The sequence below is a fragment of the Schistocerca nitens genome, chromosome 1, assembly GCF_023898315.1.
Source record: "Schistocerca nitens isolate TAMUIC-IGC-003100 chromosome 1, iqSchNite1.1, whole genome shotgun sequence".
In the NCBI taxonomy this organism is placed as follows: Eukaryota; Metazoa; Arthropoda; class Insecta; order Orthoptera; family Acrididae; genus Schistocerca; species Schistocerca nitens.
Window position 1 is genome coordinate 1006420298 of NC_064614.1, and position 72089 is coordinate 1006492386.

A 72089-nucleotide genomic window follows, 5' to 3' on the forward strand; every position below is an offset into this window, starting at 1 on the left:
GAGGCCGTCTCCTTCCCGTCCTCACGAGTCACCCGGGTACGTAAAAATCAGACTTCAAATACCTTTTAACTTCTGTCTTCTGGCGCTGCGGCTGCTACTTGCTATTCCATTACAGCGGCGGACTTGGTTCGTCTGTGCATGATGCAGACTCTTCTTGCATGACGGTCTTCAGCACCGAAACTGACTGAAAACTTCTTCGTCTTCTTCGTCTCTCCTCTCCGTCTCCGTCTCCGTCTTCGTCTTCGACTCCGTCCCCGTCTGTCTTCATCTGTCTGGCCCACTGCGTCTCGCGTATTTATTCACTTCAGTTTACTGGAGGTGAACGACTTCACGGTCATTGCCTCGTCTGTCACGTTGAAAAGCTTCTCGAAGAATCTTCTTAACGTCGGTCGTTGGCTCTTGGAATGTAGGCGAGGGCCTTTGCTCACACGCGACGACTGAGAAACACGTGAGCCGGTCATTGCCTCTGCTGTCACGTTGAATAGATTCTCGAAGAATCTTCTTTACGTCGGTCATTGGCTCTTGGGATGTAGGCGAGGGCCTTTGCTCACATACGACAACTGAGAAACACGTGAGCCGGTCGTTGCCTCTGCTGTCACATTGAATAGATTCTCGAAGAATCTTCTTTACGTCGGTCATTGGCTCTTGGGATGTAGGCGAGGGCCTTTGCTCACATACGACAACTGAGAAACACGTGAGCCGGTCGGGCGATGCCCTGGCGGCTGAATCGACAGCGCCCGCTTATGTGGAAGTTGCTGACTTCGTGGTCATTGTCTCTTCTGTTCTGCTGTTCGGCCCGCTGTTTGCGAGTATGTAACTCTCTTAACTAAACCAAGTTTTTCATTTATATTCTAATTTCTAGTTCACTTTGATTTCACTAATTTATTTACTTAAGTACCACTCAACACATCGAATACAGATTTAAGTGTCAGGAAGTCATTCCTGAAGGTATTTGTCTGTAGTGTAGTCTTGTGCAGAAGTGAAATGTGGACTATAAAATATTCAGGCAGAAGAGAATACAACCTGTTGATGTGTGGCGCTACAGAATAACGCCGAATGTTAAATGAAGCGGTACTGAATCGAAGTAGAGAGAAAAGAAGTTTATGGCACAGCTTGACTAAAAGAAGATATTGTTTAACAGGACACATCCTGAGGCGTCAATGAATACTCTGATGATGGAAGGAAGTGTAGGAGGAAAAACTACAGGCGGAGACCAAGGCTTTACAACAGGAAGGATGTACAAATGGATGTAGGTTGCAGTAGTTATGCAGAGATTTAGAGCCTTGCTGAGGATAGACTAGGCATGGAGAGCTGCATCAGTCCCGTCTTCTCAGTAAAGATCACAACAACACCTGTCTTAGACGTGAAACACGCCTACGGCTTTATAAAATTAGAACATTTTCTCTTTTTATATGTTATTAAATGATGGCACAAACTAGATGTGATGTTTTCAGTAAATCTGTTATGTCCTAGATGGTACTGTGAACAGAAACGATATTGTTTTTATTGTTTATGAGTTCCAAAGAGGAGCCAGTTTATTATCGTCGTAGCTACCGATGTGTCTGAGACAGACACATTATTTTGTGAATAACGGAAGAAAGTAAATGAATTTGGGAATATAAGTTACTAAGGAATGGAGTGTATAGGGAGGGGAGGGAAGCTAAACAGAAGTGGCCACAGGAAAAATGTAAAAAATATCGTTCGGAGTGCACCATTGTATGGAAGGAATCATGGACTCTGGGGCAACTGGAAATGAAGAGAATCGAAGCGTTTGATACGGTATTACAGATGGGTTGAGAATTAAATCCACTGACAAGACAAGAAATGGAGGAGCTATCTGCATAACTGTCGACGAAAGGATATATGAAAAAACGATAACGAGAAGAAGGGCATACGTTAACACACCAGAGAATGACTTATATGGTAGCAGAGGTAGCTAAAGAACGCATAAACTATAATTAGAACACATACTCGACGGGTAGACGCTACTCTGAAATGAAAAAATTGTTATGCCTTTTATTATGTTTATGAATGCTTGTAGGGATCCAAAATTTATACATATTTCGTAACTGGTTACTGTGATAAATATCTTGTCGTCTAATTCTTCTTTGGCAGCAGTGGGACAGAATTTTTATTGTATCTCTGTGATACATACCGGAGAGTACCTTGTATTAGACGTCAGTAAATATTTTTCACTTTCGTTATTACATGATGGTTGTGGGCGTACTATGATTTTAAAACACAACATTGATAAGCTAATATGAACAATGGCCGCTAATGAATGACAAATCGTTCTACTTTCTGAATGACAAGTCTTACTCAATATATGAATTTTTAGATATGAAGTAGTAACTGTAAAAAACAAAAAATAAAAATAAATTAATAATTATTTTGTGCAAAGAAAAAGTATGTTAAAGTGACACGTCGACATCATTACGAAATATCGTATTCATGATCTATGGAACAAGGATTAATGTATGTCTGTATGTGTGTATGAAATATGTTACACGAAAGTTACCTTTATATGCCTTTTTCACATCTGGAGTTTAAATACAGTTGGTGAATGGTTCGACCATGAGTTCTTTGCTGTTTTTTGCTGTGTAGGCTGAATATAGTTTTAAACGAATCGTGGAGCAGAATCAGTCTTCGTTTCAGATAATGTAAATATTTATACTACAACAAAAATAATAGTTTTTACGAAAATTATTAACTGGTTTAATATAACAGAAACATCATCTGCAAAGATAACATAATCATCATCTAAAGAAAAAACTGATTCCGCTTGCCGAGTCATATAAAACGTTATATCACTCTCACAGAGCAAACAACAGCAAATAACCCGCGATCGAACCATTCACTAGTTGTTTCTAAGCTGTAATTCAAGAGTCACAAAAGGTAGACACAAAGTAGTTGTAAATGTAAAATTTAAATGTAAATCCTATGATTACAATTTCATGGAATGATAAGTCGTATCAGTCAACTCATTCACACAAATTCTTGCGTGTAATAATCCGAAGGGGTGTAAAGCGGAATGTTCACATAGGCTCAATTGTAGGTAAAACAGGTAGCACACTTCTGTTTGTTGGTATAATATCTGGGAAAAACAAGGAGTCCACAAAGGAGATTGCTTACGAAACACTCGTGCGACCCACCTCACAATATTTCTCAGGGCTGTGGAACTTGTACCAGATAGGATTGACAAGCGAGGGATATCTCCTAGTATTGTGTGGGATCTCCATTTGCCCAGAAGCCCAGAAAGTCGATGTGGTACGGACTCGACAAGTCGTTGGAAGTCCTCTGCAGAAGTATTGAGCAATGCTGCCTGTATAGCTGTTCAAAATTGCGAAAGGGTTGCCGGTGCAGTATTTTGTGCACGAACTGATCTCTCGAAGATGTCCCAGAAAAGTTCTATGGGATTCATGTCGGTCGATCTGGATGACCAAACCTCGAAGGTCAAATAGAGAACCAAGCCCTAGGAATGGCCTGACTATTTTACTTCCTACCTACAGGAAGAACTTTCAAATTAAGACATTAATAAAGACCTGGAAGGTTTAAATAAGGAAAAATGGAAAAAAGCAACGAAGAAAGAACTCTAGTCTCTAGTTCGTAATGACACATTCGAAGAGACAGAGGTACCGAGGGGACACAAATCTCTCAAAACCAGGTGAGTATCCCTACATATTATGAAAGTGTATGTATGCTCCACATATCGTCCTAAACCTCTGGATCGATTTCATCCAAAGTTGGTACTCATATCACTTACTGTCTAGAAAGACCACTGTTGAATTAAGAACTACCTATCTCTCTCTGAGGGATGGGGTTGAGGGGGTCGGGATGACAAACGAGGCTCACGACGAGCCAATAGCCAGACTATATTCATCCAGCATTTGAGAATGAGAGCACTTAATGATCTCAACAAACTTTACACATAATATAAAACCCTTACGAGGCTTTTTCTTACTGATACTCCGACGAAATGATGAAATAAAAAAGATTTATCGCTTACCACATTTTCGACGTTCACGCAGTAAAACTACCCCATGAGGCATGAGCTTTTAATTTATTACATATATACTACTAATTCTACTAGTAAAACATTTTCCAGGTGGTATTCGCATCTGCCACTGAATATTTCTGCAAAAATATATCATTGTACGACAGATAGTTCAGGAGATACGACGTCATAAACACGGAGATGCGGAGAAAACTTCCGCATAGTGCATAACATTTAATTTATTACTTCTTTATTACTAACTCTATTTGCAATATATTTCGCAGACAGTGTCCAAATATACAGCTGGATAGACCCGCAAAATTATATCAGGTAACGACACATAATTCAGAAGGTGTGACGGCGTAAACACTGAGCTGCCTGAAAAGGAAACTGCAGGGCAAAAATCACTAGAGATATAAGCGAAATACGTGCACAGTATGTGTGAAATATGTTAAATATACATGAAATACATGTGAAGTATGCGTGCTAGGAAAAAGTCACGTGTAAAAAGCTCCTGCTGATCCCTTGGATCGAGTTCAACCAAACGTGGTACACATATTACTTACTATATGAAAAGAAATTCTGCAGGTAAGAACCAACGACCTCCTGTTTGGAGTAGGGACGATAACATGGGAGAGAAGGAGCAGCAAGAGATGGCCTGAGAGAAAGGGGGAAGGAGGGGAAGGAACAGAAGGACACAGATGGGTGGAGGAGAAGATAGAGAGAGGGGGAGGGGGGAATTGGACAGAGAATGGGAAGATGAGGAGATGGACGGAGACACTGGTAATGAGGAAAATGACTGAGAAGGGGAACTATAGGGAGAGGGAAATGGAATGGTGGAAGGGGAGGAGATGGACAGAGGGGGAGGAGCAGATGGAGAGAGGCAGGAGGAACAGATGAAGAGGGCGGGAGGAGCAGATGGAGAGAGATTGGGGGAAGGAGAAGATGAACATAGTGGGGAGGGGGTTGAGCAGGTGGCCATAGGGAGGGAGAGAAGGAGATGAACAGAGAGAGGAGGAAGGAATAGGCAGTCCACCAGAAAAGCTTAGTGCATGCCTAGCGGTAAAAGATTGCTGTGAAGTTCAAAGAGTTAATTATCAGGAAACGGTTGCATCAGAGGTCAAGCATGTACTAGATAACTCTTTTATAAAGTAGCTTGAGAGAATCTGGAGATCGAACATGTTGATATCACGACTGTTTGTCTCTGTGGACACCTAAATGAAGAAATTTATGTCATTCCACCAGAAAACGTAAAATCTCCTGTGGGAGTACAGAGGCTGGTGGGAACTGGAATGAGAAAACTCGTGAGGTGTTAAGAAAACAAACTGCCCATATAAAACACTGATCAATATAAGTACCTATTTTCATAGAGACGGCACCAAACTAGACATCATAGCTTAATATGTTGATGATATGCTATTATCCTCAAATGACAGAAGTGTTTTGAATCACATCAAAAATATTTTGAGGAGACTTTTTTATTATAAACTTAGGATCAGTGAGCCAATGGCTAAATATCGAAAGTACACTAAATCTTGAAAAAAATCAGATCTGCCAGTATTCCTATGGAGGAAAAGTTTTGAAAACATCTGGAATAAGTCTAGCCAAGCCGTTATCAAAACCATTCGAACTCGGTTTGGACTCTGAGGCAGACAAATCATCTGACATCGATTTACTATATCGGGAGGCAATAGGAAGTCTATTATCACAAATCTCCAAACCTGAGATGTTTTGTTTTAGCCCTCTTAGCAATTATAATAACTCTTAAAAAAGTTCATTGGTTGTTAGTAAAATGAGTGTTTAGATACGCGGGGTGTTCAAAAAGTCTCTCCGCAGTGCCGTATGATTGCTAGCCGCGCGTGCCGCATGATTGTTCGTCTGCCTGGGATTTTCAACGAAACAATAAACGCACAACGATACTGCAGTGACATTCTGTACCAATTCATAGGAGAACTTATGTTAAGTGAAATATTGAACGGTTATGGTGCAACCACGTATACAGCTCGCGTTTCAATGTCACTGCTTGCTGATGTTTTTGGTGATCGCATAATTTCTCAGGGACTTTGGCTTCCACGATCGCCTGACCAAACACCACCTGACTTTTTCTTCTGGGGTACAGCGAAAGCAACTGTCTATAAAAACCATCCAAAATCCATCGATGAATTGAAAACTGCAATATTCACTTTCACTGCTTCTGTTACAGAAGAAATGTTACAACTTGCGTTTGGAAACATGATTAGACGAATTGAATTGTGTATTCGACAACAGGGGGGACACTTTCAACATTTAATGTGAAAATTTGTAAGTATAATAATAATAATAACTTGTATAATAATAATAATAACTTGTATAATAATAATAATAACTTGTATAATAATAGTAACTTGTATTTCACTGAGTTTCATTTCGGTACATTCACTGCGGCATACGGCACGCGCGGCTAACAATCATACAGCATTGCGGAAAGGCTTTATGAACAGTCCTTATAAAGGAAACTGTAAGCTAGACTTTCCTAGAAATGGCAGTGCAAAAATAATGGCCTTCAGTGATACAGACTGGGGAAATAAAATCAGTGGCAGATATTCTGTAACTGGTTCATGCATAAAAATCCAAAAATCTTTAATTTTATTGCCTATAGATAGCAAAAAATATTGCGCTCTCTACTTGTGAAGCTGGACACGTGGCTTTGGAACCGAACTCTTAATGATTTACTTTGGTCTGAGGTAGACCGAAGTAGAGTCACAAAGTCGCTTAAAATGTATTGAGATAGTAAAATAGCCATTCAGTTAGCCGAGAATCTAGTGACAAACTCTAGATCCCTGCACATAGCTATAATACATCATTTTGCAAGACAGCACGTTGAATCAGATGTTATTAATTTTGAACATCTGCTTTCTGAAGAAGTGTTGGCTGATACTTTTACAAAACCAGTAAGTCGTGCCAAAAATGAAACATGTAAGAAACCGTGGCCATCTGAAATAAGTTGGACAGTGACTGTTTGTTTGAACTTCACAGTGTGGTTTGATGTCAGTTTAAGGGGGACGTGATGGATAATGGAAATTAATATCGAGAGTTAACTGTTTACTCCTTGTTGTCACTGTTGCTTTGTGGTGATTATGGGTTCGTATATGAGCAGTCGCTGCAGCGCACATACTGATTTTTTCATTTAATAAAACTTCAACCTGTTAAAAAGCTTTCACGCTATTTATACTAGACATGTTCAGCAAGTTGGTCAAAGCTATGTGGAGTCAAAGGGCTCTCTTCCACGAGTATTAACAAAGTGTTTTAACATTTTCCGTTAATTATGTTCCTTCAAGCGACACAAGCGTGTCGGTCAGAAAAAATAGGTAATGTTAAGAGTTATTAAGGTGATGCGGGTAACAGTCTTAACATTTTCTTCCCAAATGCCTGACCTAAATTTTCACTTTTGATTCAACGTCGGACACACAGTTCTTGATGCTTTCTTTCGTCCGATTTGGTTTCATCTGCTTCCTGTAGCTGACAGTTCTACGCATTTTGCTGCGAAGTAACGCCGGATAGCGTAACTTTATGTTAGGCTGCATGTGCAAGTGATTTGTTAATTTCGCTCGATTTTCGCATATATGGAAATGGTAGGGGAATGCATGTCAGTGAAGGTGATACATCGAACTGCCTTTTGAGGATCTTGAAGGTGAAGGATTCTGTCGATCAGCCTTGTACATGAAGAATAAATTTCTCTGTGCAGTGATATAACTCCAAGGATTCTGGAGCAAGCGATGAACAACTAAGTATCAGAAAGGTTTTCGTGAGGCTAATATTACCAAATTCCAGTACTCATAGTGGATATAAGGATTGATGCTTCCTCAATCTTCTCGGCCAACAACAAAACTGTAATATTTACAGCTCCTTTATTTTATTTTATTTTTTTTTAGAGAGGAGCTTACTCTCTAAATTGTGACCATAATGAATACAGATAGTGACTCCACTAAGATAGCATTCAATATGACATTCATGGAAAGATGCTTTAACAGAAGACATGAAGACAGTTTTAGCATAATAGTGAACGTGGCTCTAAATTCAAATGAGGAATTAGGTGAATATTTTGCCGATTTTTCTATCTAAAATATGTGAACGGAAATAAATGGTGTTATACCATGAAGCACCATTCCGATACTTACCCAGTTTTGTAGAGATGTTACTCACATAATGAATATTAAATCTCTAAACTTTAATTCGATTTGAAACAGATGTCCATCAACATTACTGTGATGTGTGACTCGCAGAAACAACCACTACAATCTTGTGCTCGTTGTGGCAGGGAAGTAAACAGCCTTCGAATGTCATCTTGAGTAATTCGTCACCATACCTGAAACACACGCTTTGTCAGCTCATTAAGTTTGTTGACACAGGGTAGGTATGAAAGCATACGTCTTCCCGCTGCGTTGCAGACATGCGTATGTCTGGCAAATCAGGGGCAAGACCGGGCAGAAAAGTTCTCGTACATTTATGATGGCGTTTAGGGCGTGTACTTCAGTGTGGCGCCTTGCACTTTCCTGTTGGAATATAACATTTGATACCGTGACCATCAAGGGTACAACTACAAGGTTTACAGTCCTTGAGATGTACTGGTAAGAATTCAGCCTCCGTTCTGTACGAATGCATGCTTTCGCGGCGATATCCGTTAATAAAACACTCTCGGGTTTCAAGCCGCGTCAAGTGGTTTAATACCCAAGAGCTTTCGGCAGAAATCTCCTCTGCCTTTGTCAAGTGGATGACTGTCGTGTGGTTGTCGTTGCCGTGCTTATACAGCCGCGCCGTCGCTCATGACGTCACTGGTGCTCGGTCCCGCACCATATATGGAAATGTTTTGGCCGCGCGACCGTCGGGCCCGCTTCAACTCCCTCAGAACCGGATCCCACGTTGTAGTCACCTGTAATCCACCATCTCTATTGAAGGTGTTGTCAGATATTCTAATCTCTATGGCCTCGTTTATCACGCTATCCCAGAAGCCATTAGTCAATTTAATAATAGACGTCTCATCGAATACAATTCGGTGTCCGCTTTCCAGAGTATGTTCTGCTACAGCTGACTTTTCGGGATAGCGCAGACGGTAACACCTTTCGTGTTCTATGCGGCGCTGTTCAATAGTGCGAACAGTGTGGCCGACATAGAACTGCCCACATCCACACGGTATCTTGTAAATTCCTGGCGTTCTGAGACCTACATCGTCTTTCACAGAATTCATTAGTTGCCGGATCTTTGCCGGGGGCCTGAAGATTGTGTCTATTTTATGCCTCTTCAGGAGACGACTAATCTTCCCTGTCGTCGAACCACAAAACGGTAAGAATGCATCCTGCTTGGTGTCTTCTTCAGAGGTCTTCTTCCTCTGAGGCTCGGATGACACTGCTTGTGAGATCTGTTTGTTGTTATAACCGTTTTCCTTAAAAACTCTGCGTAAGTGGCTCAATTCTCTCGGTAAGGTTTCAGTGTCTGAGACGGTTTCAGCTCGATGTACTAAGGTCCTCAGAACTGACTGTTTCTGTGCTGGGTAATGGAAGCTGGTGGCTTGCAGATACCGATCCGTGTGTGGGGGGCTTGCGGTAAACGCTCTGACCTAGAGACCCATCGGGTTTACGGCGGACAAGCACGTCCAAGAACGGCAGGGAACTCTGCTTCTCAACTTCCATTGTGAAGTTGATGCGGTCGTGGATGCTGTTAAGGTGCTCCAGGAACTCTTCTAACTTTTCTTGTCAATAAGGCCAAATGACGAAGGTATCGTCGACGTAGCGATAAAAACAGCTCGGCTTTGCAGGAGCCGAGTCCAAGGCGATGTCCTCGAAATGCTCCATAAGGAGGTTGGCTACTACTCTAACTAATGGACTTTCCATCGCCACGCCGTCAGCTGGGTTAAAATATTCTCTATCATGTAAGAAATACGATGACGTCAGAGTGTGCTTAAATAAATCCACGATGGTGTCGTCAAAGAGCTGGAACAGCCAAGTCAATGGAGTCTGTGATAGGGACACACGTGAGTAAAGAAACCACATCGAAGCTAACCATAATATCCTCTTCAGCAAGTCGCAGACCTTTAATCCGATTGATGAAGTCCGCCCTATTCTTTATATGGTATCCAGTGTCCAACGTGCCTAGAGAGGAGCCTGGCCTGATGTCTATCAACTTTATATGTCGGCGATCCGATGGTACTCACTAACGACCTCAACGGTGTGTCCTCCTTATGCACTTTTGGCAGACCATAGAACGTGGGGGGGGGGGGGGGGGGTCTTGGTGCCTTGGGGAGGAGGTTCTTAATAGTATTCTCTTCCAGCGATGACCGTTTGAGAAGCTCTGAAGTCTTCCTCAGTATTCTGGATGTTGGGTCCCGAGGTAATTTTTGGTATGTGTCTTCCTCCAACATCCGTCTGATTTTTGCGTTCTAGACTGCTCGTTCCATTAAGACGGCAGCATTGCCCTTGTCAGCTGGTAGAACGACCGTGAGAGGATCATTTCGGAGAGCACAGAGCCCACTGCGTTCAGCTCTAGTCATGTTTGAAGCTGGTGGTTGGGATTTTAAAAGAATACGGCTCGTTTCTCTACGAATTTCCTCAGCCACTTCGCTTGGAAACTTACGAACCGCTTTTTCAACACCACTCAATATGTCGGCGAAGGGGATGCTTCGTGACGAAGGAGCAAAGTTAAGTCCCTTCTTAAGTGCTGAGATGGCACCTGCGTCGATGTTTCTTGCTGTCATGTTGATTACAGTACGTTCCGTAACTTTATGTTCTGGCTCCATGTTGTTGCAACGAAAGCCTACTGAATTTCCCTTTCTGCTTCTCCGTTGCTCCCTGTCTCGATGATGTTTGCTGTGCAACTGCTGCTGCGTCAATCTGGTCCCAATCCAAATCTGAAAGGGACCTTGTCAGTTGCAGGTGAACGGCCAAAAGCTCACGACCGTTTGTATCCAGCTGTTTTCTGATGAAATGTATCCTCTCCCGCAGCAGGACGAAGCTAGCATGGCGGAAAATTCTTCTGGCTTCTGTGGTGTCTCAGGCATATTGAACGTGCCTTTTGAAATTTTTCCATTTGTGCTGCTGTCTTCGTCCTAAGCACTGAGTATTCGTTGTTGACAATTTAGATACTGTTTAATTTATATCTTGTCAGTCTTTCTAAGAAGTAATGTTTTCCTATATTTCTTAACGTCCCTTGTAATACCTGTAGTCATAGCTATACAGCCTTATTATCATTGATATCTTCCTCTACGTTAACTGATTCGATAAGCTCTAGGCTTAGGATCTTTGCATAATACGCATAAAAGCTGTAGCAGCACCTCATAAAGAAAGAAGGCCTGTGCTCTAGTCTGTGACGTTGTCGTGCGTAGTCGGGTAGTCCAAGCCGGTCGCAGCGCAGTCCGTTCGGTAAAGGAATCCAAAAGTCAAAAATTCGTGAAGAAATCGATTGAAACTCTCTGGTGCCTTATAGAACTGCAACATTTACTCTTTGAACTGACTTGATTGTTTTATTTGTAGCTTACTGCTGATTTTTTTCTGAACAGTTTCGAAACAAAATGATTTACTGCGTTTACTCGTATTTCATAGCCTTCTTCTGCTGCAGATGTTATCTGTCAGGTACTATTTTTTCCCGTCTTAAGTTTACTGCAGTTTAAGAGAAGGTTTTCACTAGACGCGTTTTGCTTTTATTTACAAATTTCCAATTTTTTTTTCAATCTTACGTTTACTGCAGTTTAAAATAAGTTTTTCATTAGAAGCGTTCCGCATACCCAGTATATTGTCTTCATTGATCTTTGGTGGCTCTTCTTCTCGTTTACTTGTTTTAGAATCCACTGTTTTTTCCCTTCGTTGTTAGCGCTGGTTGGAGTCGAAAAAAAACATTTTTGCACAAGTGCTTAGTGTGGCACACGTTAACCTACATTTCGATTTCAATGAAAACAACTTTTATGAAGTTTACAAAAGTGAAGCACAGTGCAAGATTTATCAAAAAGCCACTAAAGAAACAGCGAGTTTCTCAAAGGCGAGAAATCGATTATGTGCGATCATGTTTTTTCTCGGCTTCAACCTCCGCTAAAAAACAAAGCAGTATAAAGCAGTGGACTTCAAAACATACAGGGTGTTACAAAAAGGTACGGCCAAACTTTCAGGAAACATTCCTCACACACAAATAAAGAAAAGATGTTATGTGGACATATGTCCGGAAACGCTTAATTTCCATGTTAGAGCTCATTTTAGTTTCGTCTGTATGTACTGTACTTCCTCGATTCACCGCCATGATTTCATACGGGATACTCTACCTGTGCTGCTAGAACATGTGCCTTTACAAGTACGACACAACATGTGGTTCATGCACGATGGAGCACCTGCACATTTCAGTCGAAGTGTTCGTACGCTTCTCAACAACAGATTCGGTGACCGATGGATTGGCAGAGGCTGACCAATTCCATGGCCTCCACGCTCCCCTGACCTCAACCCTCTTGTCTTTCATTTATGGGGGCATTTGAAAGCTCTTGTCTACGCAACCCCGGTACCAAATGTAGAGACTCTTCGTGCTCGAATTGTGGACGGCTGTGATACAATACGCCATTCTCCAAGGCTGCATCAGCGCATCAGGGATTCCATGCGATGGAGGGTGGATGCATGTATCCTCGCTAACGGAGGACATTTTGAACATTTCCTGTAACAAAGTGTTTGAAGTCACGCTGGTACGTTCTGTTGCTGTGTGTTTCCATTCCATGATTAATGTGATTTGAAGAGAAGTAATAAAATGAGCTCTAACATGGAAAGTAAGCGTTTCCTGACACATGTCCACATAACATATTTTCTTTCTTTGTGTGTGAGGAATGTTTCCTGAAAGTTTGGCCGTACCTTTTTGTAACACCCTGTATAAACGAGAGGAAGAGAAGCCAGTGAACACAGAAGATGCTTTGTAAATACAAATGAAACGCGTCTGGAAAAAGCTTCTTTTCAGTTGTACTAAGCGCCAAACGGGAAAACGCAATAATTATTGCAAATAATAATGTGATTTTTCTCACAGTTCGTAGCCAGAAAGTTACAACAGGTCTGCTTCATAAATTTCGTGGATTTCGCATTTAATTGTAAGATAACTGTAATTCACTCAGTATATTCAGATGTTATCATGCATCAAATTACGGATTGTCGATTAAAATTTCATTACTCGAATAGTTAGGAAGACAAAATGTTTTCTTTTTCTTAATGCTCACATAGTTTAAAGTAAGAGAATGAGTAGACTTATGTTGTTCTAATATATTGTTTCCTTACATGTAATATTTGGAGCAAACTATGCTCATTTAATGTCCTCTTCATTACTAAAACACTTTTCTCACTAGGGATGGGCAAGGATTCACATATTTGTTATAAATCAGTATTGCCAAGTTGCAGGTTTCACAAAAACACATTTAGAGAATCTGGCTGCGATTTCAGTCATAAATAGGTCAAAAGTAGATCCTAAAAGTACCATTTAAGCCATGTGTCACGTGTTGACCGAAGATCGTACTTCATTCTTGAACTTTCTGTCTAACGCGATGGATTTATAACCTAACTATGGTAGAAGAAATGAACCAAGAAGCTACTCTATCATGAGAAAAGTTTTATTCTTGGTGTTTCACGTGGCAGAAGCACGACTGTGTTAGGCTAGAGCGTCAAGTGTGATGTTGGACCTCCCGCGGAAATCGTGGCTGTGTAGCATAGCCCGAGGTCTATGTTAGGTTGAAATATAATAATTCGGTTGAGAGTTGGTGAAGCCGACAATGTGAACGTCAAATAAAGGTTATGGTAACAGATATTTATGTTCGCTCCTTATTTCAACACGCTTTACACCATAAAAACTGAAGCTGCTAGGTCAATTCAAAAAACGTTTATTATATAATGGGCAGAAGAAATACACGTCTATCTTTCTCAACAAACAAAGCTAAACTGATGTGTTCAAGTACAACTAGTGCGCCATCTCAAGACAAGATTGAGAAAAACATTGACTGATATGTGTGAAACCACAGCACAGTAACGAAAGTTTAACAACATGACGGTGGAAAAACGAATACTCACGTACATTTGGCATCTCATTTGCACTGCGCTGACCGAAAAATTCAACTGAGATGTATACATATGCAAGACCTAAACAAAAGTTTACAACACTTGAAATGAATTGCTTTTTAAAACTCAAATGCAAATTCTTTTGTTGACAGTGTTAATCGATCAAAAATCGACACTGTCGAAATATGACACTGGGGAAACTGAATATGTCTTACTTAGAAACAGCTATGCGCATAGGCATGAAATTTTTACTGAAAATTTTTGGAGCAAATGGAGCATAAAAATAAGAATGCAGCCTGTGGGACAATCGTATCGATTACAAGGAAGTTCATAAACGACACGATAGGTTGCTATAAGCTGCTGTGGGCATTATAAAGCCGGTTTTCAGAGATCTGTCTGATACAGACCTTTTACAGAGGTGTCTCTGGTTGTTGAAGATGAATTTAAAACAAAAGTGCAAATAATTAAATGTAAGAGATAAGCAAAAAAAATCATGAAAGAAGTAAAAATGAAATGTGGGTAGGAAATCTCTAGTGACTGAAAATCCAGCTCACGGAATAGATTAGCATTAATTATATAGCAAAACAGTGAGGTTCATTTCTATTGCATTTGTTTTGTCATGTGAAAGCAACTTTTTCAGTACACATGGACGCAAAAGATTTTTTTTATTATTTTATTTTTGATATGGTACTCACATAATGTCAAAATGTAATTTATATCATAGAATATTTAAAACTGTAAGATAAAAATGAAAGAAATAGTGTAACTTTCTTCGCATTAAGAAGTATCATTCTTAGCTGTTGAACACTATGACACAACGTATGTAATACACTATTTAAATGAAACTGAAAATAAAGCATCAGAGGTAAATATTTTGAGTACAAATTTTGTTAACTTCTTATCAACTTGTAACCCAATGTAAAATGTTGAAATATGTGTAGGCAGGAAACATTAATCATCACAGCCTTTTTGAGTAGATGGCCTATAATGTAATGCTGCTAGCTGCTCATTTTTTTAAGCCTCAGCGCTTTCTCCTCGGACTTTCGTGTCTGGTTTCTTGTTTTGAGATGTGGGAAGGACAGTCTGCGGTTAGCAACGGAAATGTACCTGGCTTCAGAAGTTGTCTTTGTCGTGGGTCAGTTAATAATTCTCCTGTCATTTCATCGCAGATTTGCGTTTCCCAAAGAACACCATCTTTTTGAACGTGGGTATAGCATAGCTGTACATAAAAATGAATATATAAGGGGAATTTCACGACCAGGTGTTTTAAACAAGGTCTTTATGCTTCTTAACAAAATATCAGAAGAGATACACATAGCTGATCAAGATGTCCTTTTCCTGCAGTGTCAGTATTATAATTGTGTATTTGCTCAACATACACTGCCGGAAAAAAATTGCAACACCATGAACGAGATGTGCGACATAAGCGAAATTTGTTAGAAATCTGAAAGATGATATTTATTTACATTTTGCGCCATTCGCATAAGAGTGGCGTAAGTAGCGTCACTTCGTGGATACAAATCAGTTTAGCTTTAAATACACGCTGTATCGGTCGTGAGCGTTAGTTATCCTTGAGATTATACGTGGTGAGTTGATGTTAGTCAAGAATTCATTTAAGGCGATAAAGACGCCATTATCAACACCTCACTGATTTTGAACGAGGCCGTGTAATACAGCTACGAGGAGCTGGATGTCCCTTCTGCCGAAAGATGTGGCACGTATGTAGCCACTGTACTCGATTGGTGGCAACGGTGGTTACGATAATGTACGGTCGCAAGAAGACCGGGCTCCATATAGCCACTTGGTACTATCGAGAGGGAAAACAATCGTGTTCCGCGTATGGCTCTGGCGCATCGTACTGCATCTGCAGCAGCAATTTGAGCAGCAGTTGATACCACAGTGACATAAAGAGCTGGTACAAATCAGTTACTTCAAAGACAGCTCCGTGCAGACGTCCTGTTATGCGCATTCCACTAACCCCAAACTACTGTCAATTCTCACTTCAGTGGTGTCCAGCGAGAGTCCATTGCAAGGCAGAGTGGAGGTCTGTTGTGTTTTCTGGTGAAAGCTGGTTTGCCTCGGCGCCAGTGATGGCCACGTTTTGGTTAGGAGGAGGCCAGTTTAGGGCCTGCAACCAACCTGTCAGTGTGCTAGACACACTCGACCCACACCTGGAGTCGTCGTCTGTGACGCGATTTCGTGTAACAGCAGGAACACTCTCGTTGTCCCACACACACAATTGCAAATTTGTACGTCAATCTGATATTTCGACCTTTCATGCTGTCATTTATGAACAGCATTCCAGCGGGTGTTTTCCAACGCTCGCCCACATACCTCTGTTTTAACCCAACTTGCTCTACAGAGCGTCGACATGTTGTCTTGGCCTGCTCGGTCAGCAGATCTGTCTCCAATCGAGCACGTATGGGACATCATCGGAGGACAACTACAGTATCATCCAGAAACAGCGTTAACCGTCCCTGTGTTGATCAACCAAGTGCAACAGGCATGGGACTCCATTCCACAAACTGACATCCGGCTCCCGTACAACACAATGCATGCACGTTTGCAAGATTGCATTCAACGTTCTGGGTGTTGCACCTGTTATTAATGTACGAGAATTTCACATTTCCAATAACTTATCTCGCGCTTAAATAACCTGTGGTCTTGTAATGTTACTCTCTTAACTATGTAACCTAGACAAATGTATTGTCGAAATTTCATTATTCTACATTAATTATTTTTTGGTGTTGCGACTTTTTTCTTCAGTGTATGTAAAGTTACTGCCCTGCTGTAAGAAAACAGCAAGACTCCACGACTCGAAAGACAGAGAGCTACTCAAATACGTAACATGGAGACAGGACACACAAATACACCATTGATACAGACGCACACAGTAAACATACCGAGAAATGATCCGTAGAATCTATCATAAAAGAAAGTGATGTGAATTTATGTGATGTTTGTGTATCCTATTTACTTATGAACTATTTTAAATGATAGTATTTGCTATGGAATATCTGTATCGCCCTTTTGCATCTCTGTGTTTCATGTATTATTCCAACGTCAGTATCTTAATTCATATCCAAAAACTGTGAGAAGAAAGCTAAAACATGGACACTTATGTACTATATAATAGCACAAATACATGCACACAGTTATGTTTAGGCAGTTTAATTGTGTAGTTAGGATGTGAAGGGCACCTACATGTGCCTGAACTTCAGATCCAGCAGAAAGAACTCATAAGATGCAACTTTTTACACATGTGTTCACAGATTTTTTTTATATTTGTACCTGTTGACGTATTATAAGTACTTGAAATAAAAGTGTTTCTCTCTTTCTGTTTGCGATATTCACCTACTCATGTATTTTTCCCTTTTCTGGAACTCTATCGAACTTTTTAAAGAAAAATAGTTAGCCTGTTTGTGCATTATAAGATCAGAAGCATTTTTCGCTCACTGTTATGAACTGAATTACTAACATGCATTACGAACGTCATATTGCTAGAAATAGCCTGATTTGTGGGAAATGAGCTAATGCAGTAACTGCTCTTAATTTATTTTTCGTTTACTGGGTAGAACTATACGATATTCCTTGTCTTTTTCAACTGGAATCTTACTGAAAGTTTTTGCGTCAGAAAACAGAACTGAATACTACAGCCAGGTCAAGTTGTATTATCAGGTGGAAATACTAAAGAGTAAATGTAGTGACATGTGAATGTAAGGAAGCTAACCTTCTTGAAGAAGCATCTTGATAGCATTCAATTAGAATCACGATGAACTGTACTCTTTGTCATTAAAATTAATCTCTTTTTATAACTTAAATAAACGAAAAATTCACCATTAACTTAAACAAAGAATAAAGTATTTCCTGTGAATTCTTGATAACCATTTATTCCTCATTGCTTTATCCTCCAGAAATTTAAATATCGTAATTTTTGGGCCTCCGTCGTAATTGCTTCTATATGTCGGGTACAGAATAACGAACGGCGTTTTGGCAGTGAAAAGGAGAGCACAGATCGATCGAACACACACAGATCATCCAGTACAGTGCACACAAAGTAAATAAAAGCAATTTACTTTCAATCACTTCGTAATGCACACACGAATGATTTTAATTACGATAAATAGCGTGCAATGCGAACATTCCACTGTTGCCTGGATACGAAACCACATTCTGACGTCACGCACTATCAGCACATTTGTTGACTGTACACGTATACTATTTCTGCATCCTATCGCTCTTTAGTACAACGAAACAGATCACTAGCGCATATCACGTCGCACGAGCGAGGTGGTGCAGTGGTTAGGCCACTGTACTCGCATTCGGGAGGACGACGGTTCAAACCTGCGTCCGGCCATCCTGATTTAGGTTTTCCGTGATTTCCCTAAATCGGTTCAGGCAAATGGCGGTATGGTGCCTTTGACAGACCGCAGCCGATTTCCTTCCACATCCTTCCCTAATCCGATGGGACCGATGACCTCGCTGTTCGGTCCCCTCCCACAAATCAACCAACCAACCAACCAATATCACGTCATATGTAAACAGGTGTTCGTAATCATGTCTTTAGTGAAGCTCATTCCCAGTACGCTCTACATTGATGCATACAGAACAATCTTTGTTGAAGTAAGTAAAATGTCAAGACTTTATATGTAATGTAAAAACCTTTGCAAGCAAAAAGGTACTGTAAATGTTGTTATATTATAGGATCAAAATAGTGTGAAATATTCGCTGACCTCTGATAATAGTCTCGCGCCCGAAATTACCCACGGCGAAATAAAGCAATCATCGAACTTTATGTCGGGTAATAGTTTTCTCCTTGAGATTTTCTTTCGGATTGTCAAACTGTATTCGTCCTGATTCACCAAGATAAAAAAGGTAGCAAGGACTAGTAGTACTGCCTTGGGGAAACGAAGTAGCCGTCGCTTGATGAAATTTAATTGAATATTTCAGCTTCGGATCACGAAGAGGTATCACAACTAGTATAAGGCTATTATCAAGCCAACATCAAATAATCTGAATACTTTATATAATAGACTGTCAACTAATTTATTTGGAAAACAATCGATCGGGATTAAATGTGTTAATTACGGAAACTGGACTATCAAATTTTGACTTATTGGTGTTTTCCCAAATTTCTTTGTGGTTATGGTCCCTCAGTAAGAGCTTCTAACTTGAAGATGGGTAACTATGTTTCATCTACATTCCAGCGGCACACATCCGAAGCTTATATGCTTTTTACGTTATGTAATAATACAACATGCCGGGTGCTCCATTTCAATTCGGACAGCAGGAAACCTTGCATTTTTTGAGGAGGTTCAGTTTTCTGTCATCTAAAGCAGACATTAATTTAATATCTTTTCCAAAATCGCAGCTGTGATGACGTGCCTCCAGGTTTTTTAAGGGTTAAAGTTATCATAATTTAATAAGATCACGCGATTCTGAGACTTGTAGCTCAGCAACTACTCAAAGTAAAACTCTCATAAAATTCAAAATGAAGGTAATATTGTAGTTTTTAGATGTTATTTACGCGGTATTTTTATAACTTAAAATTCATGCGATTTTCATCACGTTTAATATTTTTCCTGAAAAATGCAATTATCAAAGGAATCAAAATTGTGCCATATTATTTAGTTTTTATTTCAAAAAACAATATTTGTAAACATGTTTATCGTATCGCCAATGAAGAGCTGTAGAAAAAATAAAAAGTAAACAGAAACTGCAGCAAAACCCACTGATTGCACTACTCCATATTAGACAGCAGTACGCTGCGAAGCCTCTTTCCCTGTTTAGTGACAGGCGGCAACCTGTCGCAGCCTAAGTTCGCCGCGAGTGTAGATATTATTTAATAATTTTTCCTCACGTTTCAAACAAGGGGCTTCATAAAAGCTAAAAATTAAATCATGTGTAATAAGAAAAGGTTCACGTCTATGAAAGTTTAATCTTTACGAAAATTATATTTAGGCTTAATACATGAAATAAAGGTTTTTAAACATTGAATTTCTGTTACGCTATTGTTATACACCTCCATCAACAACAGACTTGCGACTTCAAAATGAGTAACAGTTCACTGGAATTCAGTATAAGGTTCTTGAGTTACATGGCTAACAAATTGTCTCCTTCGGAAAATATCGCAAATTTTACCGAATTTTGATTCTAAAACTGACTTTAAAAAATTCGGGATCAATTTTTTCATTTTTCGTTGATTTGAAATGGAATGGGCCACTTCTTTCTGGGCGTAGAAGACAGCGATGAAAAATAAGTCTGTCTATCCAGCAATGTCATATCGCCGTTACAAACCAGGGTCGAGTGAGGTGAGGGTAATTTTCTTCAATGGCTGCAAGAAGCTTTGACAGGGAAGCAAACAAATCCTCGAGCAAGTACTCATGCGCACGACGCTAGTAACTCGTCTTGGTACTAGTCATAGAAAATACACCAGACGGTGCGCCGATTCAGGTGTAAGGCTCACGCGTATGTCTTCACGATGGGATTCTCTTCAAATTCGTCAGACACTGCCTCTTTAAACCGCAATCTGCGGCGCATCTCTCGAGCAAAGCCGTCGGCAACGTCGACGGGGAAAAGTTATGTTTCCCACAACCCTGTATAACGTTGGTAATGTGATATATGATGGAGTCAAGCGGAGAGGAAAATGGCGGCGACGAGACTACATTTAGGTTGGCTGGGTGATACCGTCGTGCTGGCTTATAGATGCAAAGTCTAGCGAATTACCGTTTCTAACGGCATGCAAAAAGGGAATTCACACGTCCAAATAGTCATAACAATTTCGGTCCGTCCCTATACGCAGTATTACATACGTTAAAGCTATGCATGTATGATAACACGTTTTTGATCCGGTAGAAGTGGGAGATTTCAGCAAAACTGATTTTCCTTCAATACTTCAAGGGGACGGCGGAAGAATGTGTTAACCCACAAGAGTGTATTTTGCGTTACAGCAAATTGCATGTTTGGTTAAGTTTAAAGACGCGAACATAAATACGGTATGACAAAGCAGTAGGCAGCTTTTTCTTGTTCTACGTATAGAATTATACATTATCAGCATACTGTAATCCCGAGAACAAAATGGTTCAAATAGCTCTAAACACTATGGGTCTTAACATCTGAGGTAATTAGTGACCTAGACTTAGAACTACTTAAACCTAACTAACCTAAGTACATCACACACATCAATGACCGAGGCAGGATTCGAACCTGCGACCGTAGCAGCAGCACGGTTCCGGACAAAAGCCCGTAGAACCGCTCGGCCACAGCGGCCGGCTCCCGGGAACACAACAGATAATGTAATCAGACTAATCCTTACTAAGTTGAGGGTTAGCATTTTCTTCCGCTGACTCGTTCATTTAGTTTCTAGAAATGGATTCATATATGTCTCTTTAATCTGTTTACTTCCCACTAAAACAGTAAAATTATCAACTGGTACAGTGCATCGCCGTCTGTATCACACATCGAAAGAAAAGTAATCCGAAGACACAGTACTTTCCCCTCGCTGAAAGTGGGTATGCAAAGAGAATTACGCATTTTTCACTGTATCTCTAATAGAACAACAACAAAAATAATACATTATGACGGCAACAATGACAACGCTTTAGAGCAGATGGTTCAAATGGCTCTGAGCACTTCTGAGGTCATCTTCTGAGGTCATCAGTCCCCTAGAACTTAGAACTAATTAAACCTAACTAACCTAAGGACATCACACACATCCATGCCCGGGGCAGGAGTCGAACCTGCGACCGTAGCGGTCGCGTGGTTCCAGACTGTAGCGCCTGGAACTGCTTGGCCACTACGGCCGGCTTTAGAGCATGTTTATTATACAAGTGCACCTTTCGAAGTCACCGTTTGGTCATCAGAGCTTTCTGATGCTACGTTATTTGATCAAAAGTATACGGAAATTCCTATGTGCTGCAGAGTTGACCATCAGACGTAACGAGAGGCGTAACCGCCAGTATAAAAGGTAAGGGGAAGTAGTGCATTTTCAGTAGAGAAGCAGTAAAAGCAGAATGGGTCGGCCAGGACAGTTCAGGGTCTTCGAGGGTGAACTAGTCGCTGGATGTCACTCGAGTAACAAATCCGTCATCAGCGTTTTAGTGCTTCTAAAGCCGCCTAAGTCGACTGTTGGTGAGGCGATTATGAAGTGGAAACACGAATGAACATTCACAGATCAACCGAGACCAGGCAAATCTCGTGGACTGACGGACATGGGCTATCGAGCGCTGCAGAGGGTGGTTGTAAAAAATCGTGTGAAATAAGAGGAATAAATCACTCGAGAACTTCAAAATGCCGTCAGTAATCCAGATAGCCCAATGACAACGCGAAGTAAATTTAGAAGAATGGTGTACAATGGTCGAACAGCTTCTCATAAGCCACACATTTCTGTAGTCTGGTATTGTATCCACCTTCAGCAACTGTAGTCGTCTACACTCCTGGAAATGGAAAAAAGAACACATTGACACCGGTGTGTCAGACCCACCATACTTGCTCCGGACACTGCGAGAGGGCTGTACAAGCAATGGTCACACGCACGGCACAGCGGACACACCAGGACCCGCGGTGTTGGCCGTCGAATGGCGCTAGCTGCGCAGCATTTGTGCACCGCCGCCGTCAGTGTCAGCCAGTTTGCCGTGGCATACGGAGCTCCATCGCAGTCTTTAACACTGGTAGCATGCCGCGACAGCGTGGACGTGAACCGTATGTGCAGTTGACGGACTTTGAGCGAGGGCGTATAGTGGGCATGCGGGAGGCCGGGTGGACGTACCGCCGAATTGCTCAACACGTGGGGCGTGAGGTCTCCACAGTACATCGATGTTGTCGCCAGTGGTCGGCGGAAGGTGCACGTGCCCGTCGACCTGGGACCGGACCGCAGCGACGCACGGATGCACGCCAAGACCGTAGGATCCTATGCAGTGCCGTAGGGGACCGCACCGCCACTTCCCAGCAAATTAGGGACACTGTTGCTCCTGGGGTATCGGCGAGGACCATTCGCAACCGTCTCCATGAAGCTGGGCTACGGTCCCGCACACCGTTAGGCCGTCTTCCGCTCACGCCCCAACATCGTGCAGCCCGCCTCCAGTGGTGTCGCGACAGGCGTGAATGGAGGGACGAATGGAGACGTGTCGTCTTCAGCGATGAGAGTCGCTTCTGCCTTGGTGCCAATGATCGTCGTATGCGTGTTTGGCGCCGTGCAGGTGAGCGCCACAATCAGGACTGCATACGACCGAGGCACACAGGGCCCACACCCGGCATCATGGTGTGGGGAGCGATCTCCTACACTGGCCGTACACCACTGGTGATCGTCGAGGGGGCACTGAATAGTGCACGGTACATCCAAACCGTCATCGAACCCATCGTTCTACCATTCCTAGACCGGCAAGGGAACTTGCTGTTCCAACAGGACAATGCACGTCCGCATGTATCCCGTGTCACCCAACGTGCTCTAGAAGGTGTAAGTCAACTACCCTGGCCAGCAAGATCTCCGGATCTGTCCCCCATTGAGCATGTTTGGGACTGGATGAAGCGTCGTCTCACGCAGTCTGCACGTCCAGCACGAACGCTGGTCCAACTGAGGCGCCAGGTGGAAATGGCATGGCAAGCCGTTCCACAGGACTACATCCAGCATCTCTACGATCGTCTCCATGGGAGAATAGCAGCCTGCATTGCTGCGAAAGGTGGATATACACTGTACTAGTGCCGACATTGTGCATGCTCTGTTGCCTGTGTCTATGTGCCTGTGGTTCTGCCAGTGTGATCATGTGATGTATCTGACCCCAGGAATGTGTCAATAAAGTTTCCCCTTCCTGGGACAATGAATTCACGGTGTTCTTATTTCAATTTCCAGGAGTGTATAATGAAATAATAAGCAACCAATTGCACAAAAGAAATTTAATTTCATTACCGGTTTCGGCACTTACTGCACTTCTTCACAAGGTTAAGCACTTTATTATTGACACTGGCAAATAATGCGATAGACATAACCTTATGAAGAAGGGCACTAAGTGGCCGAAACCGGTAAATAAATTAAATTTCTTGTATGCAAATGGTTGCTTATCATTTCATTATCTTTGGCCAACGCTAAACGACGCTTGAGGTGGTGTCAAGATCGACGCCACTGGATATGGATGACTGATTTGGAGCGATGAGTCACGCTACAGCCAGTGGCATCCGATGCATGGGTTTGGCTTTGGCGAATGTCTGGAGAACGTTACCAGCCATCATGAGTACTGCCAATAGTAAAGTAAGGATTTCGTGGTGTTTCTCGTCATTAGGGTATGGACCAGTTATTGTGATTACGAAAACGCTCAATGCAAAAAAGATATGAAAATATGTTGTAGCATTGTCTATTGCGTACAGAAGACGAAATATTAGGAGACAATGATTGTCATATGAACATATCAATGCACCCTGTCAGAAAGCAGCATCTTTGAGGGAATTATTTGTGGACAATAACATTCTTTACATGGGCTGACCTACCCAGAGTAAATGTGTATTGACGTTGTTCTTGCGTAATTCGCACTACTAGCTTCCAATTGTAAATCTGTACGTGTCACATTTACTGTGTTTGAAACTAGTGCATTAACTTCGTTACTTGATAATCTGATAATGAGCTACGGCAAAACGCGTAATGTAATAAAGAAAGTCAACTGACAGCTGTTGACTGTTATTATCGACCTAGCTTCATTGGTCATAATTTTCGTATATGTGTTATAACGTCAACGTTGTTCGTGGTCGGAGCGCCCAACATCTCTGCCGCTTCTCATTTAGGATCTTGAGGAAGAATGGGCTGCCATCCCTTCATAGATATTCAGCCACCACTCTGTATGTGTCCCCTGCGGAGTTCAAGAAGGGTGGACGCACCCCATATTAATGTCCACTGATAGGCGGCTGGACACTTTTGAGCAGATAGTGCATGCAAGGACCTGCACTGTGACGTCAGCATGCCAGGAATATGTAGGTGTGAATTTTGCTTGTTTCTTTTTTATACGACATCCCAATGCAACTCAGACATACACGTTTTTCATATTAGACGCACTGTCCTGCCACCTACTGCCAGTTACTCCATATCAGCGGCCTCAGTAGTCATTAGACATCGTGAGAGAGCAGAATGGGGCGCTCCGCGGAACTCACGGACTTCGAACGTGGTCAGGTGATTGGGTGTCACTTGTGTCATACTTATGTACCCGAGATTTCGACACTCCTAAACATCCCTAGGTCCATTGTTTCCGATGTGATAGTGAATTGGAAACGTGAAGGGACACGTACAGCCTACGTGAAGGGACACGTACAGCCTACAGGCCGCCCTCGTTTGTTCACTGACAGCGACCGCCGACAGTTGAAGAGGGTCGTAATGTGTAATAGGCAGACATCTATCCAAACCATCACACAGGAATTCCAAACTGCATCAGGATACATTACAAGTACTACGTCAGTTAGGCAGGAGGTGAGAAAACAAATCACGGTACACAAAGTGGCGATCCGATGGCAGGGTGTGGGTATTGCGAATTTCCGGTGTACGTCATCTGCCAGCGTGTGTAGTGCCAACAGTAAAATTCGGAGGCGGTGGTGCTACGGTGTGGTCGTGTTTGCACCCTTTGTTGTTTTGTGTGGCAGTTTCACAGCACAGGCCTACACTTATGTTTTAAGCACCTTCTTGCTTCCCACTGTTGAAGAGCAATTCGGGGACGGCGATTGCATCTTTCAGCACGATCGACTATCTCTTCATAATTCACGACCTGTGGCGTAGTTGTTACACGACAATAACATAATTGTAATGAACTGACCCGCACAGAGTCCTGAACTGAATCCTATAGAACACCTTTGGGATGTTTTGGAACGCCGACTTCGTGCCGGACCTCACCGACCGACATCGATACTTCACCTCAGTCCAGCACTCCGTGAAGAATGGGCTGCCATTCCCCAAGAAACCTTCCAGCACCTGACTGAACGTATGCCTGCGAGAGTGGAAGCCGTCATCAAGGCTAAGGGTGGGCCAACATCATTACCGACGGAGGGCGCCGCGAACTTGTAAGTCATTTTCAGCAAGGTGTCCGGATAATTTTTATCACATAGTGTGCCTAATACACAAAAATTTCAAAGATGACTAAGCGTGTTAAGCATGTGGCAGTTGCACTGTGATGTCACGTTCGAAACAAATCAAAAAGAATTCACAGATATCTATTTCTGTCGTGTTGACGTCGCTCAAGTCATCTGAAAACCGTCTCGGTGCTGATGATTGTAAACCTCCACGACACGTCACACCTACTCGAAAGTCGATAACATTTATGTACCGTAACGTATTCACCTGTTTATTGCAGGTGAAGGACATCTACCCGACATTCCAATATAATATCATTTATTATGACAGGGAATGAAATGATAGTATGGCTTTGTGGCCAGGAGTCCTCACCTGTGGAAGTTCGGCCGCCGAGTTGTAAGTCTTTTCAGTTGACGCAACATTGGGCGACTTGCGTGTCGAGGATGAGGGCAACACAGCACCCAGCCCCTAACGGAGAAAATCCCCGACCCGGTCGAGAATCGAACCCGCGCCCGCTGTAAGGGAGTCAGACGCGCTGACCACTTAGCTAAGGAAGCGGACCCTTTAGCATGATTGCAACCGTTTGGACGTGACTTTACTGTTCATGAAGCATAAGTCATGAACGCGTCCGGCAACGAGTGCGTCCCAATACTATCTGAACTGTATAATTATAATTCCAATTACGCTGCTTAGTGTGACTGCTTTTGTTTTTGCAATAGGTCTATTTCGACTAAATTGCCACCATCAGGTTATCTATAAGTACGAGGTGCATTCAAGTTCTAAGGCCTCCGATTTTTTTTGTAATTAACTACTCACTCGAAATCGATGAAACTGACGTTACTTCTCGACGTAATCGCCCTGCAGACGTACACATTTTTCACAACGCTGACGCCATGATTCCATGGCAGCGGCGAAGGCTTCTTTAGGAGTCTGTTTTGACCACTGGAAAATCGCTGAGGCAATAGCAGCACGGCTGGTCAATGTGCGGCCACGGAGAGTGTCTTTCATTGTTGGAAAAAGCCAAAAGTCACTAGGAGCCAGGTCAGGTGAGTAGGGAGCATGAGGAATCACTTCAAAGTTGTTATCACGAAGAAACTGTTGCGTAACGTTAACTCGATGTGCGGGTGCGTTGTCTTGGTGAAACAGCACACGCGCAGCCCTTCCCGGACGTTTTTGTTGCAGTGCAGGAAGGAATTTGTTCCTCAAAACATTTTCGTAGGATGCACCTGTTACCGTAGTGCCCTTTGGAACGCAATGGGTAAGGATTACGCACTCACTGTCCCAGAACATGGACACCATCATTTTTTCAGCACTGGCGGTTACCCGAAATTTTTTTGGTGGCGGTGAATCTGTGTGCTTCCATTGAGCTGACTGGCGCTTTGTATCTGGATTGAAAAATGGCATCCACGTCTCATCCATTGTCACAACCGACGAAAAGAAAGTCCCATTCATGCTGTCGTTGCGTGTCAACATTGCTTGGCAACATGCCACACGGGCAGCCATGTGGTCGTCCGTCAGCATTCGTGGCACCCACCTGGATGACACTTTTCGCATTTTCAAGTCGTCATGCAGGATTGTGTGCACAGAACCTACAGAAATGCCAACTCTGGAGGCGATTTGTTCAACAGTCATTCGGCGATCCCCCAAAACAATTCTCTCCACTTTCTCGATCATGTCGTCAGACCGGCTTGTGCGAGCCCGAGGTTGTTTCGGTTTGTTGTCACACGATGTTCTCCCTTCATTAAACTGTCGCACCCATGAACGCACTTTCGACACATCCATAGCTCCATCACCACATGTCTCCTTCAACTGTCGATGAATTTCAATTGGTTTCACACCACGCAAATTCAGAAAACGAATGATTGCACGCTGTTCAAGTAAGGAAAACGTCGCCATTTTAAGTATTTAAAACAGTTCTCATTCTCGCCGCTGGCTTGAAAATTCCATCTGCCGTACGGTGGTGCCATCTCTGGGATGTATTGACAATGAACACGGTTTCATTTTAAAACAATGTGCATGTTTCTATCTCTTTCCAGTCCGGAGAAAAAAAAATCGGAGGCCTTAGAACTTGAATGCACCTTGTAAATCGTACATAATTATATACTCGAATATGATATCTTATACGCACTAGTAGAAGTGACGAAAGAATACTGGATGCCTTTCCATTATGTTGTCATCTTGCGAAGTGCTACTTACTCATCACCACAGCCTACTCCCAGGAGGTAGCTGAGCGCTCATTGCTCCAATGCGTGCTGGGGATGGGAAAAAACGATCGATTAAAATCGGTACCGGTATTTTAGTTCTGCATTATTTTTTACTAATAACCGGATAAAGTAGTAAAAAATTATGCAGAACTAATAACCGGATAAACCCCTCCCCCCCCCCCCCCCATGAACCATGGACCTTGCCGTTGGTGAGGAGGCTTGTGTTCCTTAGCGATACAGATGGCCATACCGTAGGTGCAACCACAACGGAGGGGTATCTGTTGAGAGGCCAGACAAACGTATGTTTCCTGAAGAGGGGCAGCAGCCTTTTCAGTAGTTGCAGGGGCAACAGTCTAGATGATTGACTGATCTGGCTTTGTAACATAACCAAAACAGCCTTGCTGTGCTGGTACTGCGAATGGCTGAAAGCAAGGGGAAACTACAGCTTTTTTTTTTCCGAGGGCATGCAGCTTTACTGTATGGTTAAATGATGATGGCGTTCTCTTGGGTAAAATATTCCGGAGGTAAAATAGTCCCCCATTTCGATCTCCGGGCGGGGACTACTCAAGAGGACGTCGTTATCAGGAGAAAGAAAACTGGCGTTCTACGTATCGGAGCGTGGAATGTCAGATCCCTTAATCGAGCAGGTAGGTTAGAAAATTTAAAAAGGGAAATGGATAGGTTAAAGTTAGATACAGTGGGAATTAGTGAAGTTCGGTGGCAGGAGGAACAAGACTTTTGGTCAGGTGAATACAGGGTTATAAATACAAAATCAAATAGAGGTAGGTTTAATAATGAATAAAAAAATAGGTGTGCGGGTAAGCTACTACAAACAGCATAGTGAACGCATTATTGTGGCCAAGATAGACTCGAAGCCCACGCCTACTACAGTAGTACAAGTTTATATGCCAACTAGCTCTGCAGATGATGAAGAAATTGATGAAATGTATGATGAGATAAAAGAAATTTTTCAGATAGTGAAGGAGACGAAAATTTAATAGTCATGGGTGACTGAAATTCGTGTGTAGGAAAAGGGAGAGAAGGAAACATAGTAGGTGAATATGGATTGGGGCTAAGAAATGAAAGAGGAAGCCGTCTGGTAGAATTTTGCACAGAGCATAACTTAATCATAGCTAACACTTGGTTCAAGAATCATAAAAGAAGGTTGTATACATGGAAGAATCCCGGAGATACTAAAAGGTATCAGATAGATTATATAATGGTAAGACAGAGATTTAGGAACCAGGTTTTAAATTGTAAGACACTTCCAGGGGCAGATATGGACTCTGATCACAATCTATTGGTTATGAACTGCAGATTGAAATTGACGAAACTACAAAAAGGTGGGAATTTAAGGAGATGGGACCTGGATAAACTGAAAGAACAAGAGGTTGTACAGAGTTTCAGGGAGAGCATAAGGGAACAATTGACAGCAGTGGGGGAAAGAAGTACAGTAGAAGAAGAATGGGTAGCTTTGAGGGATGAAGTAGTGAAGGCAGCAGAGGATCAAGTAGGTAAAAAGACGAGGGCTAATAGAAATCCTTGGGTAACAGAAGAGATATTGAATTTAATTGATGAAAGGAGAAAATATAAAAATGCAGTAAATGAAGCAGGCAAAAAGGAATACAAACGTCTCAAAAATTGGATCGACAGGAAGTGCAAAATGGCTAAGCAGGGATGGGTAGAGGACAAATTTAAGGATGTAGAGGCTTATCTCACTAGGGGTAAGATAGATACTGCCTACAGGAAAATTAAAGAGACCTTTGGAGAAAAGAGAACCACTTGTATGAATATCAAGAGCTGAGATGGAAACCCAGTTATAACCAAAGAAGAGAAATCAGAAAGATGGAAGAAGTATATAGAGGTTCTATACTTGAGCGATGTACTTGAGGACAATATTATAGAAATGGAAGAGAATGTAGATGAAGATGAAATGGGAGATGCGATAATGCGTGAAGAGTTTGACAGAGCTCTGAAAGACCGGAGCCGAAACAAGGCCCCGGGAGTAGACAACATTCTATTAGAACTACTGATGGCCTTGGGAGAGCCAGTCCTGACAAAACTCTACCATCTGGTGAGCAAGATGTATGAGACAGGCGAAGTACCCTCAGACTTCAAGAAGAATATAATAATTCCAATCCCAAAGAAAGCAGGTGTTGACAGATGTGAAAATTACCGAACTATCAGTTTAATAAGTCACAGCTGCAAAATACTAACGCGAATTCTGTACAGACGAATGGAAAAACTGGTAGAAGCCGACCTCGGGGAAGATCAGTTTGGATTCCGTAGAAATATTGGAACACGTGAGGCAATACTGACCTTACGACTTATCTTAGAAGAAAGATTAGGGAAAGGTAAACCTACGTTTCTAGCATTTGTAGACTTAGAGAAAGCTTTTGACAATGTTGACTGGAATACTCTCTTCCAAATTCTAAAGGTGGCAGGGGTAAAATACAGGGAGCGAAAGAGTCGAGGGACATGAAAGGGAAGCAGTGATTGGGAAGGGAGTGAGACAGGGTTGTAGCCTCTCTCCAATGTTATTCAATCTGTATATTGAGCAAGCAGTAAAGGAAACGAAAAATTCGGAGTAAGTATTTAAATCCATGGAGAAGAAATAAAAACTTTGAGGTTCGCCGATGACATTGTAATTCTGTCAGAGACAGCAAAGTACTTGGAAGAGCAGTTGAACGGAATGGACATTGTCTTGAAAGGAGGATATAAGATGAACATCAACAATAGCAAAACGAGGATAATGGAATGTAGTCGAATTAAGTCCGGCGATGCTAAGGGAATTAGATTAGGAAATGAGACACTTAAAGTAGTAAACGAATTTTGCTATTTGGGGAGCAAAATAACTGATGATGGTCGAAGTAGAGAAGATATAAAATGTAGACTGTGTAACACTCCCTTATATTCTATTATTATTATAGCCCGTTCGTTCAGGATCTGAATAGCAGCCCACATAAGTATTAATTAATATGACCGTGTACCTAATGGGGCTGGCAATCGGATTGGACTGCTACGGAGTTGTTACATTCCATTTTGTCCTTCTCAAATGCTGCAATAATGATATGTCTGGTGGCAAGAGAACAACAACACAGCTTCACTGATCAAGACCTATATTCACATCAGAAACACAAAAATAAGGAGACAGCCACTGCCTTCGTCAATACACTGTTAATAACGGCTAATCTCAGCACAGGCTTCCTCGCTATTCATAATCGTCACACGCCAAATACAATCACTGTAATCCAACACTGTAATCCAAATAATGCCGGCGCGGTAGACGCGGAATCTCAATAACGGCACACAAATATCGCTGATCACACTTGTAATTAAACTTCTTCACTTTCCTGTATAATACTAACACAAAGGGGTTAAACCGCGGCGATGGCCACTCCCTTTGTCGGTAATTTGTATCAACAACTGCTGGCTTCTGCACAGCTCTCCGCCCGCCTCGCGGGAACCTACAACACACACTGACTGAACTGACTCTCGCTCTCGCGACCCAACACACTATCGATAGTTGCCCTGTCGACCTGTGCTGATGCAAACTTAATAGTAAGGGCCTGCGGACCCCTTACATCCCCGCCCTCGAAAACTTCTTTAGAGCCGCAGGCGAAAAAGAATCGGCAAGGGAATTAAACATTGCTACATTTGAACAAAACACACAGTGTAAATAATGAAAGAAATTACAATTCATCAAAATAATCCCTCGACTCCGGTAGTGGGCTGCCTCCACAATAATTTCTACAAAAGGTTATTACATCACATAAATATGGCATTGTCCAAATTACAATTTTTTATCAAGCAGCAATAGCCCTCTCTAGTCCTATATTGAATGAAACACACAACATATACACTCAAAAATTATTACTTAAACACATGACATATGAATTACTACACTACAAAATAGTTGTTACAGATTTTATACCTATTCTCAGATAATCTTTGATATGAAATATGCAATTCTAATTGTAATATATCACAAAACACAATGTAAATAAACCTTTCCCTTTTTCAAATGTCCATTTTATAACTAAATGTCCTAAATACAGGTATATCTTAGCAGGTTTATTCGGGTCCTTGTAGCCCTCACTCTAGACCGGACCTCACCTGGAGTGTCATTCAGTTTTTTTCGGTTCCTCCACCTCTTCCTCTATAATCAGATGAATGATTAAAATGATTCCTTGGGTCATTACTTCCTTCTCGGTTTCGATCATTAGCTTGATGGTGTTCCTGTGATCGAACAGATTCCAACTGGTCCAGTATCTCCATCAAGGCCTCCCTATTTTTAATTAGGCTCCCGGATACAGTCTCTTGCATTCTCCGGCTCAATCTTCTTTTTATCGCTGATATCATTACGTCATCACTCAGGGGTTGTTCCAAGGTCTCGTTCAATTCCCACAAATGTTCGGCAAACTCTCTCAACGTTCTCCATGTACTAAGTGACTTGCGGTGGAGTAGGTCCTCAATTGCTGCACACTGATGACTTTTGGACCAGTATTTCTTCAAGAATTCCTCTTCAAACTGATCAAAACTAGTAGTCCCTTCCTTCTTCCTGACTCCCCAAGTGAAGGCCTCACCTTCCATTCTATCTATTGCAAATTGAATCTTGTCGGAGTCGTTAAAATGTGCTGGGAAAACTCCTTTTAACCATTTCATAAATATCATTTGGTGTAACCCTCCTTTCGGTTTAAACTTCTGCCCTGTATTATTTTGGACGTGCCGATTCTCACTGCTCATCAAGGTAACAGCTCTACCTTCCCCAACGGTTAAGGTGGCATTGCTAATTCGTTTATTAATTTCTTCGGTTTTGCTCTCCAGTTGTCGCATTCCCTGTTGTAATTGCCTGATCTCCATTGCAACCCTCTCGTTATCCTCTTCTCGTTGCACGGTTATAGCATTTCTCAGATTGACAGCCAGTTGGTTTTGCCTATCTCCTATCCCCTTAACTGCATCATTGCACTGTTTCTGCATCTGCGTCACCTCGGCGATCCTTTCTCTCAACTCGGCTTTGGTTTCTTCAACATCGTCTTCTATCTTCTTTATTAACTTTCCTTTCATCTTCTCCACGTCTTCCTGGACTTGGTCTACGTTCTTCTGCAGCTTCCTCTCTCTCTCGTCGATGTCCATCTTCAGTCGTTCTTGTGACTCCTGCATTTCCTTCTTCAGATTATATTCTATCTTCATTTGCGATGTTTTGATCTCTTGTGCTATAGTTTCTTTAAATGACTCCAAGCTTTCTTTTGTTTCTTGTAAATCTTCCTTTAATGATTTGCGGAATATTTCTTCCCTTTCTCTAGCTTCTTGTAAACCTTTCTCTAACGATGCGTTAGTTTCTTGTAAACGCTTCTCTAACGATGCGTTAGCTTCTTGTAAACCTTTTAGTGATTCTCTTGTTTCTTGTGAACTCTTCTCTAATGATTCTCGGGATATTCTTCCCTCTTCTCTAATTTCTTGTAAATCTTCCTTTAGTGATGCGTAGTTTTCTTTTAGCAATGCTGCCAACATCGATCGTATATCTGCGCCCCCTGAAACTGGCTTATTTTTCGTCGTTTGTCCCGGCGTCTCGAGATAACTAGTTGAATGTGCTAATGGGCTATCTAATGACACTCCATAATCACTGATTCCCGAATCATCTCTGTCTTCCTGTCCTATCCCTTTCCTTTCAACTACTGCCTCACAAACCTGCTTATCTTTAGTAGACATGTTTGGTTTATTTTTAATGCACAGGCAAGTAATACAAAATAACCTCTAATAACCCAAAACACTCCTAATTATCATGAAACTAATCAAACAGTACCTGCAGTCTTTTCAGTTAATCCCCAAAATGATACAACATGCATGAGTACTGAACATAACAACCCTCAAAACCTAATAATTTCAAATAACAATCTCCACATACACAGCTTATGTAAAATGTTCTAAATAAGATAAATCACAACACTCATAAAATCTATAAATGTAAAATCCCCAAAAACAATAAGCCTATCTGTATAATTACCATTTAGACAACGCAGTATGCATAAACAAGTATGCTATATTTCAAAGTATGTTTCGCAAATTTTTCGGAAATTACTGTAATTGGGCACTTTTCCTAATGTAAATATCAGTTAAAAACTGTTTATTTATCGCGAAGACTGCACACTGCAATTTTAATGTTAGGTCAACCAGTCGTCTTCACTCACCAACTGACGTTACCGTGAGTCGTGATGTTTTGACGTTTGAGGTGGGCGTGGCGCTGTACTGCCGCTGGAGCTGCGTGAGGTTGCGCTGCTGTTGCAAGTCGTCGTAGTTCTCCGTCGGCCGCTCCGTGGCGCTGCAGGCGGGCGTAGTTTGTAGTTCGGCCGCTAGATGCCAGTCGGCGCTCGGTGTCCCGAAGTCGTGTCGCTCGCCGTGGTGGGATGTCGTGTGAAATCACCTCGCAGAACGAAACTCTTTGGCGCGGCTGCTACACAGGTCTGCATGACGTCACTCAATAATTGCGTCGCCACAATACATTGTCTTCCGCATAATAGTTTATAGGTCCACATGAAACTGTCCGATTTTTACCATTCAAAAAGCAATTCCAGTCACAATATTACTATTAAACACTTCTTTGAGGCTTTCGTGACGAATACTTGGCTCGTTTTGCTATTTTACTGTTCACCCGTGTCTTTCTTTAGTGTTCACTTTTCACAGTTTTTCACGTGGATTTACGCATTTGCACATTATAACACAGTTTATTGACACTATATTACTATTTAATATGGCAAGAAAAAACAGTTTAGTCACAATCGTAAGATTTACTACTTCGTATTGTTCAAAATGCACTGTTCGTTGTCGCGATTTTAAAGTTTATGCTCTGTCCCGATCCAATTGAAAAAATATTTTCTCGCTTTAAGCAAGGTAAAATTACCTATTGATCTTTATGATTCGTCCGAAAATTGCACTTGTCCTTTCACGGTAAGCCAAGGGTGTAACACTCCCTTATATTCTATTATTATTATAGCCCGTTCGTTCGGGATCTGAATAGCAGCCCACATAAGTATTAATTAATATGACCGTGTACCTAATGGGGCTGGCAATCGGATTGGACTGCTACGGAGTTGTTACATTCCATTTTGTCCTTCTCAAATGCTGCAATAATGATATGTCTGGTGGCAAGAGAACAACAACACAGCTTCACTGATCAAGACCTATATTCACATCAGAAACACAAAAATAAGGAGACAGCCACTGCCTTCGTCAATACACTGTTAATAACGGCTAATCTCAGCACAGGCTTCCTCGCTATTCATAATCGTCACACGCCAAATACAATCACTGTAATCCAACACTGTAATCCAAATAATGCCGGCGCGGTAGACGCGGAATCTCAATAACGGCACACAAATATCGCTGATCACACTTGTAATTAAACTTCTTCACTTTCCTGTATAATACTAACACAAAGGGGTTAAACCGCGGCGATGGCCACTCCCTTTGTCGGTAATTTGTATCAACAACTGCTGGCTTCTGCACAGCTCTCCGCCCGCCTCGCGGGAACCTACAACACACACTGACTGAACTGATTCTCGCTCTCGCGACCCAACACACTATCGATAGTTGCCCTGTCGACCTGTGCTGATGCAAACTTAACAGTAAGGGCCTGCGGACCCCTTACAACTGGCAATGGCAAGGAAAGCGTTTCTGAAGAAGAGAAATTTGTTAACATCGAGCGTAGATTTAAGGGTCAGGAAGTCGTTTCTGAAAGTATTTGTATGGAGTGTAGCCATATATGGAAGTGAAACATGGACGATAAATAGTTTGGACAGGAAGAGAATAGAAGCTTTCGAAATGTGGTGCTACAGAATAATGCTGAAGATTAGATGGGTAGATCACATAACTAATGGGGAGGTATTGAATAGAATTGGGGAGAAGAGGAGTTTGTGGCACAACTTGACGAGAAGAAGGGGCCGGTTGGTAGGACATGTTCTGAGGCATCAAGGGATCACAAATTTAGCATTGGAGGGCAGCGTGGAGGGTAAATTATCGTAGAGGGAGACCAAGAGATGAATACACTAAGCAGATTCAGAAGGATGTAGGTTGCAGTAGGTACTGGGAGATGAAGAAACTTGCACAGGATAGGGTACGTGGAGAGCTGCATCAAACCAGTCTCAGGACTGAAGACCACAACAGCAACAACAACCGGATAAAAACGCGAAATACCAGATAGCAGCAGTGCTAAAATTTTTCGTTTTTAAGTAAACATTAAAAAACGATTCACTGCTGCTTTAACAACAATGTCGACAGAAACTAGCGACAAACGCATAGCGTAAGAATTGGTACAGCGTTGGTGAGACAATTATGTACCTGTTACCATGTGGCGTGTACACTGTAGTGTCCGAGACTTGCCCAATCTGGTCTACATCGTAGTCTCGCACTGTTGTCGGACATAAGTTGTAATAACGAATGGCACCATCTCTAGTCTGGAAGTACTTTACGGAGTGTGTTATCAATAAAGTGCAATGCTCCATTTGCATAAATGATTAAGAACAGGAGGAGCCACCACAAACTTGCGACATCATATGAGGAGAAAATTTCAAACTTGACAATTCATTCATATTTTAAACATAGCTGCACAACAGCAACGGGTCCACGTAATAAAATTATAACCAGCCGACCAGTTGCACTGGATAAAGAAATTCTTTACCTAGGTTTTGACAAATATAAATTTGTCTTCTTCAGAAGGTAGCAATTTTACATTAGTACCTAGGTGAAGAATTTCTTTATCCAGTGCAACTGGTCCGCTGGTTATAATTTTATTAATTCATTCATAGTTTACAATACGAATAGGAAGCAGCTGATCTAATGGCTGCCTACATAATATGCATTTATTTGGGCGTAGCTTTTAAAAACGGATAATGAACATTTGGTACTGACTATTCGTAATGCCCAAATAGTGGTATCATCCTCGATTATAACATAATTTTTGAGCAGGGCTGCAAAAAATTATAATCAGTAGGAGAATACTGATGATTTTTAGTACTATTCAACCACGTATCACTTTTTGAGAGAAGCAGCGAACGTTGTGCAGACTGTTTTCCCTTGTTTTCCTCTTTAATTCAATATTTTGATTTTATGCATCTTGAAACTGATGGAGTCAAAATTTTTCAGTCTTGGATTGCTACGTATAGTACAGGATACAAGAAATAAAAAACCGAAAATTGGTTACTTCAGAAACGGCTATTTTGAGAGGTCTTAATATTCATGTTGAACTGCCGTTGAAAAAAAGCGATATAACCGAAAACCGGTTGCTTCAGCGATAACTGCCATTTCTAAAGCATCCTCTGTGCGTACGCCGCGACACCCACATAAAGCTCACATCGTATTAAGGAAACCCAGTACATAACGCGCCACGCATCCGCTGCCTTTGGATCTGTCTCCCTGAAGTTGTGTGCTTAAAGAAAACACCTATGGAATATATCCTAGCCATATTTTCATTGTTTAAGGGGCCCCAGAAAGGCTCAAAATCATGAAAAGTTCAATTTTTACTTTTTTGCGTTTTCTGAATCTGCAGACTATTACCTTTTAATAGATACATAATTTATTCAATTCCGAAGACTACAACTATTTTTAAATTTTTTTTGAAATGTGTTCTACATGGGCGTGACCCACTGTGGCGCTGTTAAACTGCTGTCAAATGGTGTTATTATTAACGTCCGTGTTCATCAGGTACATTTTAGTGATGTGAGATAAAGTATGTGTTGTGGCTAACCTGTGATGGTTCAATATATATCGCTGGTGTGATTGTCGATTGTTTCATGTTTATTTACTCTGTCGTTATCTCGAAAATATTCGTAATTAATTCTGTTTCTTGAGTCTCTGTTTTGTTGAAGTATAATAATGAGTAAAAGTAAAGTTATTAGAAATCCTCTGAAGGCTTTTAAGAAAAGGAGAAATGTTGGAAAGCCAAAGGTATTTAGAAATATGGGAATGAAGATAGGTTCTAACATGGTACGAGCGATGCTTGCTGTAGACAAGGAACGCCTTCGGGCTGCAGACAGGGCTGTGAAGAGTCTAGAAATACAAGCAAGAGTAAACAGGAGGAGGAACAAGAGGAAGCTGGAGGAGGAGTTTGCAGAGGATGAAGATAATCCATCCTATGGACCTGGAATGCACTAAAAAGTTAATCCAATCTTTGTCGCTCGATTCCCAAAACTTTTATTTTCTCATACTAATTACATGTTTTCTAAGGATCTTCCAAACATATTTGTTTCAAACTTTCAGTAAATGTTACACAGTACCTTCTGCATAATTTAACACAGCCTTTTTCCAAAAAACTGTATATTTTTGAATATATAAATAAAAAATTGCAAAAAAATGTTGTGAATTTTCATTACAATTGAAAAAAAATCATCTTTAATAACTGCACTAAAATTTTGTAAAATCCCTGTGTTAAGTTGTAGCCCATATTCCAATAAATAATCTGTAAAAAGTTCAACTTCCTACCTCAAATACTTTGTGAGGAAAGATGTAATTTATAAGCGTTATTTTAACATTGCAAGTATAGGGCATTCCGGAGCCCCTTAATCTCTGAAGATATTTGACAGAACCTTAACTTTTACTTTTCATTTCATTGTAGTTTCGTCTGACATACATTTATATTGATTTTCAGTTTGAGCACTGGCCAATGAATCATCTGTTTTCACGGGCGATGACGACCTCATATTCAAATCTTCACGATGAAATTATATAGGCATGTTAGACACCATACCATTAGCGTATTAAATATTACTCATACGCCCTCCAAGATTATTGCACAATAACCTCAACGTATATGAACATAACTGATTTGTTCATAAAGTAAATTTTGCTGCTGACAGCAGCGATTTTATTTTATTATTTGTTGCGCGACGCGTTTCAGGAAATGATTCCTATTTTAAAGCCTTTTTTTTTCCTTTTTTATGACATTTAAGCGTGATGCTTTCGATATGTGAGCTGTTGCAATGTTCTGTTGCCTTTCCTTTAATATATAAATACGCGCAGCTTTTTTTTTAATTTCTGGTGGCTCATTATACAGTTAATAGCGCATTTGAAAAAAAAAAAAAAAGCTTTTTGCTTACAGTTTTCTCGTAGTCCTCTTATTCATAAACTCACGCATGTTAAACATCACTCGCACAAACATCTGGGAGCAGAATCGTACGATAACAACCAGTCACAGAGATATCTTATATTTAGACAAAAGAAATAATTCTACAGATCAACCATGAAGTGTGGGTACTATTCTTTAGTTTGGAAGGAATTTTTTGCATTTAGTTTCAGTCAGTATTCTTTTATATATTAGTTACAAGTGTACATATTCTTAAATATGACTAATTTATTTGCTTACTTAGGAATGCCATCGAAGCAGTTGTTAGTGCAGAGGCTGTTGTGCAGTAATTATTGACTTATACAATAGAAGTAGAACACTTCATATGGACTTATGCCCTGCCCCTAATGGTTTCAGAGACAGAACATTTAACGTACATTTGTTTTTCGGCTAGTGGCACGCAAGAATGTGTCTTACACACTCAACTTCTTTGAAGTTTTATTCTAGTCCTACCTGCGTCGTCGCTTTCAACCTCTTTGCTCGGGATGTCTTTCTACCATTAAACTAGCCCAGTTCACGCACAGTTGCCCATGGTGTCTTCTGTGTGTGAAGTAGTGCAGGGGATTGAGAATGTATTAGAGGGAAGAATCCGTTAACTTTGTTTGTATGCGCTTTGGCTAAAATGCCACACACCTACACTAACGAAGAGCATGTAAATATGGTGCAAGGGAAGGTAGTCTAAAATGACATAGCCGGGAAAAATGACATATTGTTGTTATCTTCATTTTATATAATACAGTGCGGCAAGAGAAGACGTCTTTTATTTACAAAACAAATATTTCTGTTCTTGCTGCGGAGGACGGCGACCCAAAACCCACTCGTCATTGTCGTTATCGTCTTTTTGAGTGATGTTATGCTAGTAAATTCTACTACATGCGAGATGCTGGCGGCTATGCGTAAACTATCGATCGATAGGTAGCGTTAGTTTGACGTCTGGAGCAAAGAGAAACGTTTTTTCGTATCCAGTGATTCCAACATTTCGGTGAAGTTTCTGGCCAAAGCCTGTTGCTGCACTACTTTAGAATTAGAAGAAGAGAGGCAGAGAATACCATTAAGGTAAGCTACGGTATGTTTCAGTGCTTTTGAATTTTAGTTTGCTCTATAAGTTTTTGAGGTTACGGTTTTTGAGTTACCATTTACGCTTGTGAGAAAAACCACATACTAGTATGTCATTTTTGCTCTCTTATACTTCATTTTCCCCTCTTATTGGTAATCATGCTACCTTATTAAACGCGACGTCCTCTGTCTTCAAATAAATTCAAAGTGCAGTCGGTTATAGTGGAATATTATTATTACAATCTTTAAACGTATACTTTTGTTTTATGTTTAGGATGGTGACCAGATACAAGAGGGTTACCAACAAACAGTCTTGGCAAAAAAAAAATGACATGAAGGCAGTCATTGCAGCAATAAGAAAAGGAAAGACGGATTGGCTTCGAGCGTCTAAGATTTACAATGTGCCTCAAGCCATACTTTGGCAACAATCTGCAGAGAAAAACAAACAAGCAAACAGCGGTGTGAAAAAATTCGACCTGTCCTGAACATAGACCTTGAAAAGACACTGGTTGTCCACATTCTGGATCTCGAGTCACATTTGGACTGTCAGCCATGGTTGTAAGAAAGTTGGCTTTTGATTTAGCACAAAGAATGGGAATCCTCGTCCCTTTCAAAGCAGAAAGTAGAATGGCAGGACAAGACTGGCTTATTGGATATCGAAGAAGAAATCCGAAAAAAAGTCTTCGCCAGCAAGGGCACAATCTTTCAGCATGCCTCAGGTTAAAAAATTCGCTTTTCTGTTGGTCTAAATAGTAAAGAAACATAAAATCAATACAACACAATTTTACAAGGAGCATGAATCAGCCATAACAACAGCGTCAAACCCATCAAAGGTCTTTGCTGAAGGAGGCAAGAAACAGGTTACTGCTCTTGCAAGCCGTAGTATTCATATCACTGTGGCAGTTTGTCAGAGTTCCAGTGGACACAATGTTCCTCCAAGTATAATTTTTCCACGGAAGAATGTAAACGTCACATTGAATGGTAAAAATGTAAATGTCGTGTGACTAGGGCCTCCCGCCGGGTAGACCGTTCGCCGGGTGCAAGTCTTTCGATTTGACACCACTTCGGCGACTTGCGCGTCGATGGGATGATACGATGATGATTAGTACAACACAACACCCAGTCCCTGAGCGGAGAAAATCTCCAACCCAGCCGGGAATCGAAGCCGGGCCCTTAGGATTGACATTCTGCCGCGCTGACCACTCAGCTACTGGGGACGGACACATTGAATGATGATAGGCTACCAGGCATTCTACGTCTCTGCAATGAAAGTGGGTACCGGTACATTGCATCAGAGGCCTTCGTAAAGTGGCTGCGACATTTTATATCTTCATTTAAACCTACGACAGATGACAAGGTTCTTCTAAGCCTGGAAATATATCAACCGATTATGAGCTTGCTTAGTCCTTCTCTTGACATCGAGAAACTACTACTTTCCTGATGGAGCGATCTGTGATCTCCATGGACACTGTCAGGCCATATCAAACGCTGCTGGCGGCTTCAACAGCTTAAAACACCCGTCAGGACTGACACCAATGCATGTGGACTTCATCCCCGCAACTGCCCCGGCCACTAGCATGGACCCTGCCTCCTCCAGGAACGTCTCTCGATGAGCTTCACCATCTCCTCCCTTCTGTGAGGGGGGCCGGGAGGGGGCGAGGGGATGCTGTACCGAGGCATGCATACAGTGTCAGCAGCCATCATCATGTCGGTGCTGCCAAGATGCTTAACGCAAAGGACACAATTATCTGAAAGACAGATGGCCACACTCCAATTGTCCACCAGGAGGCAACTCAAGTGCCGCTAAAGACTGTGAGTTGTACCATCCCATTCTCTTCTGCAAGAAACGTGACGGAAAATTGGCCCAGCTGTATCCTACCGCCGAGTAGTGCTCAGGCTAGAACAAATCAGTTTGATCAGAGCGAGTTTCCTGAGCCAGACACCAGACTGTAAGGATTCTGTCAATCGGGGTTGTCAATCGAGAGCTACCTCCACGACTTCATGAACCTGGGAACTGCCAGCTTCAACAGGAGGCAACTCAAGAGGCGCTAGAGACTTCGGGGCGCACGGACCTATTCTCTTCTGGTGTCTAATCACGAGATTTCTGTTAATCAGAATTCTCATTCGAGAGCCGCCTGCCATCCATGTTGGGCTTATTGACACCAGGAATGCCAGTTGTAGATTTAGAGTGCTCATGGCCTCCTCGCTTCCTGTGGTTACTTGCTGAACAAGTTTGCTCCTTCCGGGACTTAAATTTTGTCCATTCTGTCTGTACTTTTACGTTGGGGATCGTATGGAATTTCGACTTTTATAGAGGGTGTGTTTAATGAACTTAGAGAAATGGATAATCTAACTAGCCTTGAGCTGGCAGAAGTATTATTATTCTGTTTCAAGAAGCATCTTATTTTATTTTTTGTTTCAATCCACGTCGTAGTAGATGTGCTATTAATATTTGACAAATAGACATGTTCAGTCATTGGTTCCTTTTTTGTCCCGCCGTCAGTAGATATATGTAGGAACAGATTGTTGTAAGGAGCAGTTTAACGCGGACCGGCAACCTAAACCTAGCCGTGCAGAAAGCAGGTACCAACTAAAATTTATCAGAACAATCCTAGGGGAAACGTAATCACTGCACAAAGCAAACAGCTTAAAAAAACTGCATTCGATCAATTCTTGAATATTTTTCGGCCGTTTGGGACGATTGCCTGGTTGGACTACGAAAGAGATGAAGGAAGGAAGTTTAGGGTTTGAAGTACCATCGAAGATGAGATCGTCGTTAGGTACAAAATACGAATGCAGGTAGGAAAAGGATAGAAAAGAAATTGGCCTTAACTCTTAAAAGACACCATCCTAGCTTTCGACATAAGTCGTTTAGGAAACGCACGGAAAACCGAAATCCCGATGGTCTTTCTGGGATTTGAACCGCCATTCTTCCGATTACGAGTGCAGTTTTTTACCGCTGTCCCGCCTCACTCGTTCGGAAGAGATGAGAAAATTCGGAAAAGAGCAATGTAGTACATTATCTGATCCGATCTCCCCCATGCCTCGGGCATGGATGTGTGTGATGTCCTTAGATTAGTTAGGTTTAAGTAGTTCTAAGTTCTAGGGCACTGATGACCACAGAAGTTAAGTCCCATAGTGCTCAGAGCCATTTGAACCAATTTTCGAACTCCCCCATATATTTTTCTATCAATAGAGAAGCAGCTACAGGAGAATGGGATAGTCAGGAAAGCTCAGTGACTTCGAACGTGGACTTGTAAATGGATATCACGTGATACACAAGTCCGTCAGAGATATAAACAAGTCCATCAGAGATTTTTCAACCCTTCTAAAGCTGCTTCCAATCGATTGTTTGTGACGTGAATATGAAATGGAAACACGAAGGACGACCAGAGATAAATCAAGACCAGGCTGAACTCAAGTGCTGACGAACAGGGACCGTTGACCATTGCTTCGGACAGGGGTGGGCAAATAACGGCCCGCGGACCTCATGTGGCCCGCGGAGGGGTTTTGTGTGGCCCGCCAAGACATTTACAAAAATCATAGGAAAAACAAAATTTCCCTTCCCCACGAGACTAAAAAAATCCGCGAGCGTCTGCGCTACTTGGTAGTGCGTACTACCGACAGATGTCTCTACAGTGACGCATCAACCTAGCTGCATGTGGGCACGGTGGATTGTGGGAGCACTACCATCAGCCAACACGGGCACGGAAAAAAGCACTGTGCATCCTGCTATTGGCGCAAATTTATGCTCCATGCGGTGGTTGATGGGAGCGCTATATTTCTCCCGCGCCGAGTGAATAGTACGACGTTCAGAGAAATTTTCTTCTTTTTCGGGTGGTTTACTTGTGTTTTGTCTGTGCAGCAGTTTTACTTCAGTGCAATCATGACTCCTAAGAAGAAGCGTAAAGTCGGTGATAAGTGCCGTCTGTTTAATGAAGACTGGACGACCAAATATCTCTTTATTGATGTAGGAAATAAAGCCGCATGCTTACTATGCCATGATACAGTTGCTCTATTCAAGGAGTACAGTCTGAAACGACATCACGAAAAAAACACAGTGACTTTGGCTGCAAACTTTCAGATGAAGAACGAAAAATAAAAGCAGTGGAGTTCGTGAAACGCTTGAAGAAGCAACAAGCGATATTTACGAAGCAAACACCGCTTCAAAATAGTGCTACAGAAGCACAGAAGCAAGTTTCATGGTCGCCTATAACCTTGCTAAACGAAACAAACCATTTTCAGATGGCGATTTTATTAAACAGTGCATGGTAGAGTGTGCAAGTGTATTGTGTCCTGAGGTTAAAACCAAATTTGAGAGCATTTCGTTGTCAAGGAGAGCGCGGCGAATTGATTTAATTAGTGACGAACTTGCAGACCAGCTAAAGACTGTGAGCGAATATTTTGTTTGGTTTTCACTGGCAATGGACGAAAGCACAGATATTGAAGACACTGCACAAGTACTCATCTTTATCCGTGGAATTAATGAACATTTCGTCATCACCGAGGAATTACGTGGTATAGTATCCATGAAAGATAGAACCACTGGTCAGGACTTGTTAGAATGTGTTGTTAATTGTGTGGAAACAAGTGGCTTATCCTGGAACAAAATGGTAGGCATTACAACTGATTGCGACAGAGCTTTCTGTGGGGAAAAATATACGTTTGGTGAAACTTTTAAAAAACAAGTTACAAGCCGAAGACACAGACAGTGATATTTTGGATTTTCATGCGTCTGCACGACTGCACAGTCTTAAAGCATGTGGTAGATCCTGTTGTTGGTGTTGTGAACACAATCAGAGCAAGGGAAGTCCATCACAGACAGTTCAAATCTCTTCTTGAGGAGGTGGGGGCAGAACATGAAGATGTAATTTACCATAACAGTGTGGGGTGGTTGAGCTTGGGCAAAGTATTAAAAAGAGTCTGGGCGTTACAGGATGAAATTATTTTCTTTTTGGACACTAAGGAGATATCTCATGATTTTGTTGCAAAAATAGGATGTCAAGAGTGGAGATATGAGATGATGTTTGCAGCTGATATTTTTGAAAAACTGAATGAGCTGAACGTGACATTGCAGGGAAAGGTGTTGTTTGCTCATCAGATGTGGACACATGTCAAAGCATTTAAAACAAAACTAGGTCTGCTTGCAAGGCAAGCAAATGATGGCAAAGTTTGTCATTTCCCTTCACTAGGGAAGCTAAAGTACCTGGATTATCTGCAGAGTTTAGAGGCTGAGTTTACTACAAGATTTCAGTATTTTAAGAAAATTGACCATCAATTTAATGTTTAATCGTATCCTATCACTGCTGATATTGACACTGCACCACAGGAGCTGTAACTCGAACTGATTGACATGCAGGCAGATCACGCAGTGAAAGAAATGGTTAGTGCTGTAACTTTAGTTGACTTTTACAAATCTTTGTCAGCTGAAAAATTTCCATGTATCAATAAATTTGCAGGCAAAATGTTCTCCATACTTGGATCGACGTATACTTGTGAACAAAGTTTTTCTTGCTTGAAAATTAACAAGAGCAAATACCGAAGTTGTTTAACAGACAGTAATTTGCAGACTGTGATGAGAATATCAACTAGCAGTCTGACTCCTGATTTAAAAAAAATTGTGCAAAATTGTGATAGGATGCATTTGACCCATTAAACTTGTTTTAAAATTTAATGTACTTGGAGATGATATTAAATTAGCAAAATAAATGAAATTGAACACAACTATCTTATTGGAGGATGTCAGAAGGAAAGAGCTACAAGTGACTTTAGTCTTATCAAAATTATAAGAAGTATACTTATACCCCTTTTCTTCTGACTCATTTGTGTATATCTAATGATTTTTATGATACCTTTTATGAAATGTAAAGTTAACTAATCAATGCATTTTAACGCTTTCACTGCTACACGCGGAATTGCAACTCTGTGTGTGATATGTGACTAGAAATAAAGAAGCATTTTCATAAAAATTTTGGGAATACTGCATATATATATATATATATATATATATATATATATATATTCCTGGAAATTGAAATAAGAACACCGTGAATTCATTGTCCCAGGAAGGGGAAACTTTATTGACACATTCCTGGGGTCAGATACATCACATGATCACACTGACAGAACCACAGGCACATAGACACAGGCAACAGAGCATGCACAATGTCGGCACTAGTACAGTGTATATCCACCTTTCGCAGCAATGCAGGCTGCTATTCTCCCATGGAGACGATCGTAGAGATGCTGGATGTAGTCCTGTGGAACGGGTTGCCATGCCATTTCCACCTGGCGCCTCAGTTGGACCAGCGTTCGTGCTGGACATGCAGACCGCGTAAGACGACGCTTCATCCAGTCCCAAACATGCTCAATGGGGGACAGATCCGGAGATCTTGCTGGCCAGGGTAGTTGACTTACACCTTCTAGAGCACGTTGGGTGGCACGGGATACATGCGGACGTGCATTGTCCTGTTGGAACAGCAAGTTCCCTTGCCGGTCTAGGAATGGTAGAACGATGGGTTCGATGACGGTTTGGATGTACCGTGCACTATTCAGTGTCCCCTCGACGATCACCAGTGGTGTACGGCCAGTGTAGGAGATCGCTCCCCACACCATGATGCCGGGTGTTGGCCCTGTGTGCCTCGGTCGTATGCAGTCCTGATTGTGGCGCTCACTTGCACGGCGCCAAACATGCATACGACCATCATTGGCACCAAGGCAGAAGCGACTCTCATCGCTGAAGACGACACGTCTCCATTCGTCCCTCCATTCACGCCTGTCGCGACACCACTGGAGGCGGGCTGCACGATGTTGGGGCGTGAGCGGAAGACGGCCTAACGGTGTGCGGGACCGTAGCCCAGCTTCATGGAGACGGTTGCGAATGGTCCTCGCCGATACCCCAGGAGCAACAGTGTCCCTAATTTGCTGGGAAGTGGCGGTGCGGTCCCCTACGGCACTGCATAGGATCCTACGGTCTTGGCGTGCATCCGTGCGTCGCTGCGGTCCGGTCCCAGGTCGACGGACACGTGCACCTTCCGCCGACCACTGGCGACAACATCGATGTACTGTGGAGACCTCACGCCCCACGTGTTGAGCAATTCGGCGGTACGTCCACCCGGCCTCCCGCATGCCCACTATATGCCCTCGCTCAAAGTCCGTCAACTGCACATACGGTTCACGTCCACGCTGTCGCGGCATGCTACCAGTGTTAAAGACTGCGATGGAGCTCCGTATGCCACGGCAAACTGGCTGACACTGACGGCGGCGGTGCACAAATGCTGCGCAGCATGCGCCATTCGACGGCCAACACCGCGGTTCCTGGTGTGTCCGCTGTGCCGTGCGTGTGATCATTGCTTGTACAGCCCTCTCGCAGTGTCCGGAGCAAGTATGGTGGGTCTGACACACTGGTGTCAATGTGTTCTTTTTTCCATTTCCAGGAGTCCAGTATATATACGGCATTAGAAGTGAAAGGTTTATAAGGTGCGGCCCTCTGCTAACCGTTGCGTCTATAATGTGGCCCCCGAGCCAAAACAATTGCCCACTCCTGGCTTAGGATGACTATAGAAAACCGCATGAAAACAGTGGAAGGAATCACTCATAAGTTCCAAACTGCAGCATCTTACCACCCACACATTTATGTAGCCAATGCGAAGCAAGTGGCGTAAAGAGCGAAGCTACTGAACAATAGATGACTGTAAACGAATGATTTGGAGTGATGAAATCGACCTGCGCGCCGAATGGGGATGAAATGATGAAGACAGCACAACACCCAGTCCCTGAGCGGAGAAAATCTCCGATCCAGCTGGGTATCAAACCTGGGCGCTTAGGACGGCAATCTGTCACGCTGACCACTCAGCTATCGGGGCGAACATTTGGAGTGATGAATCACGCTGTACCCTGTGGCAGTCGGATGGAAGGGATTGGGTTTAGTGAATGCCTGGAGAACGTTTTCTTCCGACATGTGTAGTACCAACACTGGAGTATGGAGGAGCTGGTGTTACGGTGTAAGGATGCTTTTCTTGGTTAGGGTGTAGTTCCCTCATTGCGCTTAAGGGGGCTCCGGAAAGGTTCAAAATCATGGAATGTTAATTTTTTACGTTTTGCGTTTTTTTTTAAACCTACCGACTTTCCACTTTCGGTTAATATATACTTTGCTTAGTTCCGGAGGCTACAACTACTTTTAAAATATACTGTGGCACTGATAAACTGCTGTCAAATGTTGTACTCATGAATCTACGTGCTCATCATGTACATTTTAGTGATGTGAGAGAAAATAGATGTTATAAGATAAATGTTGCGGATAACCTATGATAATTCGATATATATCGCTCGTTCGATTGTCGTGTGTTTTATGTTTATTTACTCTTTTGTAATCCAGAAAATATTCTGTTCATTAAAACTTCTGTTTTATTGAAGGGTAATCATGGGTAAACATAAAGTGACTAGAAATCTTCTGAAGGCTTTCAAGTAAAGAAGAAATGTTGGAAAGCAAAGGATAAGTATTATTACCGTAAACAATAAAGAGATAACCAAGTGTGTGAACCTAACCTTGCTGGTACACCTGCTCACTGCAATTAAACTGAGAAAGAAAGTACTTTGCAGAGGAAGCTTGGTTCGGTTAGTGAAAAGTGTGAATGTTTTATGGACGAATCGGATGCGAATGAAATATTTGATATGTCAGTTCTGAACGGAAATTTTGCAAAATGAGTAAGATGTATTCAGTGTAGTGAAGATGGTCTGGAACACTATGAAAAATCACGTAGGAGTTGCCAGTGAAATGAAACTGAAGTGTGGTAAGTGTTCATACATGACCACCTCTCAGAACAATTAATTGTGTATTTGACACTACAATAGTGAAGCCATTGTCACAGTGCATAACATTTTTCTTTAAAGAAAGGAAGGGGTTACATTACCGGTTTCAATGAACTACGTCATAATATTCAAATGTAAAACATCAGCTGGAGAATGTATAATGGGAATTGTGACCATACATCTGACAATAATTAAGAAAAATAATTGAGACCAGGCAACCGAGGCAATGGTGAAACAACCAAGTCACTACAAGCCATGCCCATGCTTGCCCAACAGTTCATTCCATTGGGCAAGCATTCCGTTGGGTGAGCATGGGCATAACTTATAATGACTTGGTTGTGCCACCATTGCCACGGCTGCCTGGTCTCATTATTTTTTATACCTGTTGTCACATGTATGGTCACAATTCCCATTTCTCCAACTGATGTTTTACATTTGAAAATGATGAAATAGTTCGTTGAAACCTGTAATTAACCCCTCTATTTTGTTAAGAAAAAATTTATGTACTGTGACTATGGCTTCACTACTGTAGTGTCAAACATTTAACTTATATTATAGTCACACTATAGAATTTCGGAACAGTATTGCGGTAGCTCCAAATGAAGAAAACGGTAGCAAAATGTATGAACGTAACATTAGATTTGTTTATGTCTTGTGTACGACTGGTAGGGGTGCTACTGCAGGTGTAGTTTTCTGCGACATGATGAATCTTCCATATCCCTCCAACCAAGTTTATGAACTATACTAAATTTATAGGATCTAAATTACAAGATGTCTATATAGAATCTATGAAGAAATCTGTGGAAGAGGCAGTAACAGAAAACAGTGCTAATAGATACTTGACTGCTGCATTCGATGGTATCTGGCATAAACGGGAATACACATTTCTTCATAATGTAGTATCTGCCACCAGTATATGTATAACGAAAGTTTTAGACGTAGTAGTAATATCTGAATATTGAAGGTGTCCATAAAAAAAAGCTACATATGAAAATAATTGTACAGCTAATTATAGTGGCAGTAATGGAGGAATGGAAGTGGCTGGTGTGGCTAGTATACAGGGTGAGTCACTAACTATTGCCACCAAGAATAACTCCGAAAGTATGAGAGTAGCTGAAAAGTTTGTGGGACAAAAGTTGGATGGGACATGGGACAACGGGGTTTTTTGTTGCCAGATGAGGTCGCTTCAGAGATATGAAGGTCAACTTTTTTTTTTTATGGGATGCTTTAGTCTGGTACTTATTTTCTGACAGCGGCTATAAAGACAAATCCAATTATGTGTAACAGTTAAGGTCTTTGAAGGTCAACGAAGGTCACAAAGGTGGCATGAACGTCCATTTACAGAAGGTGTTCGAAGTGATGAGCATTTGTATCAACGCACTGCTGCAATTTTTTTTTATCATGGATCGAGTGGTATACCTTACCGCATCGGCACTTATGGAAGCACATGCTCTGACAATTCTCTCTCACATATCTTCAGGTGTAGATGGAACGTCTTTATAAACAATGTTTTTTTATGAATTCCCACAAGAAAAAATCCAGAGGCATCAAGTCTGGCGAATGAGCCGACCATAACACATATCCTCCGCCGCGTCCAATGCAACGATTTGCGAATTGTCTCTGCAACTCATTTCTAGCCATCAGCGAAAAATGTGCCGGACACCCATCGTGTTGATACCACATTCTGTCCCTTGTTCCTAAAGGTATTTCTTCCAATAACATACCTAATGTCTCATGCAGGAATATGGTGTACTTCCTACTATTAAGATCTCTTTTGATGAAATAGGGGCCTATAATTCTATCCTCCAGAATCCCACACCACACATTCACCGACCACGGTTTTTTGTGTACAACTTGCTGCAGCCAACATGGATTTTCAGTTGCCCAATAATGCGTGTTATGCAAATTAACATTTCCATGGTTCATGAATGTAGCCTCATCATTAAATAAAATCAAATTAATAAATGTGTCATCCCTCTGAATCTGAAACTGAGCCCATCACCAGAATTCAGTGTGATGCATGCAATCCATACCAGTTAATTTTTGGTGGAGCCTGATATGTGTAAGGATATTTATGGCGATGCAGAACACGAACAACACTACTCTGGCTCATGCCAGATTCCTTTGCAATTTGAACTAACACAAGGAGCTCGAACCAGTCACAAGAGTACTAATTTCCGTTTCCTCGTTAGTAACTTTTCTTTGCTGCATGTGCTTTCGATGCGTTAAAGAGCCAGTTGTTCTCAATTTATTATACACATATTTAAATGTACGACGTGTAGGCTGAGTACGTTGAGGATATCTTTCAGCGTATAAGACTCTAGCTCTCACTGAATTTCGTTGGCACTCTCCGTAAATGAGAAAAATATCGACTTGTTCTTCAAAGGAATACATCATTCACATTCGCTTGATTCGACGATACTAGTCTTACCGTTCCTAATACTGTTGTATTGCGGAGCAGTCGAGTGGTGTTTACATGTCAATGGCATGTTCGATGGATACGTCGTATTCGGCAAATATTTACTATTTGCACGATATACGAAAGAGAATTGTCAAATAATGTGCTTCGATAAGTGCCGAAGTGACAAGGAATAGCCCGCATCTCGTGGTCGTGCCGTAGCGTTCTCGCTTCCCACGCCCGGGTTCCCGGGTTCGATTCCCGGCGGGGTCAGGGATTTTCTCTGCCTCGTGATGGCTGGGTGTTGTGTGATGTCCTTAGGTTAGTTAGGTTTAAGTAGTTCTAAGTTCTAGGGGACTGATGACCATAGATGTTAAGTCCCATAGTGCTCAGAGCCATTTGAACCATTTGACAAGGAATACCACTCAGTCCATGTTAAGAAGATTGCAGTACTGCGTTGATACCAATGGTCATCACTTCGAACACCTTCTGTGAATGGATATACATGCCACCATTTTGACCTTCGGTGACCTTCAAAGACACTGTTAGACATCATTAGATTCGTCTCGATAGCCGCAATCAGAAAATAAGTACCAAACTATAGCTTCCCATTAAAAAAAAAGTTATGGCCCCCGCTATCCCATGCAACATTTATCTCACAAATTTTCCAGCTTCTATCATACCTTCGGAGTTATTCTAGGTGGCAATAGTTAGTGACTTACCCTGTATGTATGAATTATTCTAAAAGATTCAAACATATTCAAGAACTGAGGCCCTAGGGTGACGATGCTGTAGTGCAGAAACTTGATAGTATTGGACGCGTACAGAAACGAATGTGATCAAGACTTCAGCGACTGAAAGCTTCCTTGTTGTTGTTGTGGTCTTCAGTCCAGAGACAGGTTTGATGCAACTCTTCATGCTACTCTATCCCGTGCAAGCATCTTTATCTCCGAGTATCTGCTGCAACCTACATCCTTCTGAATCTGCTCAGTGTATTCATCTCTTGACCTCCCTCTACGATTTTTATCTCCATGCTTCCCTCCAATACTAAATTGGTGATCCCTTGATGCCGAGAACGTGTCCTACCAACCGATCCCTTCCTTTAGTCAGGTTGTGCCACAAATTCCTCTGCTCCCCAGTTGTATTCAGCACCTCCTCATTAGTTACGTGATATACCCATCTAATCTTCAGCATTATTCTGTAGCACCACATTTCGAAAGCTTCTATTCTCTTCCTGTCTAAACTATTTATCGTCCATGTTTCGCTTCCATTCATGGCAACACTCCATACAAATACTTTCAGAAATGGCTTCCTGGCACTTAAATTTATACTCGATGTTAACAAATTTCTCTTCTTCAGGAACGCTTTCCTTGCCATAGCCGGTCTACATTTTATATCTTGTTTACTTCGACCATCATCAGTTATTTTACTCCCCCAGTAGCAAAACTCATCTACTACTTTAAGTGTCTCATTTCCTGCCGGCCGGAGTGGCCGAGCGTTTCCGACGCTACAGTTTGGAACCGCGAAACCGCTACGGTCGCAGGTTCGAATCCTGCCTCGGGCATGGATGTGTGTGATGTCCTTAGGATAGTTAGGTTTAAGTAGTTCTAAGTTTTAGGGGACTGATGACCTCAGCAGTTAAGTCCCATAGTGCTCACAGCCATTTGAACCATTTTTTTTCTCATTTCCTAATCTAATTCCCTTAGCGTCACGTGATTTACTTCGACTACATTCCATTATCCTCGTTTTGCCTTTGTTGGTGTTTATTTATATCCTCCTTTCAAGACACTGTCCATTCCAGTCGGCTTCTCTTCCAAGTCCTTTGCTGTCTCTGACTGAACAACAATGTCATCGGCAAACCTCAAAGTTTTTATTTTTTCTCCATGAATTTTAATCCCCACTCCAAATTTTTCGTATGTTTCCTTTACTGCTTGCTCAGTATACGTATTGAATAACATCGCGAATAGGCTACAACCATGTCTTACTCGCTTCTCAACCACTCCTTCCCTTTCATGCGCCTTGACTCTTCTAACTGCTGTCTGGTTTCTGTGCAAATTGTAAATAGCCTTACGCTCACTGTATTTGACCCCCGCCACCGTCAGAATTTGAAAGAGAGTATTCCAGTCAACATTGTCTATCTTCTAAGATAAGTCGTAGGATCAGTATTGCCTCGCGTGTTCCAACATTTTTACGGAATCCAAACTAATCTTCGCCGAGGTCAGCTTCTACCAGTTTTTCCCTTCGTCTGCAAAGAATTCGTGTTAGTATTTTAAAACCATGACATTAAATTGATATTCGGCAGTAATTGATAGTCGGCAGTTTTCATACCTATCGACACCTGCTTTTTGGGATTGGAGTTATTACATTCTTCTTGAAATCTGAGGGAATTTCGCCTGTCTCATACATCTTGCTCACTAGATGGTAAAGTTTTGTTACGTCTGGCCTTCCCAAGGCTATCAATAGCTCTAATGGAATGTTGTCTACTCCTGGGGCCTTGTTGCGACTTAGGTCTTTCATTGCTCTGTCAAACTGTTCACGCAGTATCATATCTCCCATTTCATCTTCATCTACATCCTCTTCCATTTCCATAATATTGTCCTCAAGTACATCGCGCTTGTATAAACCCTCTATATACTCCTTCCACCTTTCTGCCTTCCCTTCTTTGCTTAGAACTGGGTTTCCATCTGAGCTCTTGATATTCATACAAGTGGCTCTCTTTTCTCCAAAGGTCTCTTTAATTTTCCTGTAGGCAGTATCTATCTTACCCCTAGTGAGACAAGCCTCTACATCCTTACATTTGTCCTCTAGCCATGCCTGCTTAGCCATTTTGCACTTCCTGTCGATCTCATTTTTGAGACGTTTGTATTCCTTTCTACCTGCTTCATTTACTGCATTTTTATATTTTCTCCTTTCATCAATTAAATTCAATATTTCTTCTGTTACCCAAGGATTTCTATTAGCCCTCGTCTTTTTACCTACTTGATCCTCTGCTGCCTTCACTACTTCATCCCTCAGAGCTACCCATTCTTCTTCTACTGTATTTCTTTCCCCCATTCCTGTCAATTTTTCCCTTATGCTCTCCCTGAAACTCTCTACAACCTCTGGTTCTTTCAGTTTATCCAGGTCCCATGTCCTTAAATTTTTACCTTTTTTCAATTTCTTCAGTTTTATTCTACAGTTTATAACCAATAAACTGTGGTCAGAGTCCACATCTGCCCCTGGAAATGTCGTACAATTTAAAAATTTGGTTCCTAAATCTCTGTCTTACCATTATATAATCTATCTGAAATCTTCCAGTGTCCCCAGGCCTCTTCCACGTATACAGTCTTCTTTCATGATTCTCAAACCAAGTGTTAGCTACGATTAAGTTATGCTCTGCGCGAAATTTTACCAGGGGGTTCCTCTTTCATTCATAACCCTCAGTCAATATTCACCTACTACTTTTCCTTCTCTTCCTTTCCCTACTATTGAATTGCAGTCCCCCAAGACTATTAAATTTCCGTCTCCCTTAAAGCTTCTTACAAAAAAAAAATCATCAGTGATGGTAAAGGGTTGGATGAGAAGGGAAGGTTAAGTAACAGCGTAATTGACAAAATACGGAACTATTATGGACTAGCTATTGAGCAAAACACACACAGTGTCGATGAAATGAAGAAAGCTTCTTGGACTCTTTTTTTTCATTCTTTCTCAATCGATGAAAGTTCTCATCATTACTAGCATCCCAAAGGAGACTACAGTTAGTGTAATTACAAAAAGGGATTGCTAATTGGTGATGTGTACACTCATAAACATAGTCTGCTTGATGCGATAAGAGAGATGTAAAAACCTATTTTCAGAGAATCAGCAGCACCTGAACTGTTGAAAAAGTGTGTTCATGGAAAAACTCGAAACTTCAGTGAAAGTGTAAATAGTGTTATATGGTCAAGAACTTCCAAGACTGTCTTTGTTGGAATAGAAACACTTCACTTTGGTGTGTACGATGCTGTTGCTACTTTCAATGATGGCAACGTTGTAAGATGCAACGTACTTGGAAATATCGGAATGAAGATAGGTTTCAACATGCTACGAACGATGCTTGCTTTAGACAAGGAACGCCTCGGGCTGCTGACTGGGCTGTAAATAGCCTAGAAATACGAGCCAGAGTAAACAGGAGGAGGACAAAGAGGAAGCTGGAGAAGTTTGCAGAAGATCAAGATAATCCATCCTATGGACCTGGAATGCACTAAAAAGACTTTGTCGCTCGTTTTCCAAAAGTTTTATTTTTTCATTCAAATTACACGTTTTCTCAGGATCTACCAAACCAATTTCCTTCAGATTTTCAGATAATGTTACACATTCTCTTATGCGTAACTTAAGACACCTTTTCTCACAAACCCTTATATCGTTGAATTTATAAACATAAAATGGCACAAATGTTGTAAATTTTCATTACACTAGAAATAATTAATCAGGTTACCTTCCATTTGGAAAGCGGTTGCACTCAGCGACTGTTGTATTGTCTTGTAAATTATAGATTGTAGCAATCAGTTGTCCTTGCTTAAATTTTATTTTGCAGATCTAGACTTCAGCTAGAGGCTAGACATTCTCAATGCACTATTATTTTCGCTCAAAGCACATAAGCCCCTGTTGATCGGGGGCTTCACACGCAGTTCATTGAACAGTATTCAATGAGCTATTGGTGATGCCCGATGAACGGTGGCTTACATGTTTTGAGCGAAAATAATAGTGCATTGAGAATGGCTAGCCTCTAGCTGAAATCTAGATCTGCATAATAAAATTTAAGCAAGGACGACTGATTGCTGCAATGTATAATTTACAAGAAAGAATTAATCTCAAAGAACTGGATTCAAATTTTAAAAATCCCAGCCAATTCTCTAATAAATTACCTGAAAAAATTTTAACTCAAATACTTCCTGAAAAAACATGTAATTTATAAGCGTTATTTTAACATTGGAAAGATAGGGCTTTCCAGAGCCCCTTAAGAAAACTCTAAATCCGGAAGGATACGAACGCATTTTATTGCATCATGTTCTGCGTGCAGCAAAGGAACAGTTCGGATACGATGATTGTGTCAGCATGACAATGCACCCTCTCATACAGCAGATCTGTGAGGCATCCGCCACCTGAGCACGCTGTATGACATTGGATAGCACATCAGAACAACATAGTATTTCGCGCGTAATAACTAGGCTTCGAATTTGAACATACGTGTCTTCCTGTACAATACTCATACTATCTGTGCGAATATAGGATGTGGGCGAAAGCGGTGACATATGGAAGTCTGGGTCTGTGCGAGGAGCGTGCGCGGTGGTATAGCATAGCCTCCGGCAAAATAGAGTATAAATGAGTCGTCGATACTCAACAATGGAGAAGCGCTATCTGCGCTCTTAGAATCGCAATTATTATTATCTTTGTCAAATGGTTCAAATGGCTCTGAGCACTATGGGACTTAACTTCTGAGGTCATCAGTCCCCTAGAACTTAGAACTACTTAAACTAACTAATCTAAGGACATCACACACGTCCATGCCCGAGGCAGGATTCGAACCTGCAACCGTAGCGGTCGCGCGGTTCCAGACTGTAGCGCCTAGAACCGCTCGGCCACTCCGATTATCTTTGTCCCTATGTACAAGAAGAATGAGCGTATTTTTTTGTTTCAATATCTTATCGATTCTGATGTCCTAGCTGACGGACGCTAATTGTTCGCGGTCTGTAATTGAAACAATTATCTGTGGTATTAATAGAATGTTGTTGAATGTATACGAAATTAATAATTGTAATATGTGTTTTTGTCAATAGTGAGTACCTATCCTGCATATGATTCAGTGCGTAATAATTAAATGTTGCCTTGGTCATTTTGTGTAGGCTCATTATTGTAACGACGCCATTGATGACAAAAATTATAGAAGTTCTTTTAACAGTCATTTAATTCTAAAAGTATTAAAAAGAATAATCTCAATAAATTGAAAACGGCGTCTAGTAATATTTTCCAATTCATATTAGGCCAGAGGTACAGTTTTTTATTAATAGTAATATCTATAAATTCTCACGCTGCCATTGCACCTAGGCAACTATCCTGACATCCAGCCTCACAGAAAAATTAATTAAGCAATGTTTAGATGGATTATCGCGTAATATTAAAGAAAGATTTTTAATCTATCGTGAGTAAGGCGGATGTCTTCACGTTAGGATACGTATGATGTTTCTAGCGATAGCGCCCTGAGAAAAATTATCCGTGTCTTTTAACAAACATAAGAGTACTTTCAAAACCATTTCAAACAATAGGAATAACGGCACAGTTATCGTTGTATGAAGCAGTATTCAATTCAATACATTCAAACAAATTATGCGATAACGGCCGAGGCCGTCAAGGCGATCCCTTGCGTGAAGTGGAAGGTCCTGGTTTGAGTCCCAGCCAATATACAAATCTTCATTTTCACCGATGCATATGGTAGCCAAATTTTAGCAATATTCTCAAATGCGAATATGATTTTCGTATTTCATACGGTTGCCGATCGCTACTGTGCTACTGTACATTAGAACAACAGAAGCGCTGCAACGTAACTGGCGACCATGTCCTGTACGCTGCCACGTTACCCCAGTGACGTCACAGCACTCAGCTCCGGGGCCCACAAGAAGCTGGCCTCGAGGCAATCCCCCGGGGCCGAGACAGACTTCGCCGACCGACTTTTGCGCTGAAAACCGGAATACAACCGTCGTAGATTAAGTTCTTGTCATGAGCACACTTCTCGCCGTGTTACGTAGCTGAGAGCGCAGCGTCTTCCCTTGTAGACATGTTGCACAGTCCGCTTTATTACATCAACGAAAAGGGCAATTTTACTCATGGTGTGCCGATGAGCACGTAAAAACACGAAAGGTCTCTCCGCCATTTTGCCACGTCTGCACGACGACATAATTCAGTGCTCTAATTCCATACAAACGACGAGCACGCATCATTTCACTGCCATGAATAACGTCAGCGGTGTTGCTACAGAACAGTCTGGTAGCAGTTCTATATCGTCTACAGCTCTCCAAATCAATCAGAGTGATGTCTGAAACACTGAGAACATGCCCGCTAGAAAGTAATCACAACACTAATGGCATTATGCGCAGTATAAACTGTCAAACACGCCATATGCTAACGTTGTAGCCGAAATTCCCAGAGCATTGCAGATTTATGCGTTGCCTGCATAGGCATTCAAAATGGGTGCATTTAGTACTTAGGGGGAGTCTAGTTGTCATTTTCATATCGCAATTCGCACGCTGCAAACACAGCAGAGACAATACACAAATGAACGAACGACTTGTAGCTGCGCAGTGGGCGTTGATTTATATCAATGGAGAAAGTTGAAAATTTGCGCTGGACCGTGATTGGAACCCGGGTATCCTGCTTATTAGGCATATGTTCTGACTATAGGAGACCTGGGTTCGAATCCCAGTGCAGCACAAATTTTCAATTATCCCATTGATGTAAATCAATACCCACTACACAGCTGAATGTCGTTCATTCCTTTGCGTCTTGATTTATGATGGCCACAGGATCAAAATAGTGTCTGACCCTTCGGGCATGTCAGAAAGAACAGACACCACATACATAACATCAGAGACAATTAGCACTCTGAATAGATGATTACGTGAAAGCCTGTTGAGAAAACTGAAGCGAATGAGTCGTATACCAATCACAAAAATCTTTGAATACCAAGCAGTAAACATAAATCATCAAATGTGATCTTGTGGATAATAATAATATAGGAGACACGTAACTAAACTCCCGAACAGGCCATGAAGGCCCAACGGTACTGACCGGCCGCCGTGTCATCCTCAACTCATAAGCGTCACTGGATGCGGATATGGAGAGGCATGTAATCAGCACACCGCTCTATAGAGGAGACATGATCAATGAAATATTGTTAGTACTCATAAGCACATAGTGGAATGTATTGTTGAACTCGCAGACACTGTAGCAAAGATGACTCCAAAAAACCGTTAGTACGGGAGCAAGTCACAGTTTTAAAAACTATATACATTTCATGTCCATCACAGTCAAGACACGCGTTATGGCCGCACAATATTTAATGTGGATATGCGATTACTACACAGCTGCTCCAAAGGTCTTACGCTGAGGTACACAAAGATATACAAAGTCGTTGTACTCAACGTACATAGATAATGGAAACGGTTGGTACTCCTACATGTGGACATGAAAGTGGTCAGATTTAATAAATTAAAATAAAAAAATGGCTCTGAGCACTATGGGACTTAACTTCTGAGGTCATCAGTCCCCTAGAACTTAGAACTACTTAAACCTAACTAACCTAAGGACATCACACACATCCGTACCTCAGACAGGATTCGAACCTGCGGCGTAGCGGTCGCGCGGTTCCAGACTGTAGCGTCTAGAACCGCTCGGCCACCCCGGCCGGCAATTAAAATAAAAGAAATGATGTATAATTTCCCTGTCGAACATAGAAATTTCTAAAAACTGTGCTCCTACAGTTTCATAATAAAATACAATTACAAAAATACAATAAAATTTTGACTTCTAATTACGTTATAGCTGTAGTCCCTCCGTATTGTGGCCACATGCAGGGTGATTCAGAAGTCGTGTTACATAGGACAAAGTCGTAATTCGTGGAGATAATAAAAATACAAAGAGATAAACACATGCTACGGATGCGCTTTACATGTAGAAACAAAATATTACATCATCGGTCAATGATGTACAGTGCAACCACCATTCCCTGTCAGTTGTTCGCTCGTGCCTCTACTGCACGAGGTGTTCAACCTGATTGCCATCCAACAGATGACGCATCTGAACACGCCAACGGGCACGGCTGGACACTGATCGTTGGTATTTCTGTACAGGCTCTGGTGATATTCTCATGCACGTCAATTAAAGTCCTTGGTGTGCTGGTGTACACTGTAGACTAGAGGCGCCTACAAAGGAAAAAGTCCTTGGCACCACGTCTGACGGGCTGGGTGGCCTTCCAACTGGACCCCATCTACCAATGTAACACCCAAGAAGAACCTCATTGAGCTGTCGGCGGACGTTCAGCCGAAGTGTACATGTGCGTTGTCCTGCTGGAAGAAAAACCTATATCTCCGTTAGAGAGGCAGATCGTCCAAACAGGGTAGTAATGCATTCTCAAGACGATGTCTGTAGCGTGCAGCACTGAGCATGCTGTTAAAAAATATGGGACCAATGAGGACATCCCTATGTATGTACAGAACAAATTTTACCTAGGTTTAGTCTGAGTGCGTGCCTCGACAACGAGATGGGGATTGTCGTTTGCCCATTAGCCGGCTTTATGTCTATTCCCCTCCCGTTCAGATGCAAACTAGCTCCATCGCTGAAGATAATGTCAGCTTCAAGTTTTCGCTGCGTGCATCTTTCGTCAAACCATTTGCAGAATAACGCTATTTAAATATACACGGGAGCATGGCACGATGTGTCATCGATGAAATGTTTTGGGAAGCAAGTTATATTTTTCCTAGCATATCTTAAGGTATGACCCATTTTTTATATTTAATTCTTAATTTATTGCTAATACCTTGAACGTATTGTGCTTCTGTTTTATATCTACTGGAGAACAGTCTTTGACCGAAATTGTACAATCGTACAGCTAATGAATGAAAAATGGTGGCTAGAGATGGCACTAAATCATTTAAAGAAACCGTTCTAGCTGTGACTCATTGCCGATGAATAGTATTATTTTCATTCGAACAATACCAAAACATATCGTGAGTTACACAAGTCACTGTTGTTCACTCTTGTCTACTTCTGTTAGCAGGCATTGCATGTGAATTTCTACTGGTGGAATATTCTTCACAAAATTCTAATAGTATCCTTCAGCTTCAGTAATCCCAAACAGACTATATTGAATCTTGGGTTTAGAAATATTGCACTCAAGAATTTTTATCTTCAGCTAAGGAGATGAAACGACTTTCTTGGCTAATACAGCTTTCAATCAGGCCCCCATGTATGGTAAGTCAGTGGTACTTCGTGCTGTCTCATCCTTTCCAAATACCTATTTGCCGGCCGAAGTGGCCGTGCGGTTAAAGGCGCTGCAGTCTGGAACCACGAGACCGCTACGGTCGCAGGTTCGAATCCTGCCTCGGGCATGGATGTTTGTGATGTCCTTAGGTTAGTTAGGTTCACCTAGTTCTAAGTTCTAGGGGATTAATGACCTCAGCAGTTGAGTCCCATAGTGCTCAGAGCCATTTGAACCAAATACTTATTTAATTCTGCAACACGGGGTATTTCTGCGCATATGTGGGAGAGACTAGAGATTTTTGTCGTTTATTCAAGGGCTTCAAAAGCTCAACGCACTGCTCCGTCAAACACAAACACATCGAATTAGTAAGCATATCGTGGGCAGCCACATACATGGATATAGCTATCTTTTGTTTCAACTCTGCAATATAAAAGATGGAATTCCACCTGGTGCTGAAATCTTGCACCCACTGATTCTCCTGTAAATACCTCTTTTGGTATTGCCAACAGTTTTTCGTGAGCTAAGCTTAAATGATTTGAGTGTGTTGCAAGACGTATAGCACTGGCAATTATTCTTGCTACTCCAGGCCGGACCTTCAGTTCTCTGAAGCAAGTGAATGAAACATCTAGAAGAATAATGATCAGCTATCTGAGCACCTGCCACCATATTAGCTAATGTCACGAATTTCTAAGTGTATTTTGTTTTAGTCAATATCCCAGCGAAATGCGAGCTCCCTATTTTACATTTTCTCCAGTGTGAGAACCTAGAGAAGGCTTAATACCAAGAACTCAGTGTTCCAGCTGGAATTCAGAAGACTATGAGCTGTGAAACTCAGGAAACTGACATTGTTATGCTGACAGGTCCACACATCAAAAGTTACAGAAACCATGAGAGCACCTGAAATGTTTATTTTCATTTTTCATAAATTCTGTCTTAGGCATCAGGAACATTTTCTGGGAAACGTGTTTATGGCTTGGCATTTTATATTTGACTAAAGCTTGTTCTAGGAGTCTTGTAAAGCCGTGCCTTTCTACGATAGATAGTGGCTCGATCTTTAATGCAGTAAGTTCTGCTATTAAAGAATGACATTTGCCACTTTACAGTCGTTTAAATCCCAAAGCTATTTCCTTTCAAACGATTCCGACTTAGTCATTTACATTTCCCTCGATTTTGAAGACGAACTTGTCACATTCCGGGATAAAGACGGTCCCTTCTCATGCTTTCAATGTCTTGATTCTTAGTCTTGATAATCTTACGTTCTTCTGCATCGATCTATTGCTGAATGTTGAGCTTCTGGACTTTGTCTCTCAGAGATAATAAAATATTGTCTAGGCGCGGCAGCGGCTATACCTTTACTAATTTCTTGGGTTTATCTGGATATTTCGTTTTCGAACGATTTTTCATAGGTGAAGTACGTGTTAGGCAAACAAATATTTCAATATTTTACGGTAGGTTAAGCATTTTCTATTTGTTTAAATAGTTTTTTATAACCATGTTTCGCAAAAACATAGGCACATCTAAAATAAGATTAAGACAAGTATTTTATAAATAAGTACCTACTTAACAATATTAATCATCATGTCTAGCGACAAATACCTTGTTGATCAGCGTAATAAAAGAGTTCAAAACAAAAAAGATACGAGCGACGGCTCTGATGCACACCTGCTTTTTTTCTTTCTTCTCCATGAAAAATCGAAACTCAGCACAACAAACAAAAAGCTAAGTTATTAATGCCATCGTCCATAGTAAAATATTCCCAAACAGGCGATCTTTCTTTTACCAATGACATTTTTCGTAATTTATCTTGCAATTAACAAATTATTTTCAGTACCAACTTCGTGTAACAACATGTGAAAGTGACCACGATTCATAACAAATGATTCATCATCTGCTCACTTCACTCAAGAACGATGATGGCTGAATTTCCCGATTCCGTCCAACCATCTACGCCTAACCTCGGCGGATGCACGCAGACTTCACATGAGGACATGCTCCATGACTATGTTCAGTCCAATATCACACCACCGGATGTCTGGTTATCTGACTCATAAAATCCAATATCTGGTGTCCTACCAAAAAAGTATCTGTACCGTGTCCAGTACAGATACACTACAGAAGGGAGATGTATCAAATGAATTCAGAAGTGTGTTGCTAGATTTGCAACAGGTCAATTCAATCTATATAAGAATGTTACAAAGATGCTCATAGATGATAGAATAGGATTCTGAATGAGAAATTACTTTTTCTTACAGAACCACATCAATATTTGTGGGATAATGTAAAACGATTTTACTGCCTCCGTCGTATTACTTATGAAACGACCTTAACAACACAAAGGAGACTTTTGAGATGTGACAGTGATATTTACATTCACTACCTTACTCATTGCCGATGCTCTTGTTGCAATAAGAATTGAGTAACAGCGTAAAGAGGTTGGAACAGAAGGTGTAGAGATGCAGTGGTTTATTTAATTGCATTTGGTGAAAATCGTATTGTGATCAGAGTCATGCATCACGAGATATTTCGATTTTAGTTCATTGGAATTAGAAGTCATGCCAGTGCGCGGAGACAGAAGGCGACTATTGAAGTGTTGATAGGCCGATCGAACGCCCAAGGATGCCACGTTATCACAGTTGGCTTCAGAGCGTGCCGACATCAAGTTTTTGTAAAGCTGACGTAGGAGTACATGAGGCACTAACTAAAAGTTAGATGCTGTTTCCGAGGGCAGACACAGACACCCCTTGACGAGAAAGCGGGTGGACGAGTCCAAGGAATGGAAGACCGAGGAAAGAAAAATATTCCGATAGCAAAATACGTTTCATAAGAGTAAGAAGTAAGAGAGAATTATTTCAGACAGAGTTCCCGAAGAGTTTCCACTGGAGGAATCAATGCGGGACATCACAATCTTTCTAGGAAAACAATTGATAACATGGCTTGTCTGACGTCACAAAAGTCACGAAAGTAGAGGAGAGCGCGTCGGGGCTGCGCTGAGGTCGGACTTGTATAGCAGTCCCCCCTTAGAGACTTCATAGACTCCATGAGCTTTGTATTTTTCCATCTGATGTTTATTAAGTCTGAATACGTACAGTCGCGTAGGCGGTGCTCTTACTTGGTGTTTCAAAATATATTTCTGCTGGTAACGATATCTACAGACTTAGACGGAGATAGGTGATATGAAAAAAGCTGATGGCGCACACTTATATCATCACTCAACCAAATGTCGGTAAGTTGGACGATGCTGTCTAGTTATGTTCTGACTTCCGATTGTAGGATTAGCGTATTTTGTGCCATTGAGAAATCATACGAGCTATTGTCAGCTTCCAAAACTATCATGTAGATTCGCTTCTAAGTCCTGCATGGGAGAGTAGCAAAATAATGGTAATGTTATGTGTGAGTAGTTAATTCGGTAGGGCGGAATTGTCTTGACAATCGGAATTAGTTTCCTTCTTGCAAGCTCCCCGAATTCTGATGAGTACTATTGTCAGTACTACGTAAATGCTGTAACGTCTGTACACCATCTTAAAATGGTTCAAATGGCTCTGAGCACTATGGGACTCAACTGCTGTGGTCATAAGTCCCCTAGAACTTAGAACTACTTAAACCTAACTAACCTAAGGACAGCACACAACACCCAGCCATCACGTACACCATCTTAACAGGAGGACTAAGGACCTCAACAATATACTTAATTTTATCAACTTAATTTGTGCTTTCTTCAGTGGTGTACCGACCCTTTTCAGCTTCTTGGTGTATTTATTCAAGGTTTTTATCCTAATCAGCGTAAATTGCTAAAACAGTATTCATTAAATAACAGAGGTCAACCGTGTTTCAGTTTGGAGCATATAAGGATGTGTATGTCCAAGTTTTTCGGGCTTTGTTTAGAACTGTTGCGCCAGTGAAGATATAAATGACTCGTAATATCCACAGGATAGTAGTTTCGGGGTGTTTATTAGATCAATTTAGTCGCGGTGAAAATCTGAAGCAAATGTCGACGTACATATATAAATTTCGAACGAAGCATTATGTTGATGAAATCTTCTCGGGCTTCCAACCGGGTAGCTGCGTCGAAAATCCGCGACGTTTCGATGAGTGTCATTCTCATCATCTTCTGGCGAAACGTCGCGGATTTTCGACGCAGCTACCCGGATGGAAGCCCGAGAAGATTTTATCAGCAGTATACACCGGGAAAGCCTACATTCACATATGACGCATTATGTGTGTAAAAGACAGTGGTTACATATGATGGTACGTTCCTGAATATTATTTCAGTTCTCGTGAGGCAGCAATATCGATGGGACCAACGTATAAAAAGGTTAAGGTAATCAGTCCTTTAACAAATTCCGTGTCATCAAAACTAATTTCAACAATTCAGGAGAAATATTCCTGAAACCAACTGGTAGAAGCATCGTTTATAAAGAAATTTATCGAGAAATAATTTCTTCACATACAGGCAATTCGCCTATTGCTACTACCGGTAAACGAGATCCAGTTTCACTTATGTCGCGGTAATGGAAATGGCTCCGTACCTGACTGATTCTGATGTTAGGTCATCTGCAGGAAAGGTCATAGCGTCACCTGTTGTGAACTCCAAGTAACTGTCGTCGAACGACTTTCCCCACTTCGGTACGCATTATTTTGTGTCTGATTGGTGACTCACTTCTACTGGCATCCTGTTACTAATTGCGGTAGTCCGTGCAGAACATCAGTCTTCGGGGCGTGTGAATATCGACGGGAACTTATTATTCAAAGTTAATGAATACAGCACGAGTGGAATACCAGATGCGGCCACTTTTCCATACGCACGACCAAATACATGGTGCAAATGTAACTAGTAATGTTTACTGAAGAGATTTCAACACAAATTTAAAAACTGATTGTATCGTCCGTCGTATTAAATCGCACAACGACATGTATAAAGTATGAAATAATTGGGCCCACCGACTAGATGTGAGCATTTCCTTTACTGCAGTAGTTTCTCCTTAAAACTGAACATTGAATGTTTCTGCTAATGTATTCCGCAGGATCAGTGTTCTTTAGTTTTGAATGGTAGCCCTCGATGGTATTCGTATGAACTGAAGAGCAAAATCAATATATATTTTATCGCCTAATGTGCACCAGTAGTACTGACTGCCCTGTTATCACAATTACGGAAGCTTGGAGTTAGTGATAAATGAAGGAACAAACATTTTCCCATTGTATCAAACTCTATGAACAGAAAAGAAATTTTTGTGTCATTTTTTCGATGGAGAACTACGTCATATGTGCTCGGTGGAAGAACATTGCGATACGATGAAAGCCCAGACGCTGTTAATATTGATGACGACATCCTGACTTTAACGGGAATGTAAAGTGTAAATTGGTAGATGCCATAGTGGTACATTTCAAAGAATTTGCGAATACTTTCTCGTACTCTCAGCAGCTTGAAAATTCGAGCTCAGATAATATGTGTAAGAACGCCAACTAGTATGCCAAAGTAAGCTTTCGGTGCAGACGTAGTACTTACACCGCGATTCTTTTTATAGAGATCACTAACGCAAAAAACCATTCTATTGATTGTTCTGCCCAAATTTTGCGATATACGACAGCATTTTTCCAGTCGACATATTTTGTCAGCTAATCTCCAGACTATAAGATCTACGAATTTCTGAGGCTGTTCGGAAGGTCGTGGCTGTTAGTGAATTGTTCTTATCAGACACTAACTACATTCTCTTTATACTGGAGATGTGCGTTTTCGGAAAACGCACTCGGTAAAATCTCGTGTACACCAATTTATTGGGAAGTTAAGGAGGAAATACACACATCAAAACTGTTTTGCATCACCTTGGTTCCCAGAACTCCTGAAGATAGACGTTGACTGTGGATATTGTATCACACACACAGTCCCTTTGACTGTTCAGAGATGTCAATAAACCCGCCCAAAGATGTAAACAACCCTGCATGAGCAGCGCCTATTACACATAGGGGGTCTGACAACATATCAGTTCCAGTCATTCCACAAGGAAGGAGGTACATGGCTCGTGTTGTCTGTAGCTAAACCATGCCTAGACCGTCAATAACGCGGTTCGATCGCGTCCACATTGTTACTTTGTTCCAGGAAGGACTCTCAACAAGGGAAGTGTCCAGGCGTCTAGGAGTGAACCAAAGCATGTTGTTCGGACATGGAGAAGGTACAGAGAGAGGAATTGTCGATGACATGCCTCGCTCGGGCCGCCCAACGGCTACTACTGCAGTGGATGACTGCTACTTACTGATTATGGCTCGGAGGAACCCTGACAGCAACGCCACCATGTTGAATAATGCTTTTCGCGCAGCCACAGGATGTCGTGTTGCGACTCAAACTGTGCGCAATAGGCTGCATGATGCGCAACTTCACTCCAGATGTCCTTGGCGAGGTCCATCTTTGCAACCACAACCAGTGCGGTACAAATGGGCCCAACAACATGCGGATTGGAACACTCAAGATTGGTATCACGTTCTCTTCACCGATGAGTGTCGCATATGCCTTCAACCAGACAATCGTCAGAGGCTTGTTTGGGGGCAATCCGGTCAGGCTGAACGCCTTAGACACATTGTCCAGAGAGTGGAACAAGGTGGAGGTTCCCTGTGGTTTTGGGGTGGTATTAATGTGGGGCTGAGGCAATCCGCTGGCGGTCATAGGAGGCGCCGTAATGGCTTTACCATACGTGAATGCCATCCTCCGACCGATAGTGCAACCATATCGGCAGGATATTGGCGAGGCATTCGTCTTCGTAGATGTCAATTCGCGTATTGGCGAGGCATTCGTCTTCGTAGATGTCAATTCGCGCCCCCATCGTGAACATCTTGTGACGGTGGCACCGCTCGACTAGAGTGGCCAGCATGTTCTCCAGACATGAACCCTATCGAACAAGCTGGGGATAGATTGAAAAGGGCTGTTTATGGACGACGTGATCCACCAACCACTCTGTGGGATATTCGCCGAATCGCCGTTGAGGAGTGGGACGATCTGGACCAACAATGCCTTGATGAACTTGTGGATAGTATGCCACGACGAATACAGGCATGCATCAATGCAAGAGGATGTGCTATTGGGTATTAGAGGTACCGATGCGTACAGCAATCTGGACCACTACCTCTGAAGGTCTCGCTGTATGGTGGTACAACATGCAATGAGTGGTTTTCATGAGCAATAAAAAGGGCGGAAATGATGTTTATGTTGATCTCTCTTCCAATTTTCTGTACACGTTCCGGAACTCTCGGAACCGAGGTGATGCAAAACTTTTTTTAAGTGTGTATTACAAAAATGAAGCCAGGACTTCGGTGTAAATTAACGTGTTAGACAAACATGGAGTATGTCCGCAATAACGAAGCGATCTGGAACGCTATATATCAGCTACAGGTGCCTAAGTGCGTCCTACTGCCGAATGCCGACCTGAATTATTATTAAAAAAGAGTACACTACACACTTAAAAAAGTATATGAATTGGGTAAAATTTGTTAACTATGTTTTGTTTTACTGACTTGCAGAAATCGTTTATGGACTGGTTCACCAGTCATATTAGTATATAATAAGCTTCCTTTAATTTACGTCTATGGTCGCACTCTTTTTTGTTTAACAGATTACCGGTTTCGGTCTTTAATGAGCATCATCAGATCTGCAGCAATTTTTGCTGCAGATCTGATGATGGTCATTAAAGACGGAAACCGGTAATCTGTTAAACAAAAAAGATTATAACCATAGACGTAAATTAAAGGAAACTTATTACATATACGGGCCACTGTGTTTTTTCGCGATGATGTCGCACCTTGTGATACTAGTATATTTCATTGCAAGCTACTAATAATTTTCTACAAAATATCGACATGAGTGTATAACATGCTCATCATAAAAAGTTAAAAATCAACGTTTATTATCAAATGTAATAAGAAAATTTGTAACACACACTTTTTGAGCATGAGTTTTACTTTAGACATTATACTAAAAACGGTGAAAAGTGTGAAATAAAGTCAATTGCTGATGTATGCCCCTGTTCCTTACTGCAATCAACAGATGCCCGCACTGGTTAAAACATTAAAGTTCGATCTCTGTACCATTCTGATGAATGACACAACACTGACTTACATGAATTATTTTCCATATCTATGATGCTTTTGAAATATCACAATATTCTTTCTAATTGTGCATAAATGTATCAACAATGCAAAAAAGCAATGTTCACATTAAAGTGGTGCCAGAAATGTGATTGCGAACTCTAAAGTAAGTACCCCAAAGCTATTTTCACGTCTAAAGATATGTGGTCTGCTGGAAAAGCAGGTAAAGTGCTTTATTCAATATGAGAACGAGTAGGAAACTAATTATCAATAAATAGTTAAATACCAACGATTGCTAATGATATTGAATGTGAGAACAAATGTCAAACACACTCTCCACAAATATTTAAAATACAGAGCTTCCCTAAGTGATGTAATTAATGAATGAGTAATATGTAGTTGTCAAAAACGAGTTTTACTTTAAATACTACATCAAAAAACTTCAATAACGCGAAATGAAAGCAATTACTGGCTTAAGCTCCTGTTGCTTATTTTCACCAACACCTGGTAGCATTCACAGTCCCATCTATGGACCACGCTTTGTGTAAGACACAGCAGGGTCTTAAATTAATTGTTTTCCACGTCTACAATTCTTGTCAAATATCAAAATATTCTGAAATAGATGCAAACTTCACCAGCAATGCAAAAAGTGCAATGTTTATGTCATGCATTGCAATGTTATATTTTAGTTACACGCATATCCGTCAAATTGGCCTCTTCAAAACTTGGCTATGAACTCCAATGTATGTGTCAGGAAGAGAGAGCGAAAGATAATTCATAACTAGAAAAATATAATCACTGACAATTACTGCAAATGATTAAGACCAATTTTCCTTCAACTCTTACAAGGTTAGCTGCAAATTGTCTTATTTGATATGCGTTGATTACATTGATTGACGTCGTTTTTGTGAGATATACTGAAGTTGTAGTGTTCATCTTTGGCACAGTAGTGTAAAAAGGGTCGCATAATCAACTCAGTGGCAAAATCAGAGTAATTTGCACGTTTATTTAGTTATACTTACGTACATAAACCGACTCTGGGCATTTCCTATATCGTAGAGTAAATTCACGTGTATTACATAAATTCATTTCGAAACCGTAGGTATGAAATCTTGATGTAGAAGTTAACCTTTTTTTTGTTGTTAATTTGGAAACTCGTGCGGTGATCGTGGCACATGTGTAGTATTAGATCGTCAGTTGTAAGCTTAACCTGTGCTTTCCAGCAATATATATTGTGCAGTATTATACCGTCAGATGTAAACTTAACTGTGCCTTTCAGAAACTTTGACCATAGTTCATAACTAACAGTTCTCAAATTTTTACGTGCTAAAGGTATATTTTTGAGAAGTTTTGGATGCTTGCAAGTATTTTCGTAATTTAAGAATGTTATGCATAACCTATTTTGTAATAAATCGGTGTTTGTGATTTATAGTTACTGTAAATAAGAAAATAATTATCGTGTCACATTACTTCTCTCGTAATACAGAAGTGTATGCTGTCTGCATTTATCGTAAATAAGGCAAATGTCTAATTTTCTTACTGGCCATAACCTGAGAAATGCTTCAGAGAAACAATAAAACTTGTACCACGTTCTCTGTTGTTACAGGTATCTCGTTTTTAGTTATAAATTACTTAAGTCCTGAAAGACTACTGACAATACACTGTCTAGCCACATTAATGTGACCACCTATCAAAAGCCTGAATATGGTCCCCAAAGATAGATGCATATTTGTGCTGATCCACTGTGTCTTCCAGAATGACGAGATCATCCAGGGAATGCCACGAAAACATTCCCCAGACCGTAATGCTCCCTCCTCCGACCTGAACCCTCCCTACGATTTTTGCAGGGTGTTTACTTTCAGACGTTTCACACCGTACACGCCAACGGCCCTCTGTCCGATGGAGCATAAAACGTGATTCATCTGAAAAGGCGTCCTGCCGCCACGCACTGGACGTCACGTTGCGGCACAGAGGTGCAAATTCCAGTCTTCGTCGCCGACGAATAGCGATCAGCATGGCTGCGTGAACCAAGTGCGTACTGCAGAGGCCCAAACTCAAGGGACATTCTCTGAACGGTCGTTGAGGAGACACGATTGGTAGACCCTTGATTTATCCGGGCAGTCACCTTCCTCAACAGCTGCCTATTCGCCCGTACATCTCCACAGCCGTCTCTCACTCCGGTCATTTATGGCCCGTGGTACACCACAGTTGCCTCGGGGCCTGTTTGGATAGAGCCGTTTTGGCGTGTAGCCTACATTATACTTAAGCACAGCAGCACGCGAACAGCTTGCAAACTTAAGCGTTTCAGAAATGCTTCCACCCCTAACAAGAATGCAAATGACTGTGCCTGTTTGGACATCACTGCTAGT

At 41.5% G+C, this 72089-nt stretch overlaps 1 protein-coding gene across 1 annotated transcript; it reads right to left on the reverse strand.

Annotated features, from left to right (window-relative positions):
* Positions 1 to 32403: 32403 nt before the first annotated feature.
* On the reverse strand, positions 32404 to 33789 carry LOC126219779 (paramyosin-like). Its single transcript, XM_049942149.1, has one exon. The coding sequence runs from the start codon at positions 33787 to 33789 to the stop codon at positions 32404 to 32406; it is 1386 nt and encodes a 461-aa protein (XP_049798106.1).
* Positions 33790 to 72089: the final 38300 nt, after the last annotated feature.

Coding starts and splice junctions, on each gene's coding strand:
- LOC126219779 (XM_049942149.1), bottom strand. CDS start 33,789: ATGTTGGCAGCATTGCTAAAAGAAAACTACGCATCACTAAAGGAAGAT.